Consider the following 71,456-nt stretch of genomic DNA (forward strand, 5'->3'; position numbering starts at 1 on the left):
TTACAGGCGTGAGCCACCACGCCCAGACTATTATTATTATTTCATAGAGACAGGGTATCTCTATGTTGTTCAGGCTGGTCTTGAATTGTTGGGCTCAAGTGATTTTCCCACCTTGCCCTCCCAAAGTGTTGGGATTACAGGCATGAGCCACCACCCCTGGCCTCCTCTATACTTTTTTTTGGGTCCATTTTTTTACGATTTTTATTTTTATTTTTAAAAATTATTTGTAGAGACGAGGTCTTGCTATATTGCCTAGGCTGGTCTCAAACTCTTGGGCTCAAGTGATCCGCCCACCTCGGCCTCCCAAAGTGCTGGAATTACAGGCATGAACCACCGTGCTTGGCCCTTATATAGTTTTGTTTTGTTTTGTTTTGTTTTTTGAGATGGAGTCGCACTCTGTCACCTAGGCTGAAGTGCAGTAGCATGGTCTTGGCTCACTGCAACGTCCACCTCTGGGTTCAAGTGATTCTCCCGCCTCAGCCCCCTGAGTAGCTGGAACTACAGGCGCGTGCCACCACACCCAGCTAATTTTTTTATTTTTAGAAGAAATGGTTTCACTACATTGGCCAGGCTGGTCTCCGACTCCTGACCTCGTGATCCGCCCTCCTCGGCCTCTCAAAGTGCTGGGATTACAGGCGTCAGCCGCCGCACCCGGCCTTGGCCCTTATATACTTTTATAGTTCCTTTTTTTTCAGTTTGAAATCTTTGACCCACTTGGCATTTATCTTGGTGTATGGTGAGTGAACCGTGATTGTAACACTGCACTCCAGCCTGGACAACAGAGGGAAACCTTGTCTCAAAATATAGATAGATACGGGCCGGCGCGGTGGCTCAAGCCTGTAATCCCAGCACTTTGGAAGGCTGAGGCAGCGGATCACGAGGTCAGGAGATAGAGACCATCCTGGCTAACACGGTGAAACCCGGTCTCTACTAAAAATACAAAAAAATTAGTCCGGTGTGGTGGCACGCGCCTGTAGTCCCAGCTACTTGGTAGGCTGAGGCAGGAGAATCGCCTAAACCTGGGCGGCAGAGGTTGCAGTGAGCTGAGATAGCGCCACTGCACTCCAGCCCGGGCGACAGTACGAGACTCAGTCTCACACACAAAAAAAATTAGATAGGTAGACAGACAGATAGATAGATAGGCCAGGCTCAGTGGCTCACACCTATAATCTCAGCACTTTGGGAGGCCGAGGTGGGTGGCTGCCATATTGCACTTCACAGGGTAATACCATGGAGATGACAATGACACGGTGGAGACTGGGGTAAAGTGAAATGAGGGAACACTTGCTGAGAGGTTAAAAAAAAAAAAAATAAGGGGCACCAAAAGACTCAGCAATCCAGATAAATGTCTTGATTATCTTATCATCGAGATAAGATATATTGCATTGAACTATTATTTATTTTGATTACTGAAGGGTTCTGGAGGAGCACCCCCTGAAATTCGAACCTAGAGGACTGGCCTCACCCTAATCCTGGACGTGGCTAACAATGATGCCCACCTCTTAGGGCTGTTGAGTGAATTAAATGAGATAATGCACGTAGAGCCCTTGGACCCGAGGCTGGCACTGGGAAAGTCACAGTTTATATTTTTTGACCTGGTTGTTCACCAAGCAGTCCCTGCCATCCCGCTTTCCGTCCTGCAGGGGGAGCATGACTGACTGAGTGTCACTATCGGATCTACGATACCTTCTTGCTTTTCTGAAATCAAATAAAAGAGACATGAACTCCCATCTCAGCTGTTGTGTTAGGAAGGAGGACGGGAATGGTAAATGCTGACGCTACAGGCGGCAGTCTGTGTCTGAGAGAAAATCTATCCCAACCTTGCTTGGGGCCTTGACGCCATCTTCCCTCCAGAGCACCGCGCCAGTCACCCCGCCCTGTGGTGTCCTCCCACCTGGAGCCATATCTTCCCGGTTCACGCCTGCCCGGGGCCAATAGCCTCTTAACGGCTATTGGATGCTCCAGTGAGCCGTGATTGCACCACTGTACTCCAGCCTTGGTGACAGAGCCAGACCCTGTCTCAAATAAATAAAAATAAAAATAAAGGAAAGAAAGGGTGGAAACAGAAGTGGGTCCCATTGAACTTCAAGCCTTCAAGCTGCAGCCATGGCTGGACAGGTTGAACTAGCAGGCAGGAGCAGTCGCCATCTTGGCAGCGATTAATGACCCTGATCCATCATCAGGAGGAGGGAGTGGTGCTCTTATGCAGGGAGGGCAGGTGGAATATGTGTGAACTCTGGTGATCTGTTCGGGTGCCACGTGTTACTCCCAGGTCCACCTGTGACATGAATGGACAAGTGCAGGAATAATCTGATATTATTCTCTTTTTTTTTTTTTTTTTTTTTTTTTTTTTTGAGACGGAGTCTTGCTCTGTCGCCCAGGCTGGAGTGCAGTGGCCAGATCTCGGCTCACTGCAAGCTCCGCCTCCCGGGTTCACGCCATTCTCCTGCCTCAGCCTCCCGAGTAGCTGGGACTACAGGCACCCGCCACCTCGCCCGGCTAGTTTTTTGTAATATTTAGTAGAGACGGGGTTTCACCGTGTTAGCCAGGATGGTCTCGATCTCCTGACCTCGTGATCCACCCGTCTCCGCCTCCCAAAGTGCTGGGATTACAGGCTTGAGCCACCGCGCCCGGCCGTTATTCTCTATTAAATAATGTGCACAACAAATTTCTGGATTTTTATTAAAAGAGCATCTTCTCTGCTACGTGCAAATATATGATCTGAGAAATTCTGACCCATGGACGTTAAAGTATAAAAAGGTTTCCTTGTCTCAGAACAATGTTAGAACAGACATCAACTCACTGCTTCTAGAAGAGCAGCCACTCCTTGGTTTCACAAACTCAATAAACAGTCTCAGTTGTTGTTTAGTATCATTAGGAAGACCACTATTTTGACAGAGATTTCTAGAGCATGTCACAATGACATTGGATACCAAAGAAATGAGTAACAGGCTTGGTTACATGCAATGGCTACCCTCAACCCCCCAACTTCCTGTCCAGTCAAATTCCCTCTGACCTGCTGTCTGCATCTGCCTCTCCAGAAACAGGGCAGACACAGGATTGTCAAAAGTGCTTGCTTCCACCCTCTCCCCCTAAAGGTGACTCAATAAGCACCCCCTGCCCCGCCCAAGGGTCCCTACCACCTCTCCCTGGCTCTGGGTCCACTTTTCTGTACCTTGGACATGGGCATAACATGTTACCCATGAGGCACAGGATGAATAGCAGGGGCAGCCCTGTGACCAGCTGCTGCAAGAGGGGCTGCTGTTTGGCTGGCTACCCTTAGGCAGCTCTATGCAGTACAAAACAGCAGGAGAGAGAAGAATGGCAAGTGGAGGGGGAGGCAGAAAATAACAAGAACGAATGCACATATATGATCGTGGACTTGGGTTTTCATTTCCTTATGAGGGCTCCCATGTCATGTAAAACTTACATTGAGTGTCTATGCTTTCCTCCTGCTAATCTATCTGACGTCAGTTTCAGTCTCAGACCCAGCAGGGACCCTAAGGGGATAAAGGTAAAGTTTTGCCTCCCCTACACAGTCATTGCCCACTCCCACCCTCATCTTGAGTTAACCTCTGATCTACTTTATGTCTACAGAGTTCCCTTTCCTGGCATTTCATATGAAGGGAATCACACTGTATGTGGTCTTTTGTGTCTGACTGATGTCTTTCTCTGAGCGTAATGTTTCTGAGGTTCATCACCATTGTGGCATATGCCATTATGTTGTACCATTATGTTTTTATTCCTGAATATCACATTTTGTTTATCCGTTCACCCACTGATGGATGTTTGAGTAGTTTTCAGTTCAGAGCTGTTCAAATAATGCTGCTCTAAACATTTGCCTCTAAATCTTTATAAGGACATATGTTGTCACTTCTCTCGGCCTGCCTGCTCATTATAGGTGTTTCAGGGATTCTGAAACATGTACTCTTCTTACACAAAATACTATCTTTGTGTCATTTCTCCCAGTCTATGGCTACTGGGGACCACCTGTATACTTCACCCCGATCACAGAAACAGAAGTCCAGTCTCTCTATGTTTTCAAAGGCCTCGTTTGATTTTCAAAGAGATTTTCAACTAACTCTTTCTTTTCCTTTTTCTTTCTTTCTTTTTTTTTGACAGGTCTCGCTCTGTGGCCTGTGGTGGAGCATAGTCGCGTGACCATGGCTCACTGCAACCTCGACCTCCCCGGCTCAAGTGATCCTCCACCTCATCCTCCTGAGTAGCTGGGACTACAGGCGCATGCCACCATGCCTAGCTTCATATGTACTTGCTTCCATCCTCTGCCCCTAATGGTGCCACGGACTCTCTTCTCAATAAGCACCCTTGGCCCATGGGTCTTTAGACTCAGCCTTGCTCACACGGATTCGCCATCTCCCTTCAGGCCTTTCTGCCTCAACTTGCTGATCCTGTATTTTATAACCCCAGAAAGTGTTCTAAGATCCACTCAGTCACCAGCGTAGACATCTGGAGTTATAACTGTATCACTTGTTATCCAAATCCGTGTGGTACCCAAGTTTCAGATATTGGTAGTGATAACTGAGGTCTTGAAAAACACATTTGCTTCTTCTCTCTCCCTCAGCCTCCCTCCTTCAGTCATCAAGTCTCAGAGCAGAATGCTTCCCAAACTCTGATGTGCATGTGCATTCTGGGGGAACCTTGTTAACATGCAGATCCTGACACAATCGGTCTGAAGCCAGTGATTCTCCACTTCTAACCCACTCCCAGATGATGTCAATGGTGCTGGTCTGGGGACCACACTGTGAGCAGCAAGACTGTAGCAAGATGCACCATCTCTACTAAATATCATTTTTTAAAAGGGGCATATGGGCTTGGTGCAATAGTTCACGCCTGCAATCCCAGCACTTTGGGAGGCCGAGTGGGGAGGATCGCTTGAGGAGTTTGAGACCACCCACGGCAACATAGGCAGACCTCATCTCTACCAAAAAAAAAAAAAAAAAAAATTAAGAAAAATTAGCCAGGTAGGCAGGCATGGTGGCTCACACCTATAATCCCAGAATTTTGGAAGGCCAAGACAGGTGGATCACTTGAGGTCAGGAGTTCAAGACTAGCCTGGCCAACATGGTGAAACCCCGTCTCTACTAAAAACACAAAAATTAGCCAGATGTTCACGCCTGTAGTGCCAGCTACTCAGGAGGTTGAGGCAGGAGAATTGCTTGAACCTGAGAGGTGGAGGTTGCAGTGAGCCGAGATCACATCACTGCACTCCAGCCTGGGCGACAGAGCAAGACATCGTCTCAAAAAAAATTAACCAGCTGTGGTGATGCACGCCTGTAGTCCCAGCTACTTGGGAGGCTGAGGCAGGAAGACTGCTTGAGCCCAGGAGGTCAAGGCTGCAGTGAGCCGTGATCTCTTCAATGCATTCCAGCTGGGATGACAAAGTGAGACTGTGTATCAAAAAACAAAAAAACAGCCAGGCGCAGTGGCTCATGCCTGTAATCCCAACACATTGGGAGGCCAAGGCAGGTGCATCACCTGAGGTTGGGAGTTCCAGACCAGCCTGACCAACACGGAGAAACCCCGTCTCTACTGAAAATACAAAATTAGCCAGGCGTGGTGGCACATGCCTGTAATCCCAGCTACTACTAGGGAGGCTGAGGCAGGAGAATCGCTTGAACTCAGGAGGCGGAGGTTGAGGTGAGCCGAGATCACGCCATTGTACTCCAGCCTGGGCAACAAGAGCGAAATTCCATCTCAAAAAAAAAAAAAACCAAAAAACAAAAAACCACACAGAAACAAAAAAGGAGCCATATGGAACACGAAATTTGCTGGCTGCTGCAGCCAAACAATCTCCCTTCCCCCACCAAGGCCACATAGATTGGCATAGTTCTGTTTCTGTTGCTATAAATGAAAGTTTTTGGTTGGTAACTGTGAAGAGGCCCAGGACGGAGAGAAAAGAATGGTGGGGCTGCGTAGCGGGTGGGGGTGGTGGAAGGACTCAGAGAGGAGGCAAAGGAAAGTAGGGAAACAAAATGAGATCTCTCTCCAAGCAGATCTCTTCAACTACCTGTGAAAACTGATGTGATGAAAAGGGGAATTTGAAGGAGCCATTCCAGAAGACAGGGCAAAAACGGAATCAGGGCCAAGAAAAACAGAAATAGCAGGACCTGGAGTTGAATAGGTGGAATAGTTGAATAGGCTACTCTCCCCAGCTGGTAGGAAACCTAGCAGCCTTCTGGTGTCCAAGGACTGAAAACTTTAGAAGCACCTGGAGTTGGCAGCCTTGGCATGGTCAAGTTGGCACCTCTGGAGGTGCCCAGGCTTCCCTGGCGGCATTGTGAGCAGTGGATGGCGTCAAAGGGCACCCAGAGGAGGAATGGAACACATGCTCCTTGCTAACCACAGGGACAAGGCCACATTCACAGGTACACAAAGGTAGGTACACAAAGGTAGGTATGCGATCAATCAAAGGTTTAAAAAACAGCCACAATACCAGAAGCCTCTTTTGCTTAAAAGAAAGGTTCAGAAATAGACCTAAGTATATATGAGGCCTTTATTATATGACAAAAGTGGCATCTCAGACTGATGAGAAGATGGGCTACTCCATACATGATGCTGAGGCAACTGGTTAGCCATCTTAAAAAAATAAAGTTGGATGTGTAACTGAAATCATAGACTAGGACAAGTGGGTTAGGGATGCAAATGCAAAAGATCAATAGTTCAAAGGCCAATGGGGAAAGGATCTGAGCAGTCACCTCATAGAAAAGAAAATAGAAGATCTTAAGCATGCAAAAAGGTACACCACCTTATTGGTGTAAGAGATTCCACCAATTTTTTTTTCTTTTTCTTTTTTGAGACAGAGTCTGGCCCTGTCACCCACGCTGGAATGCAATGGCATGATCTCAGCTCACTGTAACCTCCACCTACTGGACTCAAGCCATCCTCCCACTTCAGCCTCACAAGTAGCTGGTATGACAGGCCTGCACTACCATGCCCAGCTAATTTTGGTATTTTTTTGTAGAGACGGGGTTTCACCAATGTTGCCCAGGCTGGTCTCGAACTTCTGTGCTCAAGTAATCTGCCTGTCTCAGCCTCCCAAAGTGCTGGGATTACAGATGTGAGCCACGGCGCCAGGCCTTTTTTTGTTTTTTCATTTCTGGTTTTTTTGTTTTTTGTTTTTTGTTTGAGACAGAATTTTGCTCTTGTTACCCAGGTAAGATCTCGGCTCACCACAATCTCTGCCTCTCAGATATTAGAAACAAGTATTCGGTGCCGCAAAGAAAAACCACCACTTAAACAAAGAATTTCTCAGCAAGGCACATTTACTTCTGCAGAAGCATACTGCTTGCATCTGACTGATCCCAAGAGCACACCAAGCTGGGTAGAGCAGGGGTTTTTATCCCTAACGCAGTTCCTGTTTCTGTGTCCTTTCCCCATTGGCTGGAGTCAGACAGCACAGTATAAGCTAACCCAACTGGCTAATGCTTGAAATTGGATAAGGCCAATTAGGCAGGAAGGGAGAGGCTGCCCATTACTAACTAGGCTGGAAGGGTTGTTTACAGAGTAAGAGGTTTGCTAGTTACCCATTAAGCAGAGAAACAAGTGCTCACTCCAGAGTAAGCAGGAAGGGCTATGTACAGAGCAAGAAAGACCAAGGAAGCTTTGAAGAGGAACTTACTGTTTCTGGCAATTTTCCCCCTCTTGACTTTATAGTTCTTCCTCTTCAAATTTCTCTAACATATTTTGGCTTTGTTGCTCCTCTTGGTTGTCTAGAAGTAGTTGTTTATCTGAGTAGGGTGGGGGAGAATGGAGAGGGGTTTTTGTAAGAGCTGTTTCTATAAGCCTTTGCACAAATCCACAAATACAGGTATGACACAACCTACAAGAATGAGTACACTGGTAATAATTGCAAGGGAGGTAAAGATTGAGGTCATGAGTACCTTCCATTTTCCAAACCATTTTTCCATGAGACCAGAGAACGGGTGTTCAAGTGATTCTCCTGCCTCAGCTCCCTAGCAGCTAGGATTATGGGCATGCGCCACACACCTGGCTAATTTTGTATTTTTAGTAGAGATGGGGTTTCTCCATGTTGGTGTCAGGCTGGTCTCAAACTCCCGACCTCAGGTGGTCCACCTGCCTTGGCCTCCCAAAGTGCTGGGATTACAGGCGTGAGTCATCGCACCCAATTTGCTAAAAGATCTAATCCCAGCTACTCAGGAGGCTGAGGCAGGAGACTACCCTGAACCCGGGAGGTGAAGGTTGCAGTGAGCCAAGATCATGCCATTGCATTCCAGCACTCCAGCCTGGGCGACAGAGTGAGACTCCGTTTCAAAAAAAAAAAAAAAAATCTTTTTTTCGGTAGAATCTGGGTCTCCTTATGTTGCCTAAGCCGCTTAACCTGTGTCTCAAGGTTTCCTTCTGTAGGTAACTTTTGCGAGTTTGTAATGAGGAGAGGACTTAGCACACAGCCTAGGTCAAACAGTAAATGCTTCCTATTGTATTGTCTGCAGGCAACACAGTTGCTCAGGTGCTTCCGTATCACAGCCAAGACCCCTTCAGGAGAAGCTAGTTGGATACTCGGACCCACATTGCAGACTACTAAGCCACTGTCGCCCCTCAGCTCCGTTTCTGCTCCCTCCACCCCAAGAGGTAGGCATTGGTGTTCCCACCTCCCAGGTGGGGAAGCTGAGAGTCCAGAGGTTAAGTAGTTTGTCCCCAGTCCCCACCGATAGGGCAAGGAGTGGGGTGGGGCTGTGACCCCCAGGGCGGCAGCCCCCTCAGGGCGTGATCTCACAGTTGGACTTCTCTCTGCTGCCCTGGGAGAAGCGGGTGGGGGATGGTCAGGGCTTATTGGTTCTGCTTTTGCCTCCTACCCAGCCAGACTGCTTAAGCTCCACTCTTGACAGTGATGGCTTTCCTAAAAGAACTCAGACCACTCTCCTCCAACTTCCTTCCGCAGACACCTTGTGACACCCACGCCCATTTCACTTGGTCACTGTCTTGACCCCGGGTGGGTCCATCAGCTCATTGCAACCTAATTTTTGTATTTTTACTAGAGACAGTGTTTCACCCTGTTGGCCAGGCCGGCCTGGAACTCCTGTTCTCAGGTGATCCGCCCTCCTCCACTTCCTAAAGTGGACAAGAACAGCATCTCTTTTTGCTGTCCTTTTACAAGCGTGGTGGCTCACGCCTGTAATCCCAGCACTTTGGGAGGCCGAAACGGGCGGATCACCTGAGGAGTTCGAGACCAGCCTGACCAACATGGAGAAACCCCCGTCTCTACTAAAAATACAAAATTAGCCAGGCGTGGTGACACACGCCTGTAATCCCAGCTATTCAGGAAGCTGAGGCAGGAGAATCGCTTGAACTCGAGAGGCGGAGGTTGCAGTGAGCCGAGATCGCCCATTGCACTCCAGCCTGGGCAACAAGAGTGAAACTCTGTCTCAAAAAAAAAAAAAATTTTTTTTTAAAAAGAAAGAAAGAAAGGAGATACAGTGTGCCCCATGAGATGCTGAAAGGGACTCACCTCTTTTGAGACTAAGCATTTAAAGCTGTGGCTCTGTTTGAAATGGAATGATTAGGAGAAAATGCGTTCTTAAGGAAATACACAGCAGTGCTGGCCAAATAAATGCTGTATGTGGAATGCACTGGGAGAAGGCCATGTCCATCTTGATATGAGGACTTTTAATGCCTTGATTGTACTTGCCTGTATTATTCTATGTTGTCAATGTGTTTTCTTTCTTTTTTTTTTTTTTTTGAGGCGGAGTCTCGCTCTGTGGCCCAGGCTGGAGTGCAGTGGCCAGATCTCAGCTCACTGCAAGCTCCGCCTCCCGGATTTACGCCATTCTCCTGCCTCAGCCTCCCGAGTATCTGGGACTACAGGCGCCCGCCACCTCGCCCGGCTAGTTTTTTTTTTTGTATTTTTTAGTAGAGACGGGGTTTCACTGTGTTAGCCAGGATGGTCTCGATCTCCTGACCTCGTGATCCGCCCGTCTCGGCCTCGCAAAGTGCTGGGATTACAGGCTTGAGCCACCGCGCCCGGCCTGTCAATGTGTTTTCTAATACCAGGTCCTCCATGATAAGTTGCTCCCAACCAAGAAGTATTGCCCCAGCTGCAAAGAGCCCTGATTCTCAAATGTGGTCGTGATCATGGTTACTGGTTGGCCCATATGAGAAAGTTAAAAAAAAAAAAAAAAAAAAGACATTGTCAGACTCTTTATTCTATCTGCTGAAGTGGCCTTCTTTTTATAGGATGGGGGTGGAAGGCCGCCTTCCATGGGTGTGTCCTCCACGATGACCTACCTGATAACAAAGGTGCATGGATTTCAGATTGGCCTACAACAGCATTTGGCTTGTGGAGACAGTGGTTCCCTGGTGAAAAACTGCCATGATGTAAGGAACAGCCCGTCAGAGTGAGGCTGGGGTGCTGCGTGTTGGGGAGAAGCTCCACCTGCTGGCTGAGTCTGGCACATGAACCAGTCTGTGAGTGGATGGATGTGGGTGTAATGGGGGCAATTACACTAGGAAGGAGCCCACATGGAGCCTGCATTCTCTGGGACAGGCCAAGACCCAGATCCTACCTTCCCAGGTGGCTGGATGGGTCGTAGATGTACGAACCGGACCCCTCATTTTCTGATTGCCCCGTGCTTAACGTTTCTGTACCTTTACTGAGGCTCTTTCCTTGGACTCCAGTGTCCAGACCCCTCCTTCTCCTGAACATGAATGCCTGTCCATGGAAATTCGAGTCTCTGTCTCTCACCCAGGCTGGAGTACAGTGATGCAATCTCGACTCACTGCAACCTCTGCCTCCCAGGTTCAAGTGATTCTTGTACCTCAGCCTCCAGAGTATCTGGGATCACAGGTGAGTGCCACCTCGTCTGGCTAATTTTTTGTATTTATAGTAGAGATGGGTTTCAACATATTGGCCAGGTTGGTCTGGATCTCCTGGCCTCAAAGTGATCTACCCACTTGGGCCTCCCAAACTGCTGGGATTACAGTTGTGAGCCACCATGAATTGAGCCATCATGCCTGTCCCTGAAATTCTATTGAAATGTTCAATAAAGTTGTTTTGGTTTTGTTTTTGTTTTCCCTTGTTGGTGAAGCCTGGTGTTTCTATTTTAGTGGACTTGCCTGGCACTGAGGACTGCTATAGTGGTCTTCAGAGGCTCCTGGTATCGACTGCTTGTGAAACCGCTTTTGCAAAATTATGACTGAGACAGTGAAAGAGATCTAACTTAACCAACCCAATCTTGCTTTTAACTTCCAAATTGTCCTTGTTCATTCCTGAGCATAGCCTGAACTAACTTTGGGAGAAGCTTGGTTTATATTTTATTTTATAGTTTAAAACAAAGATGTTAACAGCCCTTTCCCAAGGCAGACCTCCTTCTTGCCTGGGGACTAGATTGCCTTTGGAGGACTTTCATTAGCCACAAGATTAGAAATTATGGACCAGGCTCACCCCTGTAATCCCAGCACTTTGGGAGGCCACGGCAGGTAGATCACCTGAGGTCAGGAGTTCAAGACCAGCCTGGCCAACGTGGTGAAACCCCATCCCTACTAAAGAATACAAGAATTAGCCGGGTGTGGTGGCACATGCCTATACTCCCAGCTACTCAGGAAGCTGAGGTGGGAGGATCGCTTGAATCTGGGAGGCGGCGTGGAGGTTGCAGTGAACCAGGATCTCGCCACTGCACTCCAGTTTGGGTGACAGAGTGAGAGTCTGTCTCAAAAAAAAAAAAAGTTTAGAAATTATGGTTTAGAAGTCATGCTGCTGGAGGCTACAAGATTCTGACCCTCCCTAAACTGCTCCTAAGATCAGTGCTTGGGGTATTTTACAGACCCTGCACTTGATGGATCAGCTGGCACCACCCAGATGGATTAACTGGCTCATCTGATCTTGTGGCCCCCACCCAGGAACTTAATCAGCACAAGGAGACAGCTCCAATTCCCTATGATTTCATCGCTGACCAATCAGCACTCCTGGGTTCACTGGCTTCCCCCAACCCACCAAGTTGTCCTTAAAAACTCTGCTCCCCAAATGCTTGAGTAGACCGATTTGGGTAATAATAAAACTCCGGTTTCCCATACAGCCAGCCCTGCGTGAATTACTCTTTCTTTTTTTTATCTTTTTTGAGATGGAGTTTCACTTTCGTTGCCTAGGCTGGAGTGCAATAGCAGGATATTGGCTCACTGCATCCTCCGCCTCTCAGGTTCAAGCGATTCTTCTGCCTCAGCCTCCCCAATAGCTGGGATTATAGATGTGTGCCACCACACCTGGCTAATTTTTGGTATTTTTAATAGAGACAGGATTTCACCATGTTGGCCAGGGTGGTCTCAAACTCCTGACCTTAGGTGATTCACCCGCCTCGGCCTCCCAAAGTGCTGGGATTACAGGTGTGAGCCACTGTGCCCAGCCAAATTACTCTTTCTGTATAGCAATTCCCCTGTTCTAATGAATCAGCTCTGTTTAGGCGGCAGGCAAGGCGAACCCATCGGGCATTACACTTGGACAGAGGTGACATCCCCCAGGTAGTGAGTGCAAAGAACTAATGCTGCAGCTGTCTTCCATGTATCTGCCACTCAGTGTAGAATGACCCCGAAGTTCTGCATTTCTGCACTGTGTAGGTCAGGCACAAGAAGCTTCATCTCTTATCCCATGTCTGATTCCCGAAACCTTGCTCATTTTCCTACCATCCTCCCTATTCCCAGCCTCCTTTCTTCTTTTGCTCTATCCTCCCCTAAGGACACTGATTACTTTCCTTTCTCTGTTGGTTCTCCCCACCCCTCATTCCATTGTGCCTTGTACCCATACCGCCCAATACCTCTCTTTATTGCTGTCATCTGTCCTGGTGGCCAGTCACTCTCATGCCAACACTTACTTATTCCTTGAAGGTTTTAGCTCCTGACTCACTTTCCAATATAACTTCTGTCACCAATTGACACCTAGTTCCCCAGTTCCTTGACCTAGGCCTTACCTACCCCAGCCACTCACTTCCCTGGCCTAAGTCTAGATCTTGTCATTGCCGATACCATAACGCCATCCACCATCCACTTCCAGGGTCACACTCTCCAATCACCTTCTACCATCCCTCCCTCTGTTACTCTGTGGTACATGTTACTCCACTCCCCCACCCCCCATACCCTTTTGTGTTTCCTTACTCTTTAATTCTTACACTTCTTTTTTTCTTTTTGAGATGGAGTCTCAATCTGTCTCCCAGGCTGGAGTGCAGTGGCACGATCCTCTCACTGCAACCTCTGCCTCTCAAGTTCAAGCGATTCTCCTGCCTCAGCCTCCTGAGTAGCTGGGATTACAGGCATGCACCACCATGCCTGGATAATTTTTGTATTTTTAGTAGAGACACAGTTTCACTATGTTGGCCAGGCTGGTCTTGAACTCCTGACCTCATGATCCACCCGCCTCAGCCTCCCAAAGTGCTGGAATTAAGGCGTAAGCCACTGCGCTCGGCCTCTTGAAGACTCTTCAGTCATTTTTGGGAATCAATGAATTAACTACAGATTTCCCAGGATGATGAAACAGCAAGTCATTTCAAGATGCAAAAGAAGTAAGACCGCTAAGATCCCACAGTGTATCTTGGATTTTGGGAAAGAGAAAAGCAGCCCCAGAAGTGGGTCTGGGATTCACAGCCAGGCCATACCCCATGTCCCGGCTAATAGCATCGACTGCTGCTACTTTAGCCAATTATGGCTTTGGCCTTCCTCTACTCTTCCCTCCTTCTTGGTGAGATGTGTTAAGATGCTCAATCATAGAATTACCCCCACTTCCTGAGAGCATTCCAGAGGAAGGACTCCTCAAATCACGTAACACATGCCCAAATCCTATAATAAACCATCCCTGACACCCTCTTACTGATTCGCCCCACAGTTCCCCGTGGCACGCAAAACGTTCTCCCTCAAAGCTAACTCATGTCATGATAGTTGTGTTCCTGGTGGCCTTTGGCTGGATGGTGCTGACAGGTTAAAAGAGGGCCTACCAATAGATCTATACAGTCATTGCAAGACAGAACAAGTTTTATTCTGTTTAAAAAGGGAAGAAAATGGTCAAGCGTGGTGGCTCACGCCTGTAATCCTAGCACTTTGGGAGGCAGAGGCAGGCAGAACACTTCATGTTAGGAGTTTGAGGCCAGCCTGGCCAACATGATGAAACCCTGTCTCTACCGGAAATGTTGCAGGATTCGGGAGGACAAGAGAGACCTTGGGTTGAAACAGGAGAATCTTTATTGAGTGCACTCAGGCCCAGGGAACTTAACATCCAAAAGACTGAGTCTGGAACAAAGATAGCACCTGACTTTTATACATACTTCACAAAAGGGGGTGGGCTAGCTTGAAGCAAGCTTACAGTGGCATGAAAAGCAGGGATAGAGGCAGGACAAAGACAGGATTGCACATGACTGTTGCCAAGCAACCCAGATGTTTGTTATCTAGGTTTGTCTGGGCATGGACTTATCCTATAACCTTCGCTATGGTGCCCAGGCAGCTGTAGTTCAGGCCTACTCAGGCTTCTCATGACCTTCATTGTACTTCTTAGATAAAACAGAATACTTGCAGTCACTAGTTACGTGTAGGTGGAAACCTACCCAGGTGCCGAGGCAAGAGACTGAGGGCACAACCTGTTCCAATATAATAAAGAAAATAGTTAGAATAAGAAAAGTTATATTAGAAATAGGATATAGAGCCAGGTACGGTGGCTCACACCGGTAATCCCAGCACTTTGGGAGGCTGAGGCAGGTGGATCACAAGGTCAGGTGATCAAGACCATCCTGGCTAACAGGGTGAAACCCCGTCTCTACTAAAAATACAAAAACAAAAAATTAGCCAGGCATGGTGGCAGGTGCCTGTAGTCCCAGCACTCGGGAGGCTGAGGCAAGAGAATGGCGTGAATCCGGGAGGTGGAGCTTGCAACAAGCTGAGATTGCGCCACTGCACTCCAGCCTGGGTGACAGAGTGAGACTCCATTTCAAAAAAAAAAAAAAAAAAAAAAAAAAAAAAGGCCGGGCGCGGTGGCTCAAGCCTGTAATCCTAGCACTTTGGGAGGCCGAGACGGGCGGATCACGAGGTCAGGAGATCGAGACCATCCTGGCTAACATGGTGAAACCCCGTCTCTACTAAAAAAAAATACAAAAAACTAGCCAGGCGCGGTGGCGGGCGCCTGTAGTCCCAGCTACTCGGGAGGCTGAGGCAGGAGAATGGCGTGAACCCGGGAGGCGGAGCTTGCAGTGAGCTGAGATCGGCCACTGCACTCCAGCCTGGGTGACAGAGCGAGACTCCGTCTCAAAAAAAAAAAAAAAAAAAAAAAAAAAAAAAAAAAATAGGATATAGAGATGATTATATATGGATATCATCAATCATTAGTTTTTAGTATTAATCTCTGTATTATTATTATTATAACCAAGGATACAGCCAATACAGAGTCAGGAGCTGAAGGGACATTGTGAGAAGTGAGCAGAAGACAAGAGTGAAAGTCCTCTGTCACGTCCTGATAAGGGCTGCTTGAGGACGCCTTGGTCTAGCAGTAGTGCCAGTGCCTGGGAAGGCACCCGTTACTTAGCAGACCTGAGTCTTGTGGTACCACCAGTGCTGGGGAAGGCACCTGTTACTTAGCAGACTGGGAAAGGGAGTTTCCCTTTCCTCGGGGGAGTTAGAGAACACTCTGCTCCACCAGCTCCTGTGGGAGGCCTGACATTAGCCAGGCGTGCCTGCAGTCATCTGGAGGCTTAAATGTCTCTCTGTGGTGTTGTGCTTCAGTTGTCACGCTTCTTGTCCACTTTCATGTCCTGTCTCTACACCTGGTTCCTCTTTTAAGTTCCTATAAGATAGCAGTAGTAGAATTAGTGAAAGTATTAAAGTCTTTGATCTTTCTGGTAAGTGCATAGAAAAAACACTGATGTATGCTGTCCTCCCCCTCTGCTTCGGTTACCACAAAGGAGAAGACCCCCACGTGACTTGTTTGACCTTATCAATCACTTGGAATGACTCACTCTCCTTACCCTGCCCACTTGCCTTGTGTACAATAAATAGCAGTGTGTTCAGGCATTCGGGGACACCACCGGACTCCGCGCATTGGTGGTAGTGGCCCCCTGGGCCCAGCTGTCTTTCCTACTTTCTCTTAGTCTCGTGTCTTATTTTTCTACCAACTCTTGTCTCTGCACATGAAGAAAACAACCCGCAAGGCCCAGTAGGGCTGGACCCTACAGTTACAGAGAACAGGAATCTATAAACTCATTCCATAAAACAAAGGAAAATTTGTTTTTCTTCTCCTTATGTTGAGGGAGTGCTGGGAGAGTCTCCAGAGCACATTAGATAATATTATCAAGACTTTTCCTGGGTCTGGGCTATGCCTGTTGCTGCCTCTGGGACAAGTCAGCCTAATACACGGAAACTTATTTCTGTTTCCTTTTAATTTTATTTTTCTTTAATTTCCCACCTCAAAACCACAGAAATTAGCCAGGTGTGGCGGTGCATGCCTGTAATCCCAGCTAGTTGGGAGGCTGAGGTGGGAGAATCACTTGAACACCAGAGGCGGAGGCTGCAGTGAGTCAAGATGGCGCCACTGCACTTCAGCCTGAGCAACAGAGTGACACTCCATCTCAAAAAAAAAAAAAAAAAAAAAAAGGGGCGGGGGGGGGGGGCAGGGTGAAAAAGAAATAAACTTACTTATTTCATTGGAAGACCTGTAAAAGAACAAAAGTCATGAAATATCAGTATGTACATCTAGAATTGCTCCAAAAAGAAACGAAAATGAATGGGGGCTTGGGGTGGGGAGAAGAATGGATTAGTCAGCTATAACTTTGGGTCCAAGGGACCCTGGTGGTATAGTAGAGGTTAACTTTGCAATCAGTGACTCAGGTGAGCCTCTTAGTGTTGAAAAGTGAAATCATCCTGTTTCCCTAATGTGTAGATCTTACATTTTCCAGACAGCTGATTTTCACTTTCTTCAACCTCCAAAGAATCTCAGTTGACTACCTTGCTTTCTATGTCCCCAGGGGAATAGAAACAATCAGAGGAAACTTCCATAAGTTCCCAGGACACATCCACCCTCCATGTGTAGCCACCACCTCTACCTTCCCCTCTGGTGCTGTGGATGAGCCATCCATGCCCCTGGCAAAGGCCCACCTGCCACTTGGGCACAGGAACCCATCCATCCCTCCTTACCTCTGACAACTCTCCCTCTCTCTCTCCTGCATCCTTCATATTCTCTGGGTTGTATTCTCTTCCAGCCCCCGCACCCCGCCCATCCCCAGCCCCAGCATGTAAAAAGTGCTGTTATTGTTTCCACTTTAAAATAAACCCTAAAAATAAATAAATAAAATAAACCCTACCTTGACCTCACTTCACTCTATAGCTACCATCTCATTTCCCTTCTTTTAACAGGAAAACTCCTCCAAACACTTGTCTATATTTGTCCGTCATTCTCTCCCTTTCTCTCTCTCTCCCCCCTTATTTTATTTTATTTTATTTTATTTTATTTTATTTATTTGAGACAGAGTCTCGCTGTGTCACCCAGGCTGGAGTGCAGTGGCATAATCTCGGCTCACTGGAACCTCTACCTTTTGCATTAAAGCAATTCTCCTGCCTCAACCACCTGAGTAGCTGGGATTACAGTTACCACCTCGCTGGGCTAATTTTTGTATTTGTAATTGAGATGGGGTTTCACCATGGCAGCCAGGGTGGTCTCAAACTCGTGACCTCAAGTGATCTGCCCACCTCTGTCTCTCAAAGTGCTGGGATTAGAGGTGTGAGCCACCACGCCTGGCCTATTTTTTAATTTTTTTGAGACAGAGTTTCCCTCTGTTGTCCAGGCTGAAGTGCAGTGATGCCATCTCGGCTCACTGCCACCTCTGCCTCCCAGGTTCAAGCGACTCTCCTGCCTCAGCCTCCCTAGTAGCTGGGATTACAGCCATGTACCACCACACCTGGCTAATTTTTGTATTTTTAGTAGAGACGGGGTTTCACCATGTTGGCCAGGGTGGTCTCAAACTCCTGACCTCAGGTGATCTGCCCGCCTCAGCCTTCCAAAGTGCTGGGATTACAGGCATGAGCTGCTGCGCCTAGCTTCAATTATTTTAATCTTTGAATAACTTCAGATTTGCAGAAAAGTTAGAAGACTTATATGGAGAACTTCTCTACCCTCTTCCCCATCCCCGCAAGGAACACAGTTGGCAAAGCAAGAAGTCTGGGGTTCAGTGACACACTTCTTAACTCACAAGTTCATGCTCTTTCTTCTCTCTCTGTCGTCTCTCCCTCCCTCCCTCCCTCCCCCCTTGATGGCCACATTTACTTTATAATTTTCTCTCTCACTCTTTCTCTGTTTCACTCTCTCTTACACAACACACACACTCATAGGAAGACACCTATATACATTTTTTTCCCGAACCATTGGTAAGTAATTTGCACACAGGATGTCCCTTCACACCCAAGTCCACCAATACTTCAGTGTATTTCCTGAGAAGAAAGAACTTCTAGATGTTTCTTTTTTGTTTTGTTTTGTTTTTTTTTGTTGAGACGGAGTCTCGCTCTGTCGCCCAGGCTGGAGTGCAGTGGCCGGATCTTGGCTCACTGCAAGCTCCGCCTCCCGGGTTTACACCATTCTCCTGCCTCAGCCTCCCCAGTAGCTGGGACTACAGACGCCCGCCACCTCGCCCGGCTAGTTTTTTGTATTTTTTACTAGAGACGGGGTTTCACCGGGTTAGCCAGGATGGTCTTGATCTCCTGACCTCGTGATCCCCCCGTCTGGCCCTCCCAAAGTGGTGGGATTACAGGCTTGAGCCACCGCGCCCGGCCTAGATGTTTCACATGAATTCCATAGTGGAATCTACAGTCAGAGTTCAGATTTCACCAGTTGTCCCAATAAAGTCCTTTAGATTTTTCTGGCCCAGGATCACTTGTCACTTTTGGTTGTCAGGTCTCTTTAAGTCTCCTTCGGTCTTATGTGTTGTCAGCCTTTTTTTTTTTTTTTTGAGACAGAGTCTCACCCTGTTCCCCAGGCTGGAGTGCAGTGGTGCTATCTTGGCTCACTACAACCTCCACCTCCCGGGTTCAAGCAATTCTTCTGCCTCAGCCTCCCAAGCAGCTGGGATTACAGGCGCCTGCCACCACACCAGACTAATTTTTGTATTTTTAGTAGAGACAGGGTTTCACCATGTTGGTCAGGCTGGTGTTCAACTCCTGACCTCAAATGATCCGCCCGCCTCAGCTTCCCAAAGTGCTGAAATTACAGGCGTGAGCCACTGCACCTGGCAGCCTTTTTTTTTTTTTTTGAGACGTTGTTTCGCTTTTGTCTCCCAGGCTGGAGTGCAATGGCGTGATCTTGGCTCACCACAATCTCCGCCTCCGGGGTTCAAGCGATTCTCCTGCCTCAGCCTCCCGGGTAGCTGGGGTTACAGGCATGCGCCACCACGCCCAGCTAATATTTGTATTTTTTAGTAGAGACAGGGTTTCTCCATTTTGGTCAGGCTGGTCTTGAACTCCTGACGTCAGGTGATCCGCCGGCTTCAACCTCCCAAAGTGCTGGGATTACAGGCCTGAGCCACTGTGCCTGAACTTTTTTTTTAAAAAATAATATTTTGTTTGTTTGTTTTCCTTATGGAGTCGGGGGTTAGCCATGTTGCCCAGACTGCTCTCGAACTCCTGGACTCAAGCAATCTACCCGCTTCGGCCTCCCAAAGTGCTGAGTGATGGGATTACAGGCGTGAGCCACCCCTCCCGGCCAACATCGATGTTCACGGAGGAGCCCAGGACGGTATTCTGTAGAATGAGCCTCATTTGCGGTCTTGTTCTCTTTTTTTTTTTTTTTTCTTTTTTTCTGTAGACACTGTTCAATGAGTCAAAACTTTTTTTTTTTTTTTTTAAAGAGTAAGTATGTGTCTACCAAGAGCTTTTTACTAAGCTAGGTCATTAGCAATTTAGCACGGACAGAACAGTGTTGTTTCCTGCTTACTAGTGGGAGAGACAGATAAGTGAGCAAATTGATAAACAAGAAGGCTGTTTCTTGTTCTCTTTTGAACCCGCTCCAGTAAGTCTCTTGCTCCCGGCTTTTGTCAAGGTTCCTAAATCCAAAGGCCGCTTCTCAAGCCCCAACTTCCTTTACTCATCGACTGCTTCCCACGCAGTTGAGCGTTCCCTGGTTCCGGACAAACCTTTTGGGCTTGGTTTCCGGAACACCTTGCTCTCCTGGTTTTCCTTCTGCCTGTTCTTCCTGGACTTTGGAGCGCCCCAAGGCTCATTCCTTGGCCCTCTGCTGCCTGCTGGCTACACACTCTTCCTCCTTCCGGGGAGCTCCTCCATACTCATGGTCCCCAAAGAGTCCCAGCTTGGAGTCCAGAATGGCACATCCAGCGGCCTGGCTGACACCTCCGCTTGGCCGTCTGGCTTGCCGCCTCTCGCTCGTCCTCTCCAAAACTAGTCTCCAAACAGGACATCCCGCTCCCTCCTGCACTCCGTCCCCTCAACCTTCCAACCCCGAACCGACAAACCTAGTCCTCGGCCAACTCTGAATACGGCAGTAGCTCTGGCCAAACCCTTGGAGTCACCCTCCACTCCTTTCTCTCACCCCTCATCCCAACTATCCGCAAAGGCCATCAGCTCAGCTTTCAAAGTACACCCAGAATCTGGCCACTTCTCACTCCCCGCACTGCCCCCATCCTGGCCCAAGCCCTCGCGCTCTCTTTCCTGGGAGGGTGCTATGGTCTCCTCGCCCGTCTTCCGGTTTCTCGGCCCTGACCCCCTGTGGCTTGTCTGAGCTCTCGCGTTCACAGGGAAATAGTGGTCGCTCTCACCATGCTATACTGTCCTCCCTCAGCTCGCCCCCTCCGCGGGTGGGAAGCACACGAGGCCCCGCCCGATCCGACGCCCTCCGGGGTCACCTCCCAGCCCCTGCCCCGCGCCGCCCCAGCGACTCGGTCCTCCGGACCCACCCCAGGGCGTCGAAACTGGTGGTTCCCTCGGCGGTTCCACGCCCCTCGCCTCCTTCCCGGGCAGAAGCAGCTTCGCAGCGCCACTCACGGAGCAGAGATTATCAGGGCCCGTTTCCCAAGGCTCCGCCCAGCCCTCGAACCTGTGGGAGCGAGCGTTCCCTCCCACGGGGCTGCGCCCTGGCCTCAACGAAAACTCGCGGGTCCAGACGGTTGAGAAATGGCTAGAGGGAGGGAGAGGTAAGTGCCCGTCTCCGTGTGGTCAACTATACAAAATATGTAATTACATGTCTCTAACACATTTAATAAAGTAAGCCCAGGCCCGCAGGGTGGCTCACGCCTGTAATCCCAGCACTTTGGGAGGCCTAGGCGGGCGGATTAGGAGGTCAGGAGTTGGAGACTGTTAGGCAGGGACCCAGACCGACATGGCGGCGCCACTCTGCGTAGGAGGCCCTTTGTTCCAACCGGCCCTTTGTTTTCAGACTTCCTTCCCTCTTTGAACACACCCTCAGACTTATATACATCAGAGGTTCCAGCTGGGCAGTAACACTCCCCCATGACCTGTAGCTCACCTGCATTCCACAAGTTCGTAAATAGCAGTTTCGGTTGACAGTTTCCAAAGACCCCTTCCTCATGACCCTTACTCCTGTCCTAGTAGTTTCAAGAGGCCCCAGGCCCTGTTTGCACAACCAGCTTCCCTACCTCTCAGGCTATCAGAAGCCCCTACCCTCCTCCCTCAGCGCGACTTCCTCGGTCCAAGCCCACACCTTTGGACTGAGGAACCTCCCCCGCAAGCCCTAATAAAAGGGTATTCTCACTGCCATTTGCCTTGTGTCTTCGTTCCTGGTTCGGCTCCAGCCTCTGTAAAGTTTACCTTTACAGAGACCAGTCTGGCCAACATAGTGAAACCTCGTCTCTACTAAAAATACAAAAATTTAGCCTGATGTGCTGTGTGTGCCTGTAATCCCACCTACTTGGCAGGCTGAAGCAGGAGAATCACGTGAACCCGGGAAGCGGAGGCTGCAGTGAGCGGAGATGGCGCCACTGCACGCCAGCCCGGGCAACAGTGCGAGAATTCATCTTAAATAAATAAATAAAGCAAGTCCAACGAGATTATGTTAGATGGTGGTAATAGGGGTGTTCACCAAACAATTCCTTTAACGTATGTGTGAAAAAACGTTTAAAGAAATGTTGGATGCTAGCTAGGTCAGGACTGAAAAAGAGAGGAGACAGAGAGAAAAAAAAGAGATGTTGGAAAGAAAAGCCTCATACAACTCTTCAAGTCCATTTCCTTGTGGGCTTTTCCTCTTGAAGGGCAATGAAGCTGAAGGAGCTTCCCAGCGATTCTGGTGATTCACAAGCACTCTCCTGTTCTATGCCTGGCCAGCCTACAGGGAGGACGGAGCTCAGCGCCTGAGGGGCCGGGCATGCAAATTTAAAATGGCTGTTTTGCTCGGGAGCTTTGGGAACAAAAAGAGAAAGTGAATATCCCCCCAAAGTTGTAACAGTATTACTTATGCAGTGTCACAAATTGTAACAAGGAACATCGTGTGAACCTAGGGAAGAGAGTGCTTCTTTATTTGAGGGTGATTTTTCTTACCGTGAGCTCAGGATGAGTGGGAGAAGGAGTGCTGTGGCCCCACTAAATTAGGCAGTATCGCTTCTCGGCCTTTTGGCTAAGATCAAGTGTAGTATCTGTTCTTATCAGTTTAATATCTGATACGTTCTCTATCTGAGGACAACATATTAAATGGATTTTTGAAGCAGAGTGTTGGAATAGGAGCTTGCTCCGTCCACTCCACGCATCGACCTGGTATTGCACTACTTCCAGGAACGGTGCACCCCCTTCAGGAGTCATAAATGCAAGTCATAAAAATAGGTGAGTTATGTTGCTTTAGCTGTTTTTCGACGTTTTTCCTTTTTTTGCATGGGTGTAGTGCAATGGTTGAAGCTCTTTTGTTTTCCATTGGATTGAGGGTAAGCGAGCATGAGCAAACACTTGGAAGTGTATTTTTAGGTTCCGAGGCATGATAAACTAGTATACCTGATAAACTAGATACCGCTTGTTGCCAACCTGATGTGGTAAGCGAGCACAAGCAAACACTTGGAAGTGTATTTTTAGGTTCCAAGGCATGATAAACTAGATACCTGATAAACTAGATACCGCTTGTTGCCAACCTGATGTGCCAAGAGGTGCACTGCTGATTTCTGGACTCGGACAGTTAAAACACGAAGCAAGCAGGATTATCAATCATAAGCCAACGCCAGATGCGATTTGGTTTAGTCTTAGTTACTTTTTTCTCGTTTTTCATATTATTGCCTCCCAACTGCTCTTATTTTTTTTTCCTTTTCTTTCCTTTGTTTTTTTGATACCGAGTCTCACTATGTTGCCCAGGCTGGAGTGAAGTGGCCTCATCTCAGCCCACTGCAACCTCCGCCTCCTGGGTTCAAGCGATCCTCCCGCCTCAGCCTCCCGAGTAGCACCATGATCTCAACTGGCTCATGCCAGGAGTTCGGGACGACAGGTTTCTGCCTCTAGTCGGCCCTCGGCATCCCCAGGAAAATGGAAAGTGGAAGCTGGCTCCAGGCAGACCAACGTTCCCAACCCAGAAGGGTTGGGGATTGTTAGAAAGCCCTTCCCCAGATAGCCTCACACCTGAGTCGACTTTTCTGGGACTACAGGCTTGCGCTACCACGCCTGGCTAATTTTTGTGTTTTTAGGACAGACAGAGTTTCACCATGTTGGCCAGGTTTGTCTCCTGAACTCAAGTGATCCGCCCGCCTTGGCCTCCCAAAATGCTAGAGTTACAGGCCTGAGCCACTGCGCCCGACCTTTATTTGACTTTTTAATTCATCCCGTCAGGGAGCTGAAGCCTCTTACTCAGGAATTACCAGGTACCGCGCCTGGTCCCTGCGAATAAGAAAGGTTGTTTGACTAGGAGGCCTCGTCGGAGGCATCTCGCAGTTAGCCAGGAGTGGGGAGAACTTTTTTCTCGTGGTTTGCATAGGAGCTTAACTGCAGTAGAATAAAACATCAGTTACATTTCTAAGGTCTTGACTCCAAACCTTGGCTCCTAGACAGCATCCCAGCACCCATGCAGGGCTTGGGGGAGCTCACTGTCCTAAAGGGAGGGACATAATCCTGGCTGGCTTGGCCACCTGATCTTAGAGCTCTACGACCTTGAGGGAATATAGGTGGTAGCCGGGTAGTGAATATAGCAGGCCTTTGAGTGAGACCCAGTGCTGTGCTGGGTTTGGGTCTGAACCAGCACAGGGTTGCTTAGGCATCTCAGCACAGAGAGAGACTCCATTTATTTGGGAGAAAGTAAGGGAAAAGAACAAGAGTCTGTGCCTGGTAATCCAGAGAATTCTTCCGGATCTCATCCAAGACCACCAGGGTAGTACCTCTACTGTAAGAATCACGGCATGATTGGGCTTGGGGCACACATATCCTGGAATACCCAGAAAGCCTTCCCAAGAAGGACACACAGAAACAAGACTGTGAAAAATACAATAAATGCCTAATTCTTCCATGCACACATAAAACAAACATCCACAAGCATCAAGACCATCCAAGAAAACACGATCTCACCAAACCATGTTTGGCGAGGCACCAGGAACCAATTCCAGAGAAACTGAGACATGTGACATTTCAGACAGAGAATTCAAAATAGCAATTTTGAGGAAATTTAAAGAAACTGGAGAAAATGGCCAGGCATGGTGGCTCACACCTGTAATCCCAGCACTTTGGAAGGCCGAGGCAGGCAGATCACCTGAGGTTAGGAATTCAAGACCAGTCTGACCAACATGGAGAAACCATCTCCACAAAAAATACAAAATTAGCCTAGCGTGATGGCACATGCCTATAATCCCAGCTACTCGGGAGGCTGAGGCAGGAGAATTGCTTGAACCTGGGAGGCGGAGGCTGTGGTGAGCTGAGATCATGCCATTGCATTCCAGCCTGGGCAACAAGAGAGAAACTCTGTCAGAAGGAAAGAAGGAAGGGAGGGAGGGAGGGAGAGGGAGGGAAGGAGAAAAGGAAAGGAAAGGAAAGGAAAAAAAGAAATTGGAAATGCAGAATTCTATCAGGTGCATTTACCAGAGATTGAAATTATTCTGGCTGGACGCAGTGGCTCACACCTGTAATCCTGGCACTTTGGGGGACAGAGGCAGGATAATTGCTTGAGTCCAATGGTTCAAGACCAACCTAGGCAACATGGTGAAATTTCGCCTTTACAAAAATAAAAAAATTAGCTGGGCATGGTGGCAGACACCTGTAGTTCCAGCTACTCCGTAGGCTGAGACGTGAGAATCGCTTAAACCGGGAAGACAGAGGTTGCAGTAAGCGGAGATCGTGCCATTGCATTCCAGACTGGGTGACAGACTGAGACTTTGTTGCAAAAAAGAAAAAAAGGACACGAAGAAGTCAAATTATCCTTGTTTGAAGGTGATGTAATCTTATATTTGGAAAAACCTAAAGACTCCACCAAAATTAGGTGATTAGGACTTTGCAATTTACTTGTCTCAACTTATGACAGGAGGGATCGGCCCAGACAGACAGTATAATGAGGAACAGTTTCTGGTGGAAATACACAAGGCAGATGTACATGTGAACAAGTGAGCATCCCCAGTTGTCCCATCTCCCATCTAGAGGACTTAAATCCTATAAACTGGGTTTAGTCTTAACCCTAAGACTTGCTCTTGCCAGACCTCCAACCATTCTGAACAATGACAGCCAAAGGAGGTCATACCTACAAAGGTCTTTCCTGAAGGGGAGTGTAAATTCCTTCTCTGTCTAACAGTGCTTATCACCCCTTGGCTATAGTTGAGGACAATAGCTCGATAGCTCCGTGGAGTGAATCATCCTGAGGTCCTAGCCCCACCCTACAGCCATTAAATTAGAATCTTTGGGACAGGGCCTAAGGCTGTTGTACTTCACAGCTTCCGGGCTATTTCCCTGGGACCAAAAGCACCTCTTAGAAATGTCCAGTGAAGACAGTAGTCAGCTTGGTCTGGAACAAGGAATTTTCCCCGGAAGTGAAAGTGTTCAACAGGAGGCACTCAGTAACCAGTGTGTGTAAACGAGAGAGTAGCAAATCCCTTGGTTTTGTCACTGACAAGAGGCCACCCAGTCCAGTGGGGAGGCTTTTCCACCCAAATTGGAATATGTGCACAGCAAGTCCGACAGCTTCTGTGCTGTTCCCACTCTGCAGAACTAGATGGACCCCACCCCCACTACTGACCCAAAATTTATTTTGGAAATTGAGGCTGGTGACACCACACAGGGACCGAGAAGGCGTGAAAGGTTTATAACTCACAAAATGAGGTGCTCTGGGAGATCAGAGTGGCTCCCAGGCAGGTCGGAAAATGACTTGAGAGCGAGGAGACTGGGTTGGTGTTTTGATGGGGGTTTGGGAAGGGGCAGGATGGAGGGCTCTGGGAGCGGGAGCTGGTGCTGCCTGCTGGGTGCCAGTGGGGGGAGCACCCGAGTTTTGTCATGAGCTTGTTATCTCCACTCATAGAATGGGAGCCTCTTGTCATCTCCACTCAGATTGTCGGGACCTATCAATACACTTGGCTCTAAGAGGAGGAGGGCTGTGAACTAACGCTAATGCCTACAGCGCCTTGGTCATTTAGGCTGAGGTTAAGTGCGGAACTTGCACTGTCAGTTACCGTTATTTCGCATTACATCAGCAAAGGAGATCTCTAAACGCTGTCTGCTGACAAGGTGGAATGGGAGGTTCTTTCATTACCTCCACGCGTTTGCATTGGATCGTCGGGGCCTGTTAGCACACTTGTGTGTATATAAGTCAGCAGCGTGTACTTTGGAGAGTGTGGCAGCTTTAGATTTCACTTGGTTTAGTCACATGCGGTGTGACGATCATTGGATTAAAGGTTACCGCACCTACATCAGTATCCGTGTTCTGACTGGTCTCTGCTATTACTTGGCACACTCAGATGCGATATTCGGATCGCTGTGTTTAAGTTTAGCGCCCCTACTTTACCAAGCGGGACGGTTTTTTTCATTTACGTGTCTCTGTCCGAGGCAGTATAAACATCTTTCCGTTCAAGTTTACCGCATGTGTTTCACTATCCAGAGTCGGACTGCTTTTCGATTTACGTGGCTTTGTGGGATGCGGTATGAAGATCGTTGCATTCAAGTTTGCTTTAAAGATAGTAATATGGGACTGGGTGCCGTGCCTCAGGCTTGTAATCCCAGCACTTTGGGAGGCCGAGGTGGGTAGATCACCTGAGGTCAGGAGTTGGAGACCAGCCTGGCTAACATGTTGAAACCCTGTCTCTACTAAAAACAAACAAACAAACAAACAGAAAAACAAATATTAGCCAGGCGTGGTGGCGCGCTCCTGTAATCCCAGCTACTCGGGAGACTGAGGCAGGAGAATTACTTGAACCCGGCAGGCGAAGTTGTGGTGAGCCGAGATCGCTCCATTGCACTCCAGCCTCGGCAACAAGAGCGAAAACTCTTTTAGTGTTTATTTCCTGTTTCTTTAACTCTTACAGGGGCCCCTTTCCCAAGGCTCCGCCCAGCCCTGGAACCAGTCAGAGCATGTGCTCCCCCGGGGCCTGCACCCTGGCCTCCTCGAAAACTTGCCGGACCAGACAGTTGAGAAATGGCTAGAGGGACGAGACCTGAGTACCTGTCTCCATCTGCGCAGCTACAGAAAATATGTAATTACGTGTCTGTAACACATATAAAGCAAGTACAGCAAGATGACTTTAGGTGATGGGCATACGGGTGTTCACCAAACAATTCTCTCAACGTATGTGTGAATCAAAGTTTAAAGAAATGTCGGATGCCGGCTAGGTTAGGACGAGAGGGGGAGGAGGAGGGAGAGGGAGGTGAAGGGAAGAAGGAGGGAGGGAGAGGGGAGGGGAAGGGGGAGGAGGAGGAAAGAATAGCCTCATAGAGTTCTTCGTGTCTTTTTCGTTCTGGGTTTTTCCTCCTGAAGGGCAATGAAGCCGAAGGAGCTTTCCCAAGATTCCAGTGATTTACAGGCTCTTTTCTGTTCAGTGGTTGGCAGGCAGGGCACGGCGCGTCTGGGGCGGGGCATGCAAATTTTAAATGGCTGTTTCTCTCGGGACTTATGGGAGCAAAAAAGGAAAATGAATATCCTCCGAAATAGTAACAATATTACTTAGGCAAGTTTTAAAATTTGGATAAAGATACACAATTTCAACGTAGGAGAGAGAGTTATTGAGGGTGAAATCTGTCACCCTGAGCTGAGGATGTGTGGAGAAGGGGTGCAGTGGACGATAGGTGTTAATGTTTTACGGCTTGGTTTACCTTTGTTCAGCTGAGTTTGAGAGTTTCTTTAAACCTTTATTTGGTGATTAGTGTGTGTTTCATTATTATTTTTTTTTTTTTTTCTCCCCGCTTTCTACCCGTTATGAAAGCAAGATTATCAGCGTATTTTCGTGTGGTCCTCAGGAGCGAGAGGTTTTTTTCAACGTGTGATCTTCACAAAAGCGCCCGTGTCCTAACGATTAGATTGGGCCGAAGACCTCGCCGCGTAAGTCGGGTCGTCACGGTCTGTTAGCATGCTAGTATTATATTTAAGTTCACCACGTGCTCCTTACTTTTACGCGTTTACATCGGTTCTTTTGGGCCTGTTGGCGCCGCTATGTTTACATTGGCCGCCCGTGCTTTACGTTTGCACTTTTACGTCGGATCATTGGCGTCTGTTAGCGCCTCTTTTTTACATTGGCCGTCCGTGCTTTACGTTTGCACGTTTACGTCGGATCATTGGCGTCTGTTAGCGCCTCTTTTTTACATTGGCCGTCCGTGCTTTACGTTTGCACGTTTACGTCGGATCATTGGCGTCTATTAGCGCCGCTGTTTTTACATTGGCCGCCCGTGCTTTACGTTTGCACGTTTACGTCGGATCATTGGCTATTAGCGCCGTTGTTTTTAAGCTGGCCGCGCGTGCTTCGGAGAGCTTAGTTGCTTTCGGTTTCACTTGGTTGCGGCGTGACGATCATTGAGTTAAAGATTACTGCACTCATCGGTCTCCATCAGTCTCCGTAATCTGACTGCTCTTTGTTATTACTTGGTTTACTTACATACAATATGCGGATTGTTCTGTTTAAGTTCAGCGCCCATACTTCACTATCCCAAGTGGGACTGCTTTTTCATTTACGTGTCTCCATCCAAGGCAGTATAAACATTTTTCTATTCAAGTTTACCGCATGTGTTTCACTATCCAGAGTCGGACTGCTTTTCGATTTACGTGGCTCTGTGGGATGCGGTATGAAGATCGTTGCATTCAAGTTTGCCGCCTCTACTTAACTGTGCAGGATCTGACTGTAGTCAGATCTGTATGACAGATGTTACACTCGTTTTCTGCGGGTACGTCGCTATCCAGTCTATTTTTTCCATTAACGTGGCTGAGTCCTATGTAGTATGAGTGTCAGAGGCATTGGAACCCGAAGCGACCCTATTTTGAGTGAGGGCTAGAAAAATGAGGCCGGGATTTACGGGGGTGCATTCTCTGAAGGATATTCCTAGCTGTCAGATGTTTACGGTTAAGGGAATAAATCAATGTTTACTAAAGAGACCCAAGTGTCCAGATAGCTGGATATCTGGAGAACAAAGGCGTTCCTAATTTTGCTTGAAAGATAGTAATAGGGATTCTTGCACAATATAATAATTAAAATTAATCCTTTATCACAAACCCTTGTAGCAGAGCACCTCTCCCTATGTATACAAGCATTGTACCTAGGGTGGATACGTTCCTTCTCTTAGTTTCGGGAACGTCCTACTCTGTCTTTGGAGTAGCTGTTCTTTCACTTTACTTCCTTAATAAACTTGCTTTTATTTTGCACCGCGGACTTGCCCTGACTTATTTCTTGCGCGAGATCCAAGAACCCTCTCTTGGGGTCTGGATCAGGGCCCTGTTCCTGTGACGTATTTCTGGCGACCACAGATGGGACTATAGTGCTTTGGGTAAGTGTTGCGGCCCTATAACATATTTCTGGCGGACGACGGAAGGGAGGATACTGAAGAAACTCACCCAACCCAAAGGAAGTAGACTGCAGCACTGATGGGACGACTTTGGGTAAGTGGTGGAGTGCCCGGGTAAAGAATGGGGTTGGGTTAGAGACGTAACTTAGTGGAGTTAAAGTCTTTCCTAAAAGAGAGTGGGTTAGAGGCCCCTCTTAATAAAAGGCAAGGATGCTTGACCTCGGGTTAGAGGCCCAACCTAGGAGGGTTAGAGTCCCTTCTAAGATTTAGGGGGTTTGAGGTCCCTCAGTGAAGTCCCTCTCGGCTAAAAAATAGGTTTCACACCGCAAGCTATGCTCTTGGTATTAATCTGCCTCGTCCTCCTTGTCTTGGTTGCTGTCTCCGTTTCACTGTCATTTGCAGGAGACTTCATTTAACTGGTCTTAGGGATTTTACTTTATTCTCCTGTGTCCTTCCCAATTTCTGTCCGTTTGCTTGTGAAACACTGAGAACAGCAAGCATTGGAGGATCCGTCTCTAAAATTGCTGATTGAGATTTGGTATTTAACAACTATGAGCAATAAGATTAGATAGATATGGTTCTGTTTTGTTGCTGCTATGCTAAGTGTGATTGAGAAGCATTACGATGGAAATCAGGGGACTTTTCTCCTTGCTGTTTTGTTTCATTTTGCACACTAAAACTCCTTTATGGCCAAGTGCGGTGTCTCACGCCTGTAATCCCAGCGCTTTGGGAGGCTGAGGTGGGCCAATCACCTGAAGTCAGGAGTTCAAGACCGTCCTGTCTAACACGGTGAAACCCCGTCTCTACTAAAAATACAAACATTACTCGGGTGTGGTGGTGCACGTCTGTAATCCCAGCTTCTTGGGAGGCCGAGGCAGGAGAATCGCTTGAACCTGGGAGGCGGAGTTTGCTGTGAGCCGAGATTGCACCACTGCACTCCAGCAGCCTTAGCAACAGAGTGAGACTGTCTCAAAACAAAAACAAAAAAACTTTCCTTTCTTGGATTCGGGCAAACCGGCTTGGCTTTGCTTTCCCAATCCATTCTGCTGCTATTGCTTGCTCTGGTTGTTCCTATCTAAATCCTATTCATTTATTTTGCCGTATTTGACATTTTTGTCGAAGTCCATGTTGTGGTTTATCTAAGATTCATGGCTCAGCTCACTTATGTTATTTGGATAATGTGAATCACGTTTGATGAGAGGAAAAGAAGAAAAAGATCTAGACATACTAGGTGATCCTTTAATGCAAGCCCTGCCGTGGTTCAGCGGGCATTTTTGGGTGGAGCAGAACCTCCTTCTGTCAGTTCCGAAGGTTCAGATGTGTCAGTTCTTTCTCCCTCTAGTCCACCTGAAAGTTCCTGAGAACCCTTCGTCCCTTCTCCTTACCCAGCTAGTCCCACTCTATACCTACCACTCCCCACGGAACTCAGCCCAGCGACTACTACTCATAGTGGGGCCTCCTATCAACCTCCAAGGGAACATCTGTGTCCACTTAGAGAAGTGGCAAACTGGGAAGAGGGCACTGTGAGAGTACATGTTCCCTTTTCTACATCTGATTTGCCTCTATATATAGAGAAGGTTGGTAATTTCTCTGAAGATCCAGGACAATTTATAGATAAGTTTGAGAATCAACTCTGACCTATAGTTTAACTTGGCAGGATCCGCATGTTTTGTTGTCTCTGTGTTGTACAGTGGAAGAGAAACAATGCATTTTGGGGACAACTAGGACCCATGCAGATGAGGTAGTGGCTCACAACCCGAACCATACGATATATCAGGCAGGAAGTATAGCAGTTCTAGATCAAGATGCAGAGTGGAACTATCAAAGGGGCAGTGAGAACTTGGGGAGGAGAGATCATATGGTCACTTGTTTGTTGGAAGGGATGAAGAAATGTATGAAAAAGCCTATTAACTATGAACAGGTTAAGGAAGATTCTCAGGATAAAGATGAGAATCCAGCTTTATTTCAAGGGCATTTAGTTGAAGCAATCAGGAAGTATAATATCACTGATCCTGCCTCAAAGGAAGGACAAACCCTTTTGGGAGGACATTTTATAACCCAGTCTGCCCCTGATATCCACAGGAAACTACAAAAAGCAGCTATGGGAGCCACTGTGGTGGCTCAAGCCCCTAATCACAGCACTTTGGGAGGCTGAGGCGGTGGATCACTTGAGGTCAGGAGTTCAAGACCAGCCTGGCCAACATGGCAAAACCCCGTCTCTACTAAAAATACAAAAATTAGCCGAGCATGGTGACAAGTGCCTGTAATGCCAGCTACTTGGGAGGCTGAGGCAGGATAATTGCTTGAACCCATGAGGTGGAGGTTACAGTGAGCCCAGATTGCACCATTGTACTCCAGCCTGGGAGACAGAGCGAGACTCTGTCTCAAAAAAAAAGGCAAACAAACAAAAAAACAACCCACCATGTGGCTATGTGTCCCTAGACTCCTATGAAACAGCTTTTGGATATGGCATCCTTAGTTTTATAATAACAGGGGCAAAGCAGAGGAGGCAGAAAGAGGAGCAAGAAGGATCTCCCACAAGGTGTAGCTCTTGGCTACAGCCTTAAGCTCACCTCCCACATAGAGTTGCTCTCCTGGCTCTTGGACTGAACAAGGGAAGCTGAAAAGGGAAGCCCAAAGCTGGTTGTCCAAGTCAGCATGCTTTGGGCATGAATCAGTGTGCACACTAAGGAAACTGGTCATTGGAAGAGGGATTGCCCAGTCTTCCTCCAAAGGGAGTTGTTAGGTCCAGGGCCATGACTACAACAAATGTCATGCCCAGAGTTAGGGTGCACCCCTTGCTGAGGTCTGAGAGGAATGGGTGGATAGATGAATAGGTGAAAGAACACTTGGGGGACTGTAGGCAGGTGAAATGTAGTTTTATTCAGCAGCTCTCTCATCAGCAGTTCTCTCAACCCTAGCTCTTTTATATTGTTCGCCTTTATCTCGGCTGTCTGCTCTGACTCTTTGGCTCCTCTCAGCAGCTGGCTCCTATGCACAGCTGCACAACTGGCCTGCAAGGCTGGCCAGCTCTAAGATTAGTAGCTTAATCTTTCTCTTTGGGCACAAGCCAAGTCATGTCCTGGCTCCCCTCTGTCCATCCGCCAGCCAGTCATTCTCCCTTACAGGGGTCAGTAGCTTCACTCTCTTTCTGGGTACCGTGCCTGCACAAGAGCCATGTTGAGCCACGTTGAGCCCCCGTGCACAGTGTCGGCAGGGCGGTTACACCTCTTACAGATGGTAGTGGTGTAGAGCCAAGTATGAGCTTACACAAACAGGTTATATAACAAGTGGAGGTGAGCGCCTTTGCACCAGTCTCACTGAGTCATGCAGGCCTGGATATCTGCCTCGGGCTATTCCTTGACCAAAGCACATCCATGTAGCTTACAGCAGCCATCTGCACCCAAACCAGATTGTCAAAACAACCAGGCAAGCCCAAGAGTGATGGGGCCTGAGACCTTCTACTACACCTTGTCGGACAACTAGCCATATCTTCTGAGAAGCCTCAGATAACCCTTGACATGGCAGGTAAGAATATATTAACTTCCTTCTAGAATGCATACTCTGTTTTGACCCATTATAATGGGCCTTTGTCACCCCAAAACTGTATGGTCAAGAGGATAGATAGACAAGCCCATAGACGCCATTTTACCTATCCTTTAAGCTTCTCTTCAGGGACTTTGGTTTTCTCCTGAATGCCCCACCCTTGTTGGGAAGGGATTTATGAACTCAGCTGCAAACAGTAGTATGTTTTGGAAATCACAAGGCAGACAGAAATTGCTTCCTCTCCTTTCCTGTGAATACATACCAGGCTTTGCTGCTAGATGCTCCTGATATAACACTGATAAAAGTATGCCAGATTTTAATCCAGCTACCTACTTGCCAGAACCCACAGGCACCCCAGATCGTTCTTGGATACAAGTTATGGAGCAAGTTTACTCCAGCCGTCCACATTTAAAAAATGAGCCTCTGGATAATCCCGAAGGAGAATGGTTTACAGATGGAAATAACTTTGTGCACCAGGGAAACAGAAAAGCTGGGTATGCTGTTGTCAGTCAACACAAGTTAATTGACTCTCAGGCCTTACCAGCTTCTACATCACCTCAAAAGGGAGAATTAACAGCTTTTTTTTTTTTTTTTTTTGAGACAGAGTTTTGCTCTTGTCGCCCAGGCTGGAGTGCAGTGGCACAATCTCGGCTCACCACAACCTCCACCTCCCAGGTTCAAGCAGTTCTCCTGCCTCAGCCTCACAAGCAGCTGGGATTACAGGCATGCACCACCACATCTGGCTAATTTTGTATTTTTTATTAGAGATGGGGTTTCTCCATGTTGGTCAGGCTGGTCTCAAACTCCCGACCTCAAGTGATCCGCCCACCTCAGCCACCCAAAGTGCTGGGATTACAGGCATGAGCCACCGTGCCCAGCCTGAATTAACAGCTCTTAATAGATCCCTGCAATTGGGAAAGGACTTAAGAATTAACATTTATACTGGTTCTAAGTATGCCTTTCTGGCACTTCATGCTCATGCTGCTATCTGGAAGGAACGGGGCCTTCTAACTGCTAAGGGTTCCCCTATAAAACATCACTTATAAATTTGGAATCTATTGGATGCTGTTTTGCTGCCCAAGGAAGTAACTGTAATCCTTTGCAGAGGACATCAAAAAGGAGACTCTGGTGTGGCTAAGGGAAACTCTTTTGCAGATGCAGCTGCTAAGGCAGCAGCATTAAAGGAGCCAGTTGGACCTGTTGGCATGTTAGTGCCCTGAGCCATGATAATGACAGAACCTAGGTATACTGAAGAGGAACAAGAATGGGCTAAAGGTCAGGGTTTAATTCAAGATCGTTCTGGCTGGCTCATCAATGACAACAAGCTGTTACTACCAGGTGCTAATCAGTGGAAAATAGCTAAGTGTTTTCACGACTCTACTCATCTGGAAGGAGATTCCCTGTTTCAATTAATGCCCACACTTTTTGTAGGAAAAGACTTACTTAAAACGGTAAAGCAGTGACCTATGTGCCTGGAATAACCCAAATAACCAATCTACCACCTCCTCTAATAAGGCCTGTTCAGCATAGGGGAGTGTACACTGTTGAAGACTGACAAATAGACTATACCCAGATGCCCCTACGTAAAAAGTTTAAATATTTATTATTATTCATTGATACCTTTACTGGTTGGTTCAGGCTTTTCCTACCTGGTCTGAAAAGGCAGTTGAAGTTTCTAAACTCCTGTTAAAGGAAATACGTCTTAGATTTGGGCTGCCTGAGTTTACAGAGCGATCATTGGCCATCTTTCACAGTGACAGTTACCCAAAATGTATCTTCAGCCCTAGGAATTCAGTACCGCCTTCACTTGGCATGGAGGCCACAGTCTTCAGGGAAAGTAGAAAGAAGTAATCAAGCTCTAAAAAGGACTCTTGCTAAACTATGCCGGGAGACATCAGAAACCTGTCTGTCATTATTACCTGTAGCCTTATTATGGGTTCGAGTGGTCCCTAAGGGAAATATACTGCTCACCACTTTTAAAATTATGTATGGAAGGCCTTTCTTAACTACAGACCTCCTAATAGACATAGATACTTTCAAGCTACAGAATTATGTGATCGACTTAGAACAAGTGCAAAATGCACTCCTTAAATATGGAAACCAAAGACTCCCTTCCCCCACTAAGAAAGAGACTTGTTACAACCCAGCCAGGAGATTGAGTCCTATTAGAAACTTGGAAGGAAGTATTCCCAGCAGATCAACTTTCCCCAAAATGGAAGGGACCCTACCAAGTTCTCCTCAGTACGCCAGCTATAGTTAAACTTCTGGGAATAAACAGCTGGGTACACTTATCTCGAATGAAACCTGTCTCTTATGAAGTCCCACAATCTGGTGGAACACAAGAGACTGATCCCGTTTATTCCTGTGAGCCAAGCAGTGACCTCTGACTCCTGTTCAGAAGAAATGAAAGGGATGGGTAACATAAAGATACGGATTGGGATTCTACTTTTGGGTAGAAGTTGGAATCATGCAGAGAGTAACTTATTTATCAAGTGGGCATAGACTTTAGCCTCTCTACGTAATCAGACAAACTGTTGGGTATGTGAACATTTTAACAGCAGCCCAAGGGGGGAAACATGTGCTTTGATCAAAATCAAATGTTGCGTATATGTTTTTGACTATTCACATACTATTACCCAGTCTATGAAAGCTTTAGACACTCATATCTCTGCCATTGGTGTGCTGTCAGTTGACCCTATATCGGCTTGGTTTCAACAACTGCCCAGTTCTTCGGAAGACTTCCTGTTTAGTTTACTTGGCATAATTTTACTTATTTTGCTTTGCTGCTGTGGAAAATATTGTGGTTGAGCTCTTTGTGTAGGAATGCAAGACAAGCTCACTCAATGCTTTCTTAAATTGGACACTTACTAATCTTCCAGATACCACCTTTCATCAGAACTCAAGAGTTATGAACGACCTTCACCATACCAACACTCTCTGAGCTTTTCTCTACTCCGAATGCAGGAGACCCTAATAGTTAGGCAGCAATATCATTATCCCAATTCAACCTGAAGAAGCTACACAAGACAGATCTTCGTCCCTCTGCAAAGCTTAGGATTAAGGGTCCTCTTGTAAAGGGAGTGGGGAGATATGTCAGAGGTGTTTGAACCAAAGAGACTCCATTTTGAGTGAGGGCTAGGAAAATGAGGCTGGGACTTTCTGGGCTGGATTCTGAGAAAGTCAGGCATTCCTAGCCTCTAGATGTTTATGGTTAAGGGAACAAATTAATAATGTTTACTAAACAGACCCAGACATTGCAATGTCCAGATATCTCGATATCTGGAGAACAAAGGCATTCCTAATTTTGCTTCAAAGATGATAATATCGGTTCTGGCAAAATACAGTAATTAAGAACATTGATCTTTTATCACAAACCCTTGTAGCAGAGCACATCTCCCCATATATACAAGCATTGTATCTAGGGTAGATGTGTTCCTCCTCTTTTGGGAACGTCCTGCTCTGTCTATGGAGTAGGTGTTTTTTTTGTTCTTTTGTTTTGTTCTTTTTTTTGTTTTTTTTTTGTTTTTTTTTTTTTGAGACGGAGTCTTGCTCTGTCACCCAGGCTGGAGTGCGCAGTGGCACAATCTCGGCTCACTGCAACCTCCACCTCCCGGGTTCACGCCATTCTCCTGCCTCAGCCTCCCGAGTAACTGGGACTACAGGCGCCCACCACCACGCCCGGCTAATTTTTTGTATTTTTAGTAGAGACGAGGTTTCACCGTGTTAGCCACGATGGTCTTGATCTCCTGACCTCGTGATCCGCCTGCCTCGGCCTCCCAAAGTGCTGGGATTACAGGTGTGAGCCACTGCGCCCGGCTGGAGTAGCTGTTTTTTCACCACTTTGCCTTTTTTTTTTTTTTTTTGAGACAGAGTCTTGCTCTGTTGCCCAGGCTGGAGTGCAGTGGCTGGATCTCAGCTCACTGCAAGCTCCGCCTCCCGGGTTTCCACCATTCTCCTGCCTCAGCCTCCCGAGTAGCTGGGACTACAGGCGCCCGCCACCTCGCCTGTCTAGTTTTTTGTATTTTTTAGTAGAGACGGGGTTTCACCGTGTTAGCCAGGATGGTCTCGATCTCCTGACCTCATGATCCACCCATCTCGGCCTCCCAAAGTGCTGGGATTACAGGCGTGAGCCACCGCGCCCGGCCCACTTTGCCGTCTTAAAAAACTTGCTTTTACTTTCCACTGCAGACTCACCCGGAATTCTTTCTTGTGTGAGATTCAAGAACCCTCTTTTGGGGTCTCGATTGGGGCACCTTTCCTGTAATATGATTGCTGCATTCAAGTTTTCTATGTGTATGTTATTATCCAGATTCTGACTTCTTTTCGATTCACTTGGCTCACTCACATGCAGTATGAAGATCGTGCCTTCAATGTCATGGTGTGTATGTCACTATTAGGAGTCTGACCACTTTTCAATTCACTTGGCTCAGTGAGATGTGGTATGAATATCGCTGCATTCATGTTCGTCACATGTACGTCACTATCTAGAGTCTAACTACATTTCAGTTCACCTGGCTCAGTCAGAGGGCAATGAAGAGCCTGTCATTTAAGTTTATGGCGTATACTTCACTCTCCAGAGTCTAATTTTCGATTCACTTGGCTCAGTTAGATGTAGTATGAAGATGACTGACTTTGAGTTACCGCGTGAACATCACTCTGCTGAGTCTACTTTTTGATTCACCTGGCTCAGTAGATATGGTATGAAGATCACTGCGTTCACGTTTACCACGTGTATATCACCAGAGTCTGACTTACTTTCCATTCACTTGGCTCAGTCAGTGTGGGCGGAAAGCCACCCAGGTGCCGAGGAAAGAGACTGAAGGCACAAGCTGTTCCAATATAATAAAGCTAATAGGATAAAAGAAAGTTATATTAGACATATGATATGGAGTATATATATGGATATTATTAATTATTAGTTTTTAGTATTAATCTTTGTTATTATAACTGAGGAAAAACCAGGCCATACAGAATCAGGAGCTGAAGGGACATTGTGAGAGGTGACCAGAAGACAAGAGTGTGAGTCCTTGGTCACACCCAGATAAGGGCCACTTGAGGGCTCCTTGGTCTAGTGGTAGCGCCAGTGCCTGGGAAGTCACCCATTACTTAGCAGACCAGGAAAGGGAGTTTCACTTTCCTTGGGGGAGTTAGAGAACACTCTGCTCCACCAGCTCTTGTGGGAGGCCTGACATTAGCCAGGCGTGCCTGCAGTCATCTGGAGGCTTAAATGTCTCCCTGTGGTGCTGTGCTTCAGTGGTCACGCTCCTTGTTCACTTTCATGTTCCGCCTGTACACCTGGTGCCTCTTTTAAGTTCCTAGAAGATAGCAGTAGCAAAATTAGTGAAAGTATTAAAGTCTTTGATCTTTCTGATAAGTGCATAGAAAAAACGCCGATGTATGCTGTCCTCCCCCTCTGCTTCGGCTACCACAAAGGGAAAGGCCCCCGTCACATGGACACATGACTTGCTTGACCTTGTCAATTACTTGGGATGACTCACTCTCCTTACCCTGCCCCCTTGCCTTGAATACAATACATAGCAATGCATCCAGGCATTCTGGGCCACTACTCGTCTCCGCGTTTTGGTGGTAGTGGCCCCCTGGGTCCAGCTGGCTTTCTTATTCTCTTTGTCTCATGTCTTATTTTTCTATGATCTCTCATCTCCACACACTAAGAGAAAACCCACAGGCCCTGTAGGGCTGGTCCTTACACCTGGCGCCCAACAAGGATTTCTCTCTCACTGTGTGAAGGTGCACATTGAACACGGAACTCAGCGGAGGACTACTGATGACAGATTCCTGAGGATTGTGGTCAGTAAGCTTGGTGGTAAGCTTGGGCACTCAGAGTATCCTGGGGACACCACGGGACAGGCCAGTACCAAGTACTCGGCTTATTTAAACTTTATAAAAACTCTCCTTAAAGAAGGAGGTGTAAAAAATATCTACTGATAAGTTAATTAAACTGTTTGAGGTTGTAGATCTTCTTTGCCCTTGGTTTCCTACTGAGGGAACTTTAGAACTTAAAGATTGGGATGAGATTGGCAGACAATTCAAAATTGCTCATAAAGGGGAACTTATTCCGCCCACAATTTGGTCAATCTGGGCTTCGGTTCGCTCTGTCCTAGACTCCTTACAGACTCAGGAGCACAACATGGAAGCTGATCCCTCTTTCCTCTCCTCTGAGGAGGTTGAGGAAGTTCTTAGTTCCCTTTCCCCTGAGGATACTGCGGATTGAGGCCATGATTCTACAGACGGACCTCCACTCTGATATTCCTTTGGTGCCACCACCTACACCAGAGCCTACCATGCCCCAGTTATCACTTTATGATGAACTTTTAACTGATCTGCATGAGCTTATTTCCCCCAACCAGCAAAATCCAGCTGACAGATATTATCAACAGCCATTGCAGCCGGACCTTCCTACCTTTCTTAAACTCTCAACTCTCCAGCTATGCAGATAGAAAATGAGATGATGCAGCCTGAAAAAGAGGCTATAACTATGTTTTCATGCAGCCTGGTACAAAGGCTCCAATTTCTACACAGTCTGGTGAAGAGGCTCTTCATTTTCAGCCCGGTAATGAGGCCCTCAACCCTCTCTCTGTTCAGCCCTGCTGTGGGGCTCTCAACTTTCCACCTGTTCAGCCCAGTTATGAGGCTCTCAACCCTATCCATATTCAACCTATTTTTCACCTCTCACTTCTGGTTCTGTTTTGACAAGTCAGGCTCCCTTGAAGCCTGGACCTCTCTTGGTAAATCAGGCTGCCTTGAAGCCTGGGTCTCTTTCGGAAATCAGGCTACCTTGAAGCCTGGGTCCCTTTTGGCAAATCAGGCTCCTTGAAGCCTGAGTCTCTTTCGGCAAATCACACACCCTTGAAGCCTGTGTCTTTTCCAACAAATCAGGCTCCCTTGAAACCTCAGGCTCCCTTGAAGCCTGGTCCACAGTTACTGTGGCAGCCTGGATTTCAGGCCAATGATAGACCTGCCCAGCAGGTAGTCTTGTCTCATCCTGGCCTACAGGTTCTAAACTCTTCCTGCATTCAAAATTCCAACTTTTTTCTGCTTCCGGTCCGGACGCTACTGCGGTTGCCAGTACCACCATTGCCGCTGATAAGCAACAAACTATATACATCCCTGAAAATGACACTTCTCTTATGAGGGCTATAGCTCAGGCAGGAGAATATGGGGATCCCAAAGCCTGGCAATTTCCTGTAATTTTACAGCCTCCAATACCCACCATCCCAGTGGCACAAAATCAGCCACAGGCTGCTGATCCTGCTCAGCAGGTGGCTGATTCCATGGTCCTTCAAGATCAACAGCCTGAGAATCAAGTCCCTGGTCTTGACAATCAGGCTGCTCAGGAAAACAATCAGGCTCCACAACTGCTTGCCACTGGGGCACAGTTCCTGGTATTCCAGCAGTTCAGGCAGTAGTTTGACCTGACCCTATACATTCAGGCCAGGTTCAGCTATGCCCTGCTACTTGGGAAAGTTTTTCTTTTTTCTCTCTCTCCTTTTTTTTTTTTTTTTTTTGAGACGGAGTCTCGCTCTGTCACCCAGGCTGGAGTGCAGTGGCACGATCTCAGCTCACTGCAACGTCCACCTCCTGGGTTCACACCATTCTTCTGCCTCAGCCTCCCAAGTAACTGGGACTACAGGCGCCTGCCACCATGCCCAGCTAATTTTTTTTGTATTTTTAATAGAGACAGGGTTTCACTGTGTTAGCCAGGATGGTCTCGATCTCCTGACCTTATGATCCACCCACCTCGGCCTCCCAAAGCGCTGGGATTACAGGCGTGAGCCACCGCGCCCGGCCAAGTTTTTCTTTTAAATATTTCAAAGCACCAGTGAAGCAGTATGGCACCAACTCCCCTTTTGTCCATTCTAAATTAAAAGCCCTAGCAGAAAATAAACACTTGGTGCCCTATGGAAAATTTTAGCAAAGTCAGTCTTATCTAAATCCTAATATTTATAGTTCAGGACTTGGTGGGTTGATGCTGTCTGTCCAGGAATACATTCGTCTTAGGGCTCTAATCCTCCTGTTAATGTTATGGCCAACCAATTACTGGCAATGGGCCAGTGGGCTGCAATTCAAAACCAAACTATACTAAATGGTGAGGTTATTGAACAATTACAAAAATGTTACCTGGACGTTTGGGACAAAATTCAAGATGATGGCAAAGTATGCCCATCTTTTATGGCTGTCAGACAGGGACAACATGAACCCTATCCAGACTTTATTGCCTATCTTCAAGACGCAGCAAAACAAGCTATCCCTGATAGCCACGGCCTTGTTGTAGAACTTTGGCTTACGAACAAGTAAATCCAGACTGTCAGGCGGCTATTTGCCCCATTAAAGGCAAAATTCAACTAGGGGGTGATGTACTCACCTCATACATTAAAGCTTGTGAAGGCGTGGGGGAAACTGCATGCAGCAATGGTCATGGCACAAGCCATGGTCTCTATTCGAATGCCTGGACAATTTCCTGGCAAATGCTTTCCATGCGGCCAACCGGGACATTCTAAAAGAGATTGTCCTTGTCATACAGGCCGCCATCCTTTTCAACATGGACAACCAAATTTTTTTCAACAACAAGCCCCACCTTCTACTGTATGCCCACGATGCCGAAAAGGAAATCACTGGGTGGTTCAATGCCACTGAAAATTTGATATTGATGGTAATCCCTTACAGTCACTGAACAACCAGGGAACCGGGAAGAAGGGCCGGCCCCAGGCCCTTCCAAACAATGGGGCATTCCTCAACTTCCAGCTAGCTTCCTGCCAGATGAGTGCCTTTCCGGCCCAATCCATTCAACCTACACCCCAATTCTCACTTCAGCAATTTGTGCCACAGGATTTAATGGCTCTGCCCCAACACGAATCTCAGTACAGTGCTTGTCCCCCGCCACCACAGGCTCAGCAGCAGTAGATCTTTGTTGCACAAGAGATATTTCTCTGTTACCTGGAGAGCCACCTATTGCTGTTCCCACAGGTGTTTTTGACCCCTTGCAGACTGGCAGTGTCGGTTTACTATTTGGTCGCTCAAGCCTAAATTTAAGAGGTGTTCAAGTACATACTGATGTAATTGATTCTGACTATTCAGGTGAAATTCATATTGTCATTAGCTCTGCAGTCCCTTGGTATGTGGCAGCTGGAGACCACGTTGCTCAACTTCTTATACTCCCTTACATTCCTTTAGGATCCAGTTCTTTTACAAGAACTGGAGGTTGTGGTAGCACAGACTATCAGGGCAAAGCAGCTTATTGAGTCAGCAAAATTTCTGACACTCGTCCTGTGTGCTCTGTGCATATTCAAGGAAGGAAGTTTGAGGGAATGATTTATATGGGAGTTGATGTCTCCATTATCACTTTACATCAGTGGCCCTGACACTGGCCAAAGGGACACACATCCACAACATTAGTTGGTGTTGGTCAGGCTTCAGAAGTCTATGAAAGTTCTATAATTTTATACTGTATGGGCCCAGAAGGACAGATTGGTACTATCTGCCCCCTCATTACACTCGTTCCTGTTAACCTGTGGGGAAGAGATCTTTTACAACAATGAGGGGCAAAGCTTTCTTTTCCACAAGGCAATTATAGCCAGCAGAGTAAAGACATTATGACCAAAATGTATGGGCTTAGGAAAATCAGCAGAAGGCATCACTGAGCCTATTATACCTACCCATACATCAGATTCTATGGGACTTGGTTATTCTTCTTAGAAGGAGTCACTATCAAACCTCCAGATCCCATCCCCTTGACTTGGAAAACTCAGAAACTGTTTTGGGTAGATCAGTGGGCGCTCCCTAAAAATAAGCTGGAGGCACTCCATATTTTGATGCTTGAACAGTTAAAATTGGGACACATGGAACAATCTTTTTCTCCCTGGAATTCACTTGTCTTTGTTATCCAAAAGAAATCTGGTGAATGGAGAATGCTTACTGATCTTAGAGCAGTAAATGCTGTCCTTCAGCCTGTGGGGACATTACAACCCAACTTGCCTTTCCCCACTATGATTCCCAAGTACTGGCCACTTATCATCATTGATCTTAAAGACTGCTTCTTCAACATTCCTCTGGCCCCTCAGGACTTTGAAAATTTTACTTTCACAGTTAGAACCCTTAACAACATCACTCCCACAGCGCATTACCATTGGAAAGTCCTACCTCAAGGAATGGTTAATAGCCCTACTATTTGTCAATATTATGTGGGGAGCATATGAAAACCAGTAAGAGATCAGTTTCTCCAATATTATATCATTCATTACGTGGATGATATACTTTGTGGAGTACCTTCACGTTCTGTATTAATATCTTGTTTCTCTGCAGTACAACAAGCAGTCGTAACAGCTGGTTTGGTTATTGCCCCAGAAAAAATCCAAACCTCTTCTCCTTATCAATATTTAGGAATGCAGCTAGAAGACAAGATTATTAAGCCCCAAAAGGTTCAACTCAGATGAGACTCTCTAAAAACTCTAAATGATTTCCAAAAATTGCTTGGAGATATTAATTGGATTCACCCCTCCTTGAGCATTCCTACCTATGCTATGTCTAATCTCTGCCACATTATGGGGCAATCCTGATTTACGCAACAAAATGTCTTTGACCCCTGAGGCAGATTCTGAATTACAACTTACAGAAAAACGCATTCAACAATCTCAGGTAACCAGGGCGAATGCACATTTACCTTTTGAAATACTAATCTTTCCTACTAAACATTCATTCAGCAACAGGACTCATTATCCAGGGACATAATTTAATTGAATAATGCTTTCTTCCACACAGCTCTTTATAGACGCTTATCATTTATCTAGATCAAATTTCCATCCTAATTGGTCAAGCTCATTCTCATCTCCTAAAATCATTGTTCCCCTCACCCGATTAAAAGTCCAACAGGCTTTTGCAATCTGCATTTCTTGGCAAGTACATTTGGCATGTTTCCCGGGTGTATTTGACAATCATTATCCTAATGTAAAACTGTTTCAGTTCCTTAAACTTCTTAGGTCTTACCTAACATTACTACAGATACCCCATTAGCTGAAGCTGTCACTGTTTTTACTGATGCTTCCTGTAATGGCCGAGCAGCATATACAGGACCAAAAGACGTGTCCTTAACTCAGGAGCTGCTTCAGCACAGTGAGCTGAGATGATCACCGTCATGGCTGTTCTTGAATATTTCCCTGAACCAGTTAACATTGTTTCTGATTCGGTGTATGTAGTACATATTGCTTGCAACATTGAAACTGCCTTAAACATATTTCTGCCTGAAGATAACCTACTTTTTCTTTTCCAAAGGTTTCAGTCCATACTCAGAGCAAGGTCTTCTCCCTTCTACATTACTCACATTACGGCTCACACGCCCCTCCCAGACCCATCTCAGCAGCAAATGCGAGTGCTGATACATTAGTTGCTCCCGTTTTTTACAGACGCAGAAAATTTTCATGCTTTAATTCATGTCAATGCTGCGGGACTCTGAAAAAAGTCCTCCCTCACATGGAAACAAGCTAAAACCGTTGTATGTCACTGTCTTACTTGTCAAGTGTTAATTTTACAGCCACTTTCTTCAGGAGTTAATCCTAGAGGACTTTCACAGAGTGCTCTATAGCAGATGGATGTGACTCATTATCCAGCTTTCAGCAAACTCTGTCTTATACATGTAACTATTGACACTTTTTCTCATTTTATCTGGGCCACATGTCAAACAGGGGAAAGTACGGCTCATGTTAAACAGCACATACTTTCACGTGTCTTGGTTATGGGCTGTCCTGAGAAACTAGAAACTGACAATGGTCCTGGTTACATTAGCAATGCTTTTAAAAAGTTCACTCAGAAATGGGAAATTACTCACACAGCTGGCATTCCGTATAACTCTCAAGGATAGGCATTGGTAGAACGAGCTAATAAAACGCTTAAAGACCAACTTTGAAAACAGGACACTAAACCGAAAAGGGATGCTGCTACCCCTCATACTCAGTTAAATTTGGCTCTTTCTCCACTAAATTTCTTAAACCTAGCAAGAAGTCAACCTTTTACAGCAGCAGAACAACATTTCACTGGAAATAAATTTGATCCACAAAAAGGAAAGCGGGTATGGTGGAAGGATGCAAAAACTGACAAATGGGAATTAGGTACTGTGGTAACATGGGGTAGGGGTTTCGCTTGTGTTTCTCCAGGAGAAGGACAACAACCCGTGTGGGTTCCCTCCCAGCAACTGAGATTGCATTATAACTCCAAGGATGTAGAACTCTCAGAAACAAAAGGCAAAGAACCGTCAGAAAGCAAAGAGCAAGGTTTGTCACCTGACACATAAACTCCATGACCTCGACATTACAACAAAATATCGCCGTGTGACCTACAACACCAGTCACTCTACTCTACCAACATGGGGCCAGATGAAAGTCTTATCACATCAAACAGAGAAATTACTACAAGAAGAAGGAGCCGGGCGCGGTGGCTCAAGCCTGTAATCCCAGCACTTTGGGAGGCCGAGACGGGCGGATCACGAGGTCAGGAGATCGAGACCATCCTGGCTAACACGGTGAAACCCCGTCTCTACTAAAAATACAAAAAAAAAAACTAGCCGGGCGAGGCGGCGGGCGCCTGTAGTCCCAGCTACTCGGGAGGCTGAGACAGGAGAATGGCGGGAACCCGGGAGGCGGAGCTTGCAGTGAGCTGAGATCCGGCCACTGTACTCCAGCCTGGGCGGCAGACCGAGACTCCGTCTCAAAAAAAAAAAAAAAAAAAAAAAAAGAAGAAGGAATTCCAAAAATGACGGGTAATATAATTTTGGCTGCCTTTATGGTGGTCAGTGCAGTGGTGAGTATACCAGAGGTTGGGGCAACTCAAAATTATACCTACTGGGCATACGTTCCTTTTCCCTCTTTAATTCAGTCTGTCTCCTGGATAGACTCCTCAGTGGAAGTTTACATTAATAATAGTGCATTCACACCGGTCCCCGATGATGACAGGTTTCCAGCCCAACCAGAAGAAGAAGGTATGCACTTTGTCAATTGGCTACAAATATCCACCACTGTGCATTGGAATGTCCCTGGCTGCTTAGCTTATTATAAGAACTGGATGTGGACCATACCGTCCTCTAGTAATAATTTTTATCAAGTGCATATGTGTTCAGTAGCAATTCTTTCCAACTCATGAATGTTAAACTTAATCCACATGAGGAATGGAGGGTTCCTGTCACTACTAAAAGCAGTAAAACAAAAGGACTGCCAGACTGCTCAAATGAACCTACAAAGGGACATTTTCTAGCAAATTCAATTTTATGGAATTATTATAATGCTCTAAAGGCCATAGTGTTCCAAAATCTAGCTACGGGTGTTGTTATTGACTGGGATCCAAGAGGGTATTATTGGAGGAATTGCTCTGGCCAAAATACCAAATGCTCGGAGTTTAATTATTTGTTAGATTATGTGGAGGACTGATGGCAGTCCTACAGGTTGAAGGAACGGGTGCCTCCTTATCGATTTAAATGGATGGACACAGGAATCATTCCTCCTAGACCAAAAATGATTCATCCAGTTGTTACCCCAGAACATCCTGAATTATGGAAATTAGCTGCAGCCATGACAGGAATAAGGATATGGAATGCTACCTATCAATTCTCTCCTACTAATACCGAGACACCCATATTCAAGATCTCCTTGATGTCAGAACAGGTGATACCTATCAGGAGCTGTGTCAAACCCCCTTATATGCTGTTAGTTGGAAATATAATTATCACTCCCAGTGCACAAACTATATAATGTGATGATTGTAAGCTGTCCATGTGTATTGATGCTGCTTTTAATCCCAGAACAAGTATTCTCTTGGTAGGGGCTAAGGAGGTAGTATGGATACCAGTCTATTTACATCATACATGGGAGTCTTCCCCCTCTATATACATAGTCAATGAAGTTCTTAAGGATATCCTCAAAAGAACCAAGAGATTCATTTTTACTCTTACTGCAGTCATTCCAGGACTAACTGCGGTTGCTGTAATAGCGGCAACTGCTGGAGTTGCTATCCATAACTCTGTTCAAACCGCTCAATATGTGGAAGCATGGCAAAAAAAACCCCACCAAACTCTGAAATTCTCAGACTCAAGTTGATCAAAAATTGGCTAATTAAGTTAATTATTTCCGCCAGAGTGTAATCTGACTGGGAGAGAGAGTTATGAGTCTGGAACACCGTATGCAATTACGGTGCGATTGGAATACTTCCGATTATTGCATAATGGCTTATGCTTATAATAAAGATCAACATAGCTGGGAAAAAGTCTCAAAACATTTAAAAGCCTGGGATGATAACTTAATGTTAGATATTTCAAAACTTAAAGAACAAATTTGTGAGGCCTCACAGGCTCATTTAACTACTGTTCCTGGCTCGGACATTTTTGAAGGAGTAACTAAAGAATTATCTGATCTTAATCCCTTTAAATGGATCAAACCCCTCAGAGGATCATTGTTGTCATTGGCATTATTAATACTGTATGTTTACGTTGTCTACTTTTAGTCTGCAGATGTCTCCAAAGAGTCCGAGGACAAGTCCAAAATCAATGACAAGCAATGATGGCAGTGACGATCCTAGTCAATAAAAAGGGGGAAGATGTGGGTGGTAAGCCACCCAGGTGCCGAGGCAAGAGACCGAAGGCATGAGCTGTTCCAGTATAAAAATAAAATATATAGAATAAGAATAGTTATACTAGAAATATAGATATGATTATGTATTAATATTATTAATCATTAGTTTGTAGCATTACTCTTTATTCCAATATTATAATCATCTCTGTTCTACAATTATAACCTAGGAAAAACCAGCCATACAGAGATAGGAGCTGAAGGGACACGGTGAGAAGTGACCAGAAGTCAAGAGTGTGAGCCGTCTGTCATGCATGGACAGGGTTACTGGATGGCTCCTTGGTCTAGCGGTAACACCAGTGCCTGGGAAGGCACCCATTACTTAGTGGACCGGGAAAGGGAATCTCCCTTTCCCCTGGGGAGAGAAGACTCTGCTCCACCACCTCTTGTGCAAGGCCTGACATCAGTCAGGCCCGCCCACAGCCATCTGAAGGCCTAAACGTCTCCCTGTGATTTTGCTTCAGCGGTCACACTCCTGGTGTACTTTCATGTTCTGCTCTGCGCACCTGGCCCCGCCTTCTAGATAGCAGTAGCAGAATTAGTGAAAATACTAAAGTCTTTGATCTTTCCAAGAAATACATAGAAGAAATAATGACGTAAGCTGTCCCCTCTCTCTCCACCTTGGTTACCAAATAGGGAAGGGCCCCCTGTCCCGTGGACATGTGACTCGTGTGACCTTACCTATCATTGGAGATAGGTAAGATACTTACCCTGCCGCCTTGCCTTGTATACAATAAATAACAGCGCAGCCAGGCATTCGAGGCCACTACCAGTCTCCGCATCTTGGTGGTAGTGGTCCCCCTGGCCCAGCTGTCTTTTCTTCTCTCTTTCTTGTTTCTTTATTTCTACAATCTGTTGTCTCCGCACATGAAGAGAAAAACTCACAGGCCCTATAGGGCTGGACCCTACAGAAAGCCACCCAGGTGCCAAGGCAAGCACTGAAGGCACAAGCTGTTCCAATATAATAAAGAAAATAGGGTAAAAGAAAGTTATGTTAGACATAGGATATAGAGATGATTATATATGGATATTATCAATTATTAGTTTTTAGTATTAATCTTTATTATTATAACCGAGGAAAAACCAGGCGATACAGAGTCAGGAGCTGAAGGGACATTGTGAGAGATGACCAGAAGACAGGAGTGTGAGCCCTCCGTCACACCCGGATAAAGGCCGCTTGAGGACTCCCTGGTCTAGTGGTAGCACCAGTTCCTGGGAAGGCACCTGTTACTTAGCAGACCTTGGTCTAGCGGTAGCGCCAGTGCCTGGGAAGGCACCCGCTACTTAGCAGACTGGGAAGGGGAGTTTCCCCTTCCTTGGGGGACTTAGAGAACACTCTGCTCCACCAGCTCTTGTGGGAGGCCTGATATCAGCCAGGCGTGCCCGTAGTCATCTGGAGGCTTAAACGTCTCCCTGTGGTGCTGTGCTTCAGTGGTCACACTCCTTGTTCACTTTCATGTTCCGCCTGTACACCTGGTGCCTCTTTTAAGTTCCTAGAAGATAGCAGTAGCAGAATTAGTGAAAGTATTAAAGTCTTTTATCTCTCTGATAAGTGCTTTAAAAAAATGCTGACATATGCTGTCCTCCCCCTCTGCTTCAACTACCACAAAGGGAAAGGCCCCCTCTCTAGTGGACACATGACTTGCTTGACCTTATCAATCACTTGGAATGATTCACTCTCCTTACCCTGCCCCCTTGCCTTGTATTCAATAAATAGCAGTGCTTCCAGGCATTCTGAGTCACTACTAGACTCTGTACATTGGTGGTAGTGGCCCCCTGGGCCCAGCTGTCTTTCTTACTCTCTCTGTCTTGTGTCTTATTTTTCTATGATCTCTCGTCTCCACACACGAAGAGAAAACCCACAGGCACTGTAGGGCTGGACCCTACGAGTCAGATGCGGTATGAAGTTGGCTGCATTCAAGTTTACTGTGTTTAGGTCACTATACAGAGTCTGATGACTTTTCCATTCACTTGGCTTAGTCAGATGTGGTATGAAGGCCGCTGCACTCAAGTTGACCTTGTGTACGTCACTATCCAGAGTCTCACTACTTTTTCAATCACTTGGTTTACTCTGATGCCATATGAAGATCACTACATTCAGGTTCACCCTGTGTACATCACTATCCAACATCTGACTACTGTTCCATTCACTTAGTTCAATCAGGTGCAATATGAAGATTGCTGCATTGAAGTTTACCATGGATTGGCCAGGCACGGTGGCTCACACCCATAACCCCAGCACTCTGGGAGGCCAAGGCGGGTGGACTGCCTGAACTCAGGAGTTCAAGCAAAGGTCATGCCACTGCACTCCGGCCTGGGCAACAGAGTGAGACTGCGTCTCCAAAATAAAGTAAAATAAAAAATAAATGAAATGGTTAAGTTGGCATCTCAAGTAGGTGGGAAAAGGCAAATTATTCCATAAATGGCACTGAGACAACAGTGTAACCATCCTCTGGGGAAACACTGATAAAGTTCAGTCACACTTTCATCTGAATATCAGGAAAATTTTTAAACTATGGAGTCCCTGAGTTCCAGGCTGCAGTGAGCTATGACAGGGCCCCTGTGCTCCAGCCTGAGTGACAGAGTGAGACCCTGTATTTAAAAAAAAGAAACAAAGGTCAGGCAATATTTGGAGGGTATTTTTTTTTTCTTTTCAATTGATATACCGTAGGGCCACGTTGCCCAGGCTGATCTCCCTGGACTCAAGCGATTCTCTGACAGGACCACAGGTGTACACCAGTGTGCCTGGCTTGGACACTTTTCTTTGTAGGAAAGAGTATAAATATACACAAATCCACAGATAAATTGTGCTATGTACTAAAGGTGGCATCTCAAGTTGCTGGGAGGAGACAGAACTGGCTATTCATGGTAGGCTTCATGGACGCGCAATCCATGAGCTCAAAAGAGCCCAATTTGGGGTTTAGTGCTGTGTGTTCATGTCTTTTTTATTTTTATTTTTATTTTTAGATGGAGTTTCACTCTACCCAGGCTGGAGTGCAGTGGCACAAACACAGCTTGCTATAGCCTCAATCTCCTAAGCTCAAGAGATCCTCCTGCCTCAGTCTCCTGTGTACCTGGAACCACAGGTGCAGACCACCATGTCCAGAAAATTCTTTAAGTTGTTGTAGAGAAGGAAGCTCACTCTCTTGCCCAGGCTGGTCTCAAACTCCTGAGCTCAAGTAATGCTCTTGCCTTGGTCTCTTAAAATGCTAGGGTTACAGGCGTGAGCCATCACACCCAGCCAAGTATTTATTTACTTTTTAATCTTATAGTTAAATCTTTTTTTAATTATACTTTAAGTTCTAGGGTACATGTGCACAACGTGCGGGTTTGTTACATATGAATATATGTGCCATGTTGGTATGCTGCACCCGTTAACTCGTCATTTACATTAGGTATATCTCCTAATGGTATCCCTCCCCTCTCCTCCCATCCCACTACAGGCCCCAGTGTGTGATGTTCCCCGCTGTGTGTCCAAATGTTTTCATTGTTCAATTCCCGCCAATGAGTGAGAACATGCGGTGTTTGGTTTTCTGTCCTTGCAATAGTTTGATCAGAATGATGGTTTCCAGCTTCATCTATGTCCCTACAAAGGATATGAACTCATCCTGTTTTGTGCCCCGCCAAGTATTTAATTTGATGATGTGAAGACAAAAAACAACCTTCCATGGAAAAAACCAAAAATACCATGCTCACACATACATATAAACACCAAACAAGCAACAAACTAAAAGAGAAGATGTGCAACCCAAACCCCAGCAGAAGTACTTATCTTGCTGATATATAAAGAGCTCAGAGAAATAATTACATAAAAGACCAAGCTTACAGAAGAAAACAATGATCAAAGGCCAAGCACGGTTCCCAGAAAAGAAAAAGTGGTTCTTTGGCAAACAGAGAAAAATATAAACCACTGAGATACAACTTTTCCATTAAGAGATTGGTAATTTCCGTAACTGTGATAGGATGCTGTGCTGGCGAGCCTGGGGACATGCGCACAGCTTAATAGCTCTAGTGGTGTCCTTAGATCCACTGTCCTGTAGCAGTCAGAAATTCCCAAACCCCTTGCACGATGGTGAAGCACCATGGGGATGTCACAGGTACCCAGAGGAGTTCTAACTGCCACACAGCCATGTCCTGGCACCGCCTCCCCTTTCCAAGCACTCTGTCCACATCGATTGGAGTCAGCTTGGGGTAATCACATTAACTCTCAGAGCTGATGTGTGAACCAGAAAGCAGAGTCTTAGTTTGCAGTGAGAAAAATTCCTTTCCAATGGTCAGTACCCTCTTGCCTACCACCCAGAGCATCCTCTCCTCAGGGAAACCTTACTAGTGGGCAGAATATAGTCTGATAAACACAGAACTGAGCAGAGATGATGGGACTGGGGAGGCATCAAGGGCCACGTCGGGTGCAGGCTAAGCACATTATATACATTGTCTCGTTAGACCCTCATTTATTTCATTCAGCAAATGCTTATTAAATGTCATATACATGCCAAGTGTTGTCTTAGGTGCTGGTGACCTGATAGAGCATCAAACAAAATCTCAACCAATTATGTATATTTGTGAATATAGTGAGATATCTATGTATATGTGTATATATGACAGATGATGAAAAATGGTATGGACACAAAGCTAGGAAAGCAGGATAGGAAGCAGCAATGCCCAGGGTGGGTAGGGGAAGACTCTTCTTTGCAGCGCTCTAGAAAGGATATTATCTCTATTTGACAGATGAGAAGTGATTTTCCCTAGTGTACACATAAGGCTTTCCTTCCTCTAGACCTGGCATTTCCACAAGAAGCTTCCCAAGTACCCAAATCAGGGAGGTGTCATCCTTATCCCCATACTACAATTGAAAAGCATGAGACTGCATATGGTTAACAGGTGGCTTGGATTCAAATGCTGACCTTGCTTCCTTTTAGGCAAGTTGCTTAGCCTCTCTGAGTGTCACTCTACACAGTGCTGTTCCCTAGAAATATATACCTCACATGTAACTTTAAATGTTGCAGTAGCCATATTTTTGAAATAAGAACAAACAAGGAAATTAAGTTTAATTTCATTTAACTCAGCATATACAAAATATCACCTCAACAGGTAACTACTTTGGAAGGATGGGGCAGGAGTATCACTTGAGGCCGAGTTCCAGGCAAAACTAGGCAACACAGAAGACCGTGTCTCCATAAGAATTAAAAAACGAGTCAGGCACAGTGGCTCATGACCGTAATCCCAGCACTTTGGGAGGCCGAGGCAGGAGGTCAGGAGTTAGAGACCAGCCTGGCCAACATGGTGAAACCACATCAGTACTATAAATACAAAAAATTAGCCATGCATGGTGGCACGTGCCTGTAATCCCAGCTACTCGGGAGGCTGAGGCAGCAGAATTGTTTGAACCCGGGAGGCAGAGGTTGCAGTGAGCCGAGATCACACCACTACATGCCAGCCTACGTGACACAGCAAGACTCTGTCTCACAAAAAAATAAATAATAAAAAACTTAGTTCAGGAACAGTGGCTCAGGACTGTAATCCCAGCATGTTGGAAGGCCAGGCAGGTGGATCACTTGAGGTCAGGAGTTCAAGACCAGCCTAACCAACAAGATGAAAGCCAACCTGTACTAAAAATACATGAATTAACTGGGACTGGTGACCCGCACCTATAATCCTAGCTACTCGAGAGGTTGTGGCAAGAGAATCGCTTGAAACTAGGAAGCGGAGGTTGAAATGAGCCCAGATCGCCTCATTGTACTTCAGACTGGGCAACAAGAGTGAAATTCCATCTCACACACACACAAAAAAATGCTCACGCTTGTAATCCCAGCACTTTGGGAGGCCGAGGCGGGCGGATCACAAGGTCAGGAGATCAAGACCATCCTGGCTAACACGGTGAAACACCGTCTATACTAAAATTAAAAAACTTAGCTGGGTGTGGTGGCGGGCGCCTGTGGTCCCAGCTACTCGGGAGGCTGAGGCAGGAGAATGACGTGGGCCCAGGAGGCGGAGCTTGCAGTGAGCCAAGATCACGCCACTGCACTCCAGCCTGGGCGACAGAGCGAGACTCCGTCTCAAAAAAACAAAAAACAGGCCGGGCGCGGTGGCTCAAGCCTGTAATCCCAGCACTTTGGGAGGCCGAGACGGGCGGATCACGAGGTCAGGAGTTCGAGACCATCCTGGCTAACACGGTGAAACCCCGTCTCTACTAAAAAATACAAAAAACTAGCCGGGCGAGGTGGCGGGCGCCTGTAGTCCCGGCTACTCGGGAGGCTGAGGCAGGAGAATGGCGTAAAAACCCGGGAGGCGGAGCTTGCAGTGAGCTGAGATCCGGCCACTGCACTCCAGCCTGGGCGATACAGCGAGACTCCGTCTCAGAAAAAAAAAAAAAAAAAAAAAAAAAAAAAAAAAAAAAAAAAAAAAAAATCTTAGTATGTGTACAGTGGCTCATGATTGTAATCTCAGCACTTTGGGAGGCCGAGGTGGATGGATCACTTGAGGTCAGCAGTTCCGGACCAGCCTGGCCAACAAGGTGAAACCCAATCTGTACTAAAAATACAAGAATTGGATGGGTGTGGTGACCTGTTCCTGCGTTCCCAGCTATTAAAGAGGCTGTGGCACCAGAATCATTTGAACCCAGGAGGCAGAATTTGCAATGAGCTGAGATCGCATCACTGAACTCCACCCTGGGCCACAGAGCATGGCTATATCTAAAAAAAAAAAAGAAAAAAAAAAATAGGCCAGGTGCAGTGGCCCACGCATGTAATCTCAACACTTTGGGAGGCTGAGGCGGGCAGATCACCTGAGGTCGGGAGTTTGAGAACAGCCTGACCAACATATAGAAACCCCATATCTAATAGAAATACAAAATCAGCCGGGCATAGTGACCCATGCCTATAATCCCAGCTGCTGGGAAGGCTGAGGCAGGAGAATCACGGAAACCCAGAAGGTGGAGGATGCGGTGAGCTGAGATCGCTCCATTGCACTCCAGTCTGGGCAACAACAGCAAAACTGTCTCAAAAAGAAACAAAAAAACAAAAGAAAAACAAAAAAGGCCGGGCACAGTGGCTCAGGTCCATAATCCCAACACTTTGGGAGGCTGAGGCGAGGGGATCACCTAGGGTCAGGAGTTCGAGACCAGCCTGACCAAAATGGTGAAAGCCCATCTCTATTAAGAATACAAAAACATTATCAGGGCGTGGTGGTGGGCGCCTGTTATCCTAGCTACCAAGAAGGCTGAGGGACGAGAATAACTTGAAACCGGTAGGCAGAGATGGCAGTGAGCCAAAACTGCGCCATAGCACTCCAGCCAAGGCGACAGAGCAACAATCCATTTGAAAAAACCAAATATATATGAGATATACGTATATATATGTATACATACAATATATACACATATATATCACATATAAAGATAAAATTAGCCAGGCATGGTGGGAGGCTGAGGGAGGAGAATTGCCTGAGCTCAGGAGTGGAAGGTTTCAGTGAACTGTAATGCCTCAACTACACTCTAACCTGGGCAAACGGGTAAGTCTCTGTCAAAAAGGAAAACAATACTAAACAACATAAAATTTATTTTTGGGAATTTTAATCATTTTATATTGTTTTCTAAATCCCATGTGTATTTTAAACTTACAACACAGAACCATTAGAATTGACGAACGTTCGAGATAATGCACCTAAAGCCCTCAGCCCTCAGCTCTCCGCCGAAGCTGGGTTAGGAAGGAGGAAGGGAGAGGTACATGCTGACCCCGCAGGCGGCAGTCTGTGCCTCGGAGAGAAACTTTATCGCAACCTTGCCGGGGACCTTGACGCCCATCCTCCCGCAAGAGCACCCCGGCAGTCACCCCTGCCCTCTGGTGTCCTGCCACCCCGAGCCCGACCTTCCCCCTATACCCCCGCGCGGGGCCAGTAACCTCCTAACTGCGTCTTCTCTGTTTCGGGCTGTCGCGCTCATCACGTTTGCGTCGTTTCTTCGCTCCACAAACGTTTACTGAGCGCCTTCCACACGCCAGGCACCAGAGTAGCGCCGGGAAACAGGGATAAGTACTGAGGAGGGGTCCCAGCCCTCAGTGATGGGATTTCAGAGGGGGAGATAAAGGATTGCCCAGAAGGGTGGTGAGTGGAATAGTTGATATAAACAACGGGGGTGCGACGAAATACATAGGAGGTCTGCTAGTCACATATGGGGTGGGTGCCCAGGGCCCTTAATTAAGGGAGGCTTCCTGGACGGGTGACAGCCAAGCGGAGTCCTGACAACCTGCGTCAGGAGTAGCCAGGCGAGGAGGAGGTGAAAGGAATCCACGTCCCGAGCAGAGAGGCAGCTTTCCCTGCACAGCACAGGACACGGTCCGTGCACAGAAGCCACAGGAGAGGCAGGCACAGGGGCTGGGGAGAATCCTTGCCGGGCCCTCGCCATCCACGCGCCGCCTCCCTCTGCCGGGTGTCTGGTGTCAGCCTCCTGCCCGGCAGAGGAACTCCAGCCCCTGCTCCCCGAAGCCCCGCCAGGCCTTCGGCTTCCCTGACTCCCTGAATGGGCCCCACGTCCGGCGTCCTTCCCTGAATGGGCCCCACGTCCGGCGGGTACGAGGCCGGTCTCCCCGCCCGCCGGTGACGAAGTAAAGGCCCGGCGCCACCCGGGCTCCTGCCCTGGGACCTCGTCTTTCTCCAGGAAAACGTGGACCGCTCTCCGCCGAGCGCTCTCTTCCACAGACCCCTGTCGCCTTCGCCCCCAGTCTCCTTCGGTTCTGTCTTCGCGCCGGCTGGATAGAAACCAGGAAGTCGCCCCCAGCGGAGCCCCGGCTCCCCCAGGCAGAGGCGGCCCCGGGGGCGGAGTCAACCGCGGAGGCCGCGCCCTCCGTGAAAGGGCGGGGTATGCAAATTTGTAATGAAAGCCGGGGAACGCCGGATCCAAGCACGGGTGTAAGATTTCCCTTTTCAAAGGTGGAGAATAAGAAATGAGCCCGAGTGTGTAACGGCGTCCATAGTGGGGTGGAAGAGACAGAGGGGATGGGGCAAGGAGCGAGAGTGGGGCTCTCACCGCGACTTGAATGTGGATGAGAGTGGGACGGTGACGGCGGGCGCGAAGGCGACGGCATCGCTTCTCGGCCTTTTGGCTAAGATCAAGTGTAGTATCTGTTCTTATCAGTTTAATATCTGATACGTCCTCTATCCGAGGACAATATATTAAATGGATTTTTGGAGCAGGGAGATGGAATAGGAGCTTGCTCCGTCCACTCCACGCATCGACCTGGCATTGCAGTACTTCCAGGAACGGTGCACCCCCTCTGGGGATACAACGCGTTTGCTAAAAGTAGAGGGAGAGAAAGAGAGAGCGAGTGGGCGGGACGGCTTGCACGCCAAGCATGTGTGCTACGCCGGCTTGCCGGGTTACCTGCTCGTTGGAGTACCATGGGGTTTCTGACCTGCGGCCGGCAGACGGTAGGCCTTGCGGCACGCTTCCGTTTACGCCGTGACTGCAGCGCTTTGGGAAGCCTACGACCCGACCCCCCGCAGCCGACCGACTACTCCTTTATGGAGGTCGTTAGATCTCAGCTTGGCAGTCGAGTGGTGGTGACCTTTTAAGGGAATGGGATCCACCCGGAACTGAACTCACTGCCTGCCTGCCTGCCTGCCTGCCTGCCTGCCTGCTTGCTTCCTTCCTTCCTTCCTTCCTTCCTTCCTTCCTTCCTCTCTCTGTCTCTCTCTGTCTCTCTCTGTCTCTGTCTCCCCCTCCTTTTTGGTTTCCCCCCCTCCGTCCCCCCCAAGTTCTGGGGTACATGTGCAGGACGTGCACGTTTGGAACATAGGTATACGTGTGCCACGGTGCTTTGCTGCACCTATCAACCAGTCATCAAGGTTTGAAGCCCTGCATGCGTTGGGTATTTGTTCTAATGCTCTCTCTCCCCTTGCACCCCACGCCCCGCCAGGGCCAGGTGTGTGATGTTCCCCTCCCTGTGTCCATGTGTTCTCACCGTTCAACTCCCACTTAGGAGTGAGAACGTGCGGTGTTTGGGTTTCGGTTCCTGTGTCAGTCTGCTGAGAATGAAGGACATGAACTCATCCTTTTTTATGGCTGCCTAGTAATTCCATGGTGTATACGTGCCACGTTTTCCTTATCCAGCCTATCGCTGATGGGCATTCGAGTTGGTTCCAAGTCTTTGCTACTGTAAATCAACATGCGTGTCCATGTGTCTTTCTAGTAGGAACTTCTTCCTCTTCGGCCCGCTGAGTAGCTGGCACTTGAAGGCAGGTGCCAACGCACCGGCAACACGCTTCCGTTTTTGCCCAGGAAAAACTGAGGTGCAGGTAATATAAGCCATGTATCGGGGAACGCACAGGAGCAGAACTCCAGTCCAAGCATCGTGGCTCCACCGTTCATGCTTGATGCATCTGTAGGCTCCGTTCTAGGTATGCACATCGTTTACGGGATCAGCCACCGGCAGTTGCCTTGCAACCGTGATGACAAATCTCTGCCGGCTCTTTTGGGTCGCATCCCTGTATCTATAAATTGCATCCCAACATAAAGATCGGAATGTTCCTTTTGCTGACCCAATCTCTCACCCTTTCCAAACTCCAGAAATCTTGTCTGTCCTCCGCAAAACTCCCCCTGCTTCTTTCTCTGAAGGCTGTCTTCAGGCCGGGCACACTGGGAGGATCGCCGGAGCCCAGAAGGCCGCAGTGAGGTGAGGTGAGGTGAGGTGAGATCACGCCATTGCACTGCAGCCCCGGCTGCAGAGCCGGAGCCCCGTCTCGAAACAAACAAACAAACAAACAAACAAACAAAGACACACACACACACACACACACACACACACACAAAGAAAGAGCCCAGACAACCTAGTGAAACCCTGTTCGGGCTGGGGCGTATCTGCACCCCAGCTATTCCGGAGGCTGAGGCAGGAGGATGGATGGAGGCTGGGAGGTGGATGCTGCACTGAGCAGTGACTGCACCGCTGCACTCCAGCCTGGGTGACGGAGCCAGACCCCATCCCAAATCAATAAACATAAAAATAAAGGAAGCAGTTTGTAGAAAGCGGGAGAGGGTCCCATTGAACTTCAAGCCTTCAGGCTACAGCTGTGGCTGGACAGGTTGGAGCAGCAGGCTGGAGCAGTGGCCATCTTGGCAGGGATCATTGACCCTGATCTATCATCGGGAGGAGGAAGAGCTGATCTCATGCAGGGAGGGCAGGTGGACTACGTGTGGACTCTGGTGATCTGTTTGGGTGCCAGGTGTTGCTCCCAGGGCCACCTGTAACTGTGAATGTGCGGGAACCCTGACTTGAGAAGGGCGTGGCCACGGCGGGCCTAGGCCCCTCAGGGATGAGAGTTTGGTTCACGGTACCCAGGGAAACCACCAGTATCGGCAGAGGTGATAGCTGAGGAGGAGGGGGGATTTGGAGGAGAGACACAGGATGAGTAGCAGGGGCAGCCCTGTGATCAACAACTGCTGCAAGAGGGGCTGTTTATTCGACCCACTAGTCTTCTGCGGCTCTATGCAGTACTGAAGAGCAGAAGACAGAAGACACAAAAACCACAAAAATTAGCCGGGCGTGGTGCTGTGCGTCCATAATCCCAGCTACTCGGGAGGCTGAGACAGGAGAATCGCTTGAACCCGGGAGGCGGAAGTTTCAGCGAGCCTAGATCACGCCATTCCAGTCCAACCTGAGCATTCGAGCGAGACTCTGTCTCAGAAAATAAAGACAGAATTAAAGAACCCGGCGCGGTGGCTTACATCTGTGATCCCAGCGCTTTGGGAGGCCCAGGCGGGCGGATCGCCTGAGGTCAGGAGCTCGAGACCAGCCTGGCCAACGTGGCGAAAGCCCCCGAAAAATACAAAAATTAGCCAGGCGTGGTGGAGTACGCCTGTAATCCCAGTTACCCGGGAGGCTGACGCAGGAGAATCGCTGGAACCCGGGAGGTAGAGGCTGCACTGAGCTGAGATCGCGCCACTGCACTCCAGCCTGAGTGACAGAGCAAGACTTTGTCTCAAGAAAAAACAAAACAAAAACAAACAAACAGCAACAAAAAACCTGGGCGCGGTGGCTCACGCCTGTAATCCCAACACTTTGGGAGGCGGCAGCTGGGCAGATCACCAGAGGTAGGGAGTTGGAGACCAGCCTGACCAACATGGAGAAACCCCGTCTGTACTAAAAATACAAACTTAGCCGGGCGTGGTGGCGCATGCCTCTAGTCCCAGCTACTCGGGAGGCCGAGGCAGGAGAATCGCTTGAACCCGGGAGGCGGAGGCTGCGGTGAGCCCAGATCGCGCCATTGGACTCCAAGCCTGGGTAACAAGAGCGGAACCTCCGTCAGAAAAAAAAAAAAAAAAAATTGTGAGAGTTGTACTCATCCTGTCTTCAAAATCCCATCTTAAAGCAAAGCTCCATTAGAACTGACCACATTTCCAGGGCTCCCTAGATACCTGTGGCTAGCGGCTGCCATAGTGCACTGTGCTGGGCAGTAGAATGGAGATGACAAGACAGGGCGGCGGAGGTTGGGATGGCGTCAAAATGAGGGAAACACTCGCCGGTGGGAGAAAGCAAAATAGTAAGGGGGCACCGAAAGATTCAGTAGTCCACGTGAATATCTCGATTATCTTATAATCGAGATAATGTAGGGTCCAGCTCTACCGGGTCTGTGGGTTTTCTCTTCGTGTGCGGAGACGAGAGATCGTAGAAATAAAGACGCAAGACAAAGAGATAGGAAGAAAGACAGCTGGGCCCGGGGGACCACTGCCACCAAAGCGCGGAGACCGTAGTGGCCCCCAATGCCTGGACGGCGCTGCTATTTATTGCATTCAAGGCAAGGGGGCAGGGTAAGGAGTGTGAGTCATCTCAGATGATTGATTGATAGGTCACGCGAGTCACGTGTCCACGGGACAGGGGGGCCTTTCCCTTTGTGGTAGCCGAGGTGGAGAGGGAGGACAGCAAACGTCAGCATTTCTTCTATGCACTTATCAGAAAGATCAAAGACTTTAGTCCTTTTACTAATTCTGCCACTGCTCTCTTCTAAGAACTCAAAAGGAAGAGCCAGGTGCACAGGCGGAACATGAAAGTGAACACGGAGCGTGACCACCGAAGCACAGCATCACAGGGAGACGTTTAAGCTTCCGGACGACTGCGGGCACGCCTGGCTAATGTCAGGCCTCCCACAAGAGGTGGTGGAGCAGAGTGTTCTCTAACTCCCCTGGAGAAACGGAGATTCCCTTTCCCGGTGTGCTAAGTAACGGGTGCCTTCCCAGGCACTGGCGCTACCGCCACACCAAGGAGCCCTCAAGCGGCTTTTATCTGGGCGTGACCGAGGGCTCACACTCTTGTCTTCTGGTCACCTCTCACTGTGTCCCTTCCGCTCCTAACTCTGTATGGCCTGGTTTTTCCTAGGTTATAATAAGAGAATGGAGATTATTATAATCACGGAACAGAGAGTCATACTACAAACTAATGATTAATACTGTTCACATATAATCATATCTGTATCCTATTTCTAGTATCACTTTTCTTATTCTAATTATTTTCTTTATTATACTGGAACAGCTTGTGGCTTCAGCCTCTTGCCTCGGCACCTGGCTGTCTTACCGCCCCCATCGCCCCCCTTTTTATTGACTAGGATCGTCACTGCCATCATTGCTTGTCGTTGACTTCAGACTTGTCCTCGGACTCCTCGGAGACATCCGCAGACTAAAAGCAGCCAACATAAACGTACCGATGTTAATAATGCCAAAGACAACGGTGATCTTCTGAGGGGTTTGATCCATTTAAAGGGATTTAGATCAGATAACCCTTTGGTTATTCCTTCAAAGATGTCTGATCCAGGAATGGTAGTTAAGTGAGCCTGCGAGTCCTCAAAAATTTGTTCTTTAAGTTTTGAGGTACCTAACGTTCAGTTATCATCCCAGGCTTTTAAATTTAAGTCTCATGACTTTTTCCAGCTATGCTGATCTTTATTATAAGCATAAGGCCTTATGTAATAATCAGAAGTATTCCGATCACATTGTAATTGCATACGGTGTTCCAAATTCATAACTCTGCCTCCCAGCCATATCATACTCTGGCGGAGATCGTTAATTTGATTGGCCAATTTTTGGTCAGCCTGAGCTTGAGAATTCCGGAGTCTAGTGGAGTTTTTCTGCCATGCTTCCACATATTGAGCGGTCTGGACAGAATTGTGGATAGCAAGTCCAGCGGCCGCTGCTGTGGCAGTAACCGCAATTAATCCCGCAACGACTGCAGTAAGAGTAAAGATGAACCTCTTAGTTGTCTGAAGGGTACGTTTAAGAACTTCATTGACTATGTGAATAGAGGGAGAAGACTCCCGTGGACGGTGTAAGGAAACTGGTATCCATACCCACCCCCCCGCCCAGCCCTCACCAGGAGAATACTTGTTCTGGGATCAAAAGGGGCGTCAATACATGTGAAGAGTTTGCAATCATCACATTCTATAGTTTGTCTACTGGGAGTGACATTTATAATTCCAACTAACAGCATATAAGGGGGTTATGCCTCATAGGCTCCTGATAGGTATTACCTGTTCTGACATTACAGTGACTTTAAATATGGGTATTTGGGTATTGGTGGGAGAGATTTGGTAGGTAGCGTCCCATAGTCTGATTCCGGTCGTGGCCGCAGCTAATTTCCGTAATCGAGGATGTTCTGGGGGTAACCATAGGATGAATCGTTTTTGGTCTAGGAGGAACGACTCCTGAGTCCATCCATCTGAATGGGGAAGGAGACACCCATTCCCTCAACCTGCAGGACTGCCATCCATCTTGTACGTGATGCATCAAATAATTGAACTCAGAGCATTGGGTATTTTGGCCGGAGTAGTTCCGCCAATAATACCCTCTTGGAGCCCAGTCAATAACAGCTCCTGTAACTAGGCTTCGTAACACTACGTACGGCTTTTGGAGCATTACAGTCATTCCATATAATTGAGTTCACTAAACAAGTTCCCTTGGTAGGTTCTCTTGAACAGTCTGGCAGTCCTTTTGTTGTATTATTTTTGGTGGTGACGGGAACTCTCCATTCCTCATGAGGATTAAGTTCAACAGCCATGATCTGAAAAGAATTACTACTGAACACGTTATGTACTTCATAAGAATCATTACTAGAGGATGGTACGGTCCACATCCAATTTTGATTAGAGAAAGCCAAGCAGCCAGGTGACATTGCTACGCACAATGGCGGGAATTTATATCCAATTGACAAATTAAACTGCATACCCTTTTCCTCTGGTTGAGCGGGAAACCTGTCATCGTTAGGGACTGGTATAAGTGCGCTATTATTAGTATACAGGCAGCATTTGCGAAGCTGTTGAATGACCTCATCATTTAGTATAGTTTGATTTGTAGTTGCAGGCCATTGTCCCATTCCCAATAACTGGTCAGCTGCAACATTAACAGGAGGATTAGAGCCTCGATTAAGCTGAACTCGATCCTGGACAGCATCGACCCACCAAGTCCTGAATTGTAAATACTGGGATTTAGATAGTACTGATTTTGCTAGAATTTACCAATCACAAGGCACCAAACTGCTGTTTATCTTCTGCGAGAGCTTTTAATGTGGACCGGACAAAAGGGGAGTTGGTGCCGTATTGCTTCACTGATTCTTTGAAATCTTTGAGGAATTTAGAAGAAAAACTCTCCCAAGAAGCAGGGCGTAGCTGGACCTGGCCTGGATGAAGACGATCTGGTTGGACTACTGCCTGGACTGCAGGTGTACCTGGAACTGGCTGCGCCGCAGGCAGTTGTGGAGCCTGCTGATCTGCCTGCCTGAGGAGCCTGACCGTCAGGCTGCGGAGCTTGAGGAGCCTGAGGAGCCGCGGGCTCAGCCACCTGCTGGGCAGGATCAGCGGGCTGTGGCTGATCCTGCGCCTCAGGGACGGAGGCGGCAGGCATCGGAGGTTGTAAAATTACAGGAAATTGCCAGGCTTCGGGATCCCCATATTCCCTTGCCTGAGAGATGGCCCTCATAAGAGGAGTATCATTTTAAGGAATGTATGTGATTTGTTGCTCGTGAGCGGCCATGGTGGTGGCGGCAACGGCAGTGGCGACCGGACCAGAAGCAGAAAAGAAATGAGGGTTTGGAATAGAGGAAGAATTGAGAACCTGTAAGCCAGGTGGAGGCGCGAGTACCTGCTGAGCAGGTCTTTCAGGGGCCTGAAGTCCAGGCTGCCGGCGGTAACTGCAGGACAGGCTTCAAGCGAGCCTGATACTCCGAAGGAGAAGCAGACGTGAGAGACGGATAACCAGGTTGAGTAGGGATAGGGTCGAGGCCCTCGTTACCGGGTTACCGGGCCGAACGGGCGGAAGGTGGAGGGCCCTGCGGCAGGGCTGAACAGAGACAGTGTTGAGAGCCTCACTGGCGGGCTGAGAATTGAGAGCCTGCGTACCAGGCTGCATAGAAACGTAGTTTAGAGCCTCTTTTTCAGGCTGTATAGCCTCCTTTCCGGGCTGTGTAGCTGGAAGGTGGGGGGCCCTGTAGCAGGGCTGAGGAAAGATAGGAGGGTCCGGCCACGACGGCTGTGGATAGTATATTTCGGTTGGATTCTGCTGGTTGGGGGCAAGGACATCATTTGAAAGTTCATGGTAAAGTGATGATGGGGGCACGGCAGGCTCTGGTGTGGGCGGCGGGGCCCAAGGAATGTCAGAATGGAGGTCCGTCTGTAGAATCACGGCCTCAATCTGTGCAGTATCCTCAGGGGAAAGAGAACTGAGAATTTCCTCATCCTCCTCAGAGGAGACGAAAGAGGGATCAGCCTCCACGTTGTCTACCCGAGTCTGCAAGGAGTCTAGGACAGAGCGAACCGAAGCCCAGATTGGCCAAATAGTGGGCGGAATAACATGTCCCCCTTTATGAGCAATTTTAAATTGTCGGCCAGTTTCATCCCAACGTTTGAGTTCTGAAGTTCCCTCAGTAGCAAACCAAGGGTAAAGGAGATCTACGACCTCGAACTGGTTTAATTCACTTATTAGTAGAAAGTTTTACACCTCCTTCTTTAAGCAGAGTTTTTATAACATTTAAATAAGCCGAGTACTTGGTACCGGCCTGTCGCATGGTGTCCCCGGGATACTCTGAGGGCCCAAGCTTACCACCAAGCTTATTGACCGCAAGCCTCAGGAATCTGTCGTCGGTAGTCCTCCGCTGAGTTCCGCGCTCAAAGTGCACCTTCACACAGCGAGAGAGACATCCTCGTTGGGTGCCAGATGTAGGGTCCAGCCCTACGGGGCCTGTGGGTTTTCTCTTCGTGTGCGGAGACGAGAGATCGTAGAAATAAAGACACAAGACGCAGAGACAGGATGAAAGACAGCTGGGCCCGGGGGACCACTGCCACCAAGCGCGGAGACCGGTAGTGGCCCCGAATGCCTGGACGGGCTGCTATTTATTGTATTCGAGGCAAGGGGGCAGGGTAAGGGGTGTGAGTCATCTCAAATGATTGAGAGGTCACGCGAGTCACGTGTCCACTGGACAGGGGGTCTTTCCCTTTGTGATAGCCGAGGCGGAGAGGGAGGACGGCATACGTCAGCATTTCTTCTACGCACTTATCAGAAGGATCAAAGACTTTAGTACTTTTACTAAGTCTGCTACTGCTATCTTCTAAGAACTTAAAAGGAGGAGCCAGGTGTACAGGCGGAACGTGAAAGTGAACAAGGAGCGTGACCACTGAATGAAGCACAGCATCCCAGGGAGACGGTCCAGCCTCCGGATGACTGAGGGCAGCCCTGGCTAATGTCAGGCCTCCCACAAGAGGTGCTGGAGCAGAGTGTTCTCCATCTCCCCTGGAGAAAGGGAGATTCCCTTTCCCGGTGTGCTAAGTTACGGGTGCCTTCCCGGGCACTGGCGCTACCGCTAGACCAAGGTCTGTTAAGTAACGAGAGCCTTCCCAGGCACTGGCGTTACCGCTAGACCAAGGAGCCCTGGAGCGGCCCTTATCCGGGCGTGACCGAGGGCTCACACTCTTGTCTTCTGGTCACCTCTCACCGTGTCCCTCCGGCTGCTAACTCTCTACGGCCCGGTTTTCCCTAGGTTAAAACAACAGAACAGAGATTCTTACAGTAATAGAACCAAGAGTAACGCTGCAGACTAATGATTAGTAATAGTCATCTACAATCATATCTGTATCCTATTTCTGGTATAACTTTTCTTATTCTGATTATTTTCTTTACTATACTGGAACAGCTTGTGCCTTCAGTCTCTTGCCTCGGCCCCTGGGTGGCTTGCCGCCCACAAGGTGAGATATATTGCATTGAACTATAGTTTGTGTTGATTGCCGAAGGGTTTGGGGCGGGGGGGGGGGCACCCCCTGAAATTCCGCCCTGGAGGAGTTTCAGGCCTCACCCTAACCCCGGGGCCGTGGCTAATGATAAGGCCCACCTCTTACGGCCTTGGGCCCTCGAGTGAAATAAATGTTGGAGGTAATGCGCCTAAAGCCCTCAGCCCTCAGCTCTCCGCCGAAGCTGGGTTAGGAAGGAGGAAGGGAGAGGTACATGCTGACCCCGCAGGCGGCAGTCTGTGCCTCGGAGAGAAACTTTATCGCAACCTTGCCGGGGACCTTGACGCCCATCCTCCCGCAAGAGCACCCCGGCAGTCACCCCTGCCCTCTGGTGTCCTGCCACCCCGAGCCCGACCTTCCCCCTATACCCCCGCGCGGGGCCAGTAACCTCCTAACTGCGTCTTCTCTGTTTCGGGCTGTCGCGCTCATCACGTTTGCGTCGTTTCTTCGCTCCACAAACGTTTACTGAGCGCCTTCCACACGCCAGGCACCAGAGTAGCGCCGGGAAACAGGGATAAGTACTGAGGAGGGGTCCCAGCCCTCAGTGATGGGATTTCAGAGGGGGAGATAAAGGATTGCCCAGAAGGGTGGTGAGTGGAATAGTTGATATAAACAACGGGGGTGCGACGAAATACATAGGAGGTCTGCTAGTCACATATGGGGTGGGTGCCCAGGGCCCTTAATTAAGGGAGGCTTCCTGGACGGGTGACAGCCAAGCGGAGTCCTGACAACCTGCGTCAGGAGTAGCCAGGCGAGGAGGAGGTGAAAGGAATCCACGTCCCGAGCAGAGAGGCAGCTTTCCCTGCACAGCACAGGACACGGTCCGTGCACAGAAGCCACAGGAGAGGCAGGCACAGGGGCTGGGGAGAATCCTTGCCGGGCCCTCGCCATCCACGCGCCGCCTCCCTCTGCCGGGTGTCTGGTGTCAGCCTCCTGCCCGGCAGAGGAACTCCAGCCCCTGCTCCCCGAAGCCCCGCCAGGCCTTCGGCTTCCCTGACTCCCTGAATGGGCCCCACGTCCGGCGTCCTTCCCTGAATGGGCCCCACGTCCGGCGGGTACGAGGCCGGTCTCCCCGCCCGCCGGTGACGAAGTAAAGGCCCGGCGCCACCCGGGCTCCTGCCCTGGGACCTCGTCTTTCTCCAGGAAAACGTGGACCGCTCTCCGCCGAGCGCTCTCTTCCACAGACCCCTGTCGCCTTCGCCCCCAGTCTCCTTCGGTTCTGTCTTCGCGCCGGCTGGATAGAAACCAGGAAGTCGCCCCCAGCGGAGCCCCGGCTCCCCCAGGCAGAGGCGGCCCCGGGGGCGGAGTCAACCGCGGAGGCCGCGCCCTCCGTGAAAGGGCGGGGTATGCAAATTTGTAATGAAAGCCGGGGAACGCCGGATCCAAGCACGGGTGTAAGATTTCCCTTTTCAAAGGTGGAGAATAAGAAATGAGCCCGAGTGTGTAACGGCGTCCATAGTGGGGTGGAAGAGACAGAGGGGATGGGGCAAGGAGCGAGAGTGGGGCTCTCACCGCGACTTGAATGTGGATGAGAGTGGGACGGTGACGGCGGGCGCGAAGGCGACGGCATCGCTTCTCGGCCTTTTGGCTAAGATCAAGTGTAGTATCTGTTCTTATCAGTTTAATATCTGATACGTCCTCTATCCGAGGACAATATATTAAATGGATTTTTGGAGCAGGGAGATGGAATAGGAGCTTGCTCCGTCCACTCCACGCATCGACCTGGTATTGCAGTACTTCCAGGAACGGTGCACCCCCTCTGGGGATACAACGCGTTTGCTAAAAGTAGAGGGAGAGAAAGAGAGAGCGAGTGGGCGGGACGGCTTGCACGCCAAGCATGTGTGCTACGCCGGCTTGCCGGGTTACCTGCTCGTTGGAGTACCATGGGGTTTCTGACTTGCGGCCGGCAGACGGTAGGCCTTGCGGCACGCTTCCGTTTACGCCGTGACTGCAGCGCTTTGGGAAGCCTACGACCCGACCCCCCGCAGCCGACCGACTACTCCTTTTGGAGGTCGTTAGATCTCAGCTTGGCAGTCGAGTGGTGGTGACCTTTTAAGGGAATGGGATCCACCCGGAACTGAACTCACTGCCTGCCTGCCTGCCTGCCTGCCTGCCTGCCTGCTTGCTTCCTTCCTTCCTTCCTTCCTTCCTTCCTTCCTTCCTTCCTTCCTCTCTCTGTCTCTCTCTGTCTCTCTCTGTCTCTGTCTCCCCCTCCTTTTTGGTTTCCCCCCCTCCGTCCCCCCCAAGTTCTGGAGTACATGTGCAGGACGTGCACGTTTGGAACATAGGTATACGTGTGCCACGGTGCTTTGCTGCACCTATCAACCAGTCATCAAGGTTTGAAGCCCTGCATGCGTTGGGTATTTGTTCTAATGCTCTCTCTCCCCTTGCACCCCACGCCCCGCCAGGGCCAGGTGTGTGATGTTCCCCTCCCTGTGTCCATGTGTTCTCACCGTTCAACTCCCACTTAGGAGTGAGAACGTGCGGTGTTTGGGTTTCGGTTCCTGTGTCAGTCTGCTGAGAATGAAGGACATGAACTCATCCTTTTTTATGGCTGCCTAGTAATTCCATGGTGTATACGTGCCACGTTTTCCTTATCCAGCCTATCGCTGATGGGCATTCGAGTTGGTTCCAAGTCTTTGCTACTGTAAATCAACATGCGTGTCCATGTGTCTTTCTAGTAGGAACTTCTTCCTCTTCGGCCCGCTGAGTAGCTGGCACTTGAAGGCAGGTGCCAACGCACCGGCAACACGCTTCCGTTTTTGCCCAGGAAAAACTGAGGTGCAGGTAATATAAGCCATGTATCGGGGAACGCACAGGAGCAGAACTCCAGTCCAAGCATCGTGGCTCCACCGTTCATGCTTGATGCATCTGTAGGCTCCGTTCTAGGTATGCACATCGTTTACGGGATCAGCCACCGGCAGTTGCCTTGCAACCGTGATGACAAATCTCTGCCGGCTCTTTTGGGTCGCATCCCTGTATCTATAAATTGCATCCCAACATAAAGATCGGAATGTTCCTTTTGCTGACCCAATCTCTCACCCTTTCCAAACTCCAGAAATCTTGTCTGTCCTCCGCAAAACTCCCCCTGCTTCTTTCTCTGAAGGCTGTCTTCAGGCCGGGCACACTGGGAGGATCGCCGGAGCCCAGAAGGCCGCAGTGAGGTGAGGTGAGGTGAGGTGAGATCACGCCATTGCACTGCAGCCCCGGCTGCAGAGCCGGAGCCCCGTCTCGAAACAAACAAACAAACAAACAAACAAACAAAGACACACACACACACACACACACACACACACACAAAGAAAGAGCCCAGACAACCTAGTGAAACCCTGTTCGGGCTGGGGCGTATCTGCACCCCAGCTATTCCGGAGGCTGAGGCAGGAGGATGGATGGAGGCTGGGAGGTGGATGCTGCACTGAGCAGTGACTGCACCGCTGCACTCCAGCCTGGGTGACGGAGCCAGACCCCATCCCAAATCAATAAACATAAAAATAAAGGAAGCAGTTTGTAGAAAGCGGGAGAGGGTCCCATTGAACTTCAAGCCTTCAGGCTACAGCTGTGGCTGGACAGGTTGGAGCAGCAGGCTGGAGCAGTGGCCATCTTGGCAGGGATCATTGACCCTGATCTATCATCGGGAGGAGGAAGAGCTGATCTCATGCAGGGAGGGCAGGTGGACTACGTGTGGACTCTGGTGATCTGTTTGGGTGCCAGGTGTTGCTCCCAGGGCCACCTGTAACTGTGAATGTGCGGGAACCCTGACTTGAGAAGGGCGTGGCCACGGCGGGCCTAGGCCCCTCAGGGATGAGAGTTTGGTTCACGGTACCCAGGGAAACCACCAGTATCGGCAGAGGTGATAGCTGAGGAGGAGGGGGGATTTGGAGGAGAGACACAGGATGAGTAGCAGGGGCAGCCCTGTGATCAACAACTGCTGCAAGAGGGGCTGTTTATTCGACCCACTAGTCTTCTGCGGCTCTATGCAGTACTGAAGAGCAGAAGACAGAAGACACAAAAACCACAAAAATTAGCCGGGCGTGGTGCTGTGCGTCCATAATCCCAGCTACTCGGGAGGCTGAGACAGGAGAATCGCTTGAACCCGGGAGGCGGAAGTTTCAGCGAGCCTAGATCACGCCATTCCAGTCCAACCTGAGCATTCGAGCGAGACTCTGTCTCAGAAAATAAAGACAGAATTAAAGAACCCGGCGCGGTGGCTTACATCTGTGATCCCAGCGCTTTGGGAGGCCCAGGCGGGCGGATCGCCTGAGGTCAGGAGCTCGAGACCAGCCTGGCCAACGTGGCGAAAGCCCCCGAAAAATACAAAAATTAGCCAGGCGTGGTGGAGTACGCCTGTAATCCCAGTTACCCGGGAGGCTGACGCAGGAGAATCGCTGGAACCCGGGAGGTAGAGGCTGCACTGAGCTGAGATCGCGCCACTGCACTCCAGCCTGAGTGACAGAGCAAGACTTTGTCTCAAGAAAAAACAAAACAAAAACAAACAAACAGCAACAAAAAACCTGGGCGCGGTGGCTCACGCCTGTAATCCCAACACTTTGGGAGGCGGCAGCTGGGCAGATCACCAGAGGTAGGGAGTTGGAGACCAGCCTGACCAACATGGAGAAACCCCGTCTGTACTAAAAATACAAACTTAGCCGGGCGTGGTGGCGCATGCCTCTAGTCCCAGCTACTCGGGAGGCCGAGGCAGGAGAATCGCTTGAACCCGGGAGGCGGAGGCTGCGGTGAGCCCAGATCGCGCCATTGGACTCCAAGCCTGGGTAACAAGAGCGGAACCTCCGTCAGAAAAAAAAAAAAAAAAAATTGTGAGAGTTGTACTCATCCTGTCTTCAAAATCCCATCTTAAAGCAAAGCTCCATTAGAACTGACCACATTTCCAGGGCTCCCTAGATACCTGTGGCTAGCGGCTGCCATAGTGCACTGTGCTGGGCAGTAGAATGGAGATGACAAGACAGGGCGGCGGAGGTTGGGATGGCGTCAAAATGAGGGAAACACTCGCCGGTGGGAGAAAGCAAAATAGTAAGGGGGCACCGAAAGATTCAGTAGTCCACGTGAATATCTCGATTATCTTATAATCGAGATAATGTAGGGTCCAGCTCTACCGGGTCTGTGGGTTTTCTCTTCGTGTGCGGAGACGAGAGATCGTAGAAATAA

General features: G+C 48.3%; 1 long non-coding RNA gene and 3 other non-coding genes across 8 annotated transcripts; all 4 read left to right on the forward strand.

Annotated features, from left to right (window-relative positions):
- Window positions 1-22,544: 22,544 nt before the first annotated feature.
- Window positions 22,545-22,735, forward strand: LOC119622243 (U2 spliceosomal RNA). The gene has a single exon (XR_005238909.2). It is a non-coding gene; the product is annotated as a U2 spliceosomal RNA (small nuclear RNA).
- Window positions 22,736-25,992: 3,257 nt separating this feature from the next.
- Window positions 25,993-48,869, forward strand: LOC119622201 (uncharacterized). 5 transcript variants are annotated; one of them, XR_012088902.1, is made up of 4 exons: window positions 25,993-27,578; window positions 28,309-33,399; window positions 45,582-48,053; window positions 48,212-48,869. It is a non-coding gene; the product is annotated as an uncharacterized lncRNA (long non-coding RNA). The 5 variants fall into 5 exon arrangements; XR_012088900.1 differs by lacking the exon at window positions 25,993-27,578 and having other exon boundaries at window positions 27,781-29,965; window positions 33,284-33,399; XR_012088899.1 differs by lacking the exon at window positions 25,993-27,578 and having other exon boundaries at window positions 27,782-33,399.
- Window positions 48,870-57,119: 8,250 nt separating this feature from the next.
- On the forward strand, window positions 57,120-57,310 carry LOC119622846 (U2 spliceosomal RNA). Its single transcript, XR_005239404.2, has one exon. It is a non-coding gene; the product is annotated as a U2 spliceosomal RNA (small nuclear RNA).
- Window positions 57,311-67,861: 10,551 nt separating this feature from the next.
- LOC119622847 (U2 spliceosomal RNA) lies at window positions 67,862-68,052 on the forward strand. The gene has a single exon (XR_005239405.2). It is a non-coding gene; the product is annotated as a U2 spliceosomal RNA (small nuclear RNA).
- Window positions 68,053-71,456: the final 3,404 nt, after the last annotated feature.

The sequence above is a fragment of the Chlorocebus sabaeus genome, chromosome 16 (assembly GCF_047675955.1).
Source record: "Chlorocebus sabaeus isolate Y175 chromosome 16, mChlSab1.0.hap1, whole genome shotgun sequence".
NCBI classification, from domain to species: Eukaryota; Metazoa; Chordata; class Mammalia; order Primates; family Cercopithecidae; genus Chlorocebus; species Chlorocebus sabaeus.